This window comes from Cervus canadensis, chromosome 11, assembly GCF_019320065.1.
Source record: "Cervus canadensis isolate Bull #8, Minnesota chromosome 11, ASM1932006v1, whole genome shotgun sequence".
NCBI lineage: Eukaryota > Metazoa > Chordata > Mammalia > Artiodactyla > Cervidae > Cervus > Cervus canadensis.
In genome coordinates this window covers 45,454,994-45,518,242 of record NC_057396.1, presented here as the reverse complement: position 1 = coordinate 45,518,242, position 63,249 = coordinate 45,454,994, and the positions used below count along the sequence as shown (strand labels likewise).

General features: G+C 37.4%; 5 protein-coding genes across 5 annotated transcripts; 3 read left to right on the top strand and 2 right to left on the bottom strand.

Annotated features, from left to right (window-relative positions):
* The first annotated feature begins 11,067 nt into the window (after positions 1-11,067).
* LOC122449201 (olfactory receptor 51H1-like) lies at positions 11,068-12,024 on the top strand. Its single transcript, XM_043480716.1, has one exon. The coding sequence runs from the start codon at positions 11,068-11,070 to the stop codon at positions 12,022-12,024; it is 957 nt and encodes a 318-aa protein (XP_043336651.1).
* Positions 12,025-20,592: 8,568 nt separating this feature from the next.
* On the bottom strand, positions 20,593-21,528 carry LOC122450432 (olfactory receptor 51H1-like). The gene has a single exon (XM_043482780.1). The coding sequence runs from the start codon at positions 21,526-21,528 to the stop codon at positions 20,593-20,595; it is 936 nt and encodes a 311-aa protein (XP_043338715.1).
* A 15,656-nt stretch (positions 21,529-37,184) lies between these two features.
* LOC122449310 (olfactory receptor 51H1-like) lies at positions 37,185-38,108 on the top strand. The gene has a single exon (XM_043480837.1). The coding sequence runs from the start codon at positions 37,185-37,187 to the stop codon at positions 38,106-38,108; it is 924 nt and encodes a 307-aa protein (XP_043336772.1).
* A 6,961-nt stretch (positions 38,109-45,069) lies between these two features.
* On the top strand, positions 45,070-46,053 carry LOC122449626 (olfactory receptor 51T1). The gene has a single exon (XM_043481453.1). The coding sequence runs from the start codon at positions 45,070-45,072 to the stop codon at positions 46,051-46,053; it is 984 nt and encodes a 327-aa protein (XP_043337388.1).
* Positions 46,054-55,355: 9,302 nt separating this feature from the next.
* LOC122449309 (olfactory receptor 51A7-like) lies at positions 55,356-56,291 on the bottom strand. The gene has a single exon (XM_043480836.1). It carries the CDS (start codon positions 56,289-56,291, stop codon positions 55,356-55,358), a length of 936 nt encoding a protein of 311 aa, XP_043336771.1.
* Positions 56,292-63,249: the final 6,958 nt, after the last annotated feature.

Sequence of the window (63,249 nt, the reverse complement as noted above, 5' to 3'; positions counted from 1 at the left end):
GTTGCAGGAGAGATAAATTAGGAGTTTGGGGATTAACATATACATACTATTTAATTAAATTTAACTTCATACATTAAATTCCCTCAGTCTTCCCCACCCCCTACCAGCTAACAGTGAGCCTCCTGATTTTAAAAGCCTTATCTTGGTTTGAACTTCTTGTACAGTACATAACACATTTAACTTTTCTTATATTTATTTTAATATTTATTTCTTTTCTAAATCTATTATTCTGATAGAAAACATATAAGGAAACCTACAATGTTAACCACTTTTAAGTGTATAGTTTAGTGGTACTAAGTATATTCCCATTGTTGTGAAATAGATTTCCATAACATTTTGCTTTCTGGATCTGAAACTCTATAACCATTAAACAGTAGCTTCCTTTTTTCCTCTCCTAAAACTCCAGGTAACCACCATTCTATTTTCTGTTTCTATGATTTTGACTACTTTTGATACCTCATATGAGTATTATAGTATTAAAAGGGCTAGTAAATACATTAAAATGCATCTTTCTTCCTGAAAAATGAAAATTTACAGGATTAAATATCTGAACTTTAGTCACTGCTTTAAGAAAAAGCTCATGACATATTCCATATAGATATTCAAAGATAAAGATTTTATCATTAAAGAGATCGGTAGTTACTCTTGATCATATTTTTTTTCTATATATACATATCTTTTAAAAAGTCTTAAACAATTTGATGGGCAAAAGGTAAAGTTACACATGGTTATATAGAAAGCTTTTGAAAACAAAGTTCAACCCAATGTTAATTTGTTTTACACAAATGAAATGAAGAACTTTGAAAAATATTGACCATATCTGCTAAAATAAATCAAAACTGAACAAACAAAAGGAACATATGATATAGTTGCAAAAACACAAAGCTCTGTTTTTATTCCATTGGTACCTACACAGTGGAGTTAGTATTAATGACAAAGAAATAGTATAGTTTATTTATACACAGGATTATTATTTTTAATTGCTCAGTGCAATGGGACAGAGATATAAATAACTAGATAATCCACAAGTTTAATATATCTTGTTTTTCACTGTTTTTGACTAATATAGACCTGATAATGCAATGCAGCTGCTAAATGATGATAGAAAGACATACCTAAAGTTTATCATTCAAACATTTTAAGCAAGATAACTGTAAGTCAGAAAAACAAATCATTTCAATTTAGCAAAAGTATTCATAAAAGATAAAGTAGCTTAATATTTGCTCTTTGGAGTGTATGTTCCTTTTGACTACAAACTGTCTCCTTAACTAATAGCAAAGTACAATCCAATTATGGAATCTGGCAGGGTCATTAAATATTTCCAGATGAAAATGCAGAAGAAAGGATATAAAGTACAGTTCTGCCTTTCTGTTCTAGAACACTGACTTCACCATTTCTTTCAACATGGCTTTTTGCTCTCTGGGAGGAAGATGGTGGGAGAGCAATTGCTGCTTTGGTTGGCAGGTTGGTTATATCACATCATCAGATAGGGAAAGTGTGACTCACAATGGAAGTCAGAGTGCCTGACACTTTGCTTTTAAATGCTGATGTGCAGACAAAATGGTTGAAAATTATTTTAAAGGAGAATTCACAGTTAGATAACAAACAAAACTTGCATCTTGTGCATGCTAGGAGTGAAAGACCCTCAAGAAAAGGGACAAAAGCCAAATTCAAAATGAAAGGAAAAGAAAAAGAAAAGACGTTACAATTACCTTTCTTGGGAATTTAGAGTCTTTCTTCCATTCAGGGATATCCTGTGTGAAATTCCCCAGAAAAATAATGAGAAAGAAAGAATAACACCAGAAGAAGGAAAATGATGGAGTTAAAGTGGACATGACTATGACAGACCATGTTGCCTAAGAAATCTGGATCCCACTCTCTCTTCTTTTGAAACAATGTTCACTCTAAACTCCCTAGGCTGAAACTCAAGAAGGAAATTTCCAACTTGTGAAGCAACTTGAAGATTTGAGTAGAAAATTGTTATATAAAAAAAAATAGAAACATTCAGTAAATGTCATTTTTGCCCACTGCCAATGTTATTTTAGAAACGTAGCACTGAGAGGAATGATCCACTCCAAGTTTTATTGTACATCCTTAGATTTAGTATACACCAATACAAGACTGAGCAAATGTGTTGGTATACAATATAGGTAATTTTTCTAGTTCCCTACTAGCTAATATTCCCTGAAATATATATGGCAATGGAGTTCAATATTTCTGCCCATAAAAGAGCTTCTCTTAAGCTAAGAGAGCTTCATGATGGATAGGGCAAACCAGAGTCAGTCTGCATACTCCCTAATTTATTGCTAGCTATTGGTTGGGGATCACTATCATATCCTAGATCCCTGCATGTAGTCTCCTCCATCTTCAAAGCCAGCAATGACACGTTGAATCCAACATACATTCATGGAAAAAGTTCCCAGGGTGTTAGGAATACAACCGGAACTTTTCTAATTACATAAAGGACATCTGCAGAAAGCTTCCTGTAACATCTTTCTTAATGATGAAAGACTTATGCTTTCTCTTTTGAAATTAGGAAAAAAAGGCAAGAGCCTGTCTTTCAACACTCTTATACAACATTGTAGCAGAAGTCTTAGTGAAAGGAGAAAAAGAACAAAAAAAAAAAAAAAAAAGAAGGAGATATATTGATATAGATTGGAATGAAAGAAATAGAACTGTCTGTTCACAAATAGCATGAGAGTCTATGCAGAAAGTCCCAAGAAATCTACAAAATGTTCTTAGAATTTAAAGGTGAGCTTGGCAAGATCATAGGAAACAAGGTCAATATACAAAAATCAGTGATATTTCTATACCCTAGCAATGGATAATTGGAAATTGGAAATTTTTTTAAGTACCATTTAAAAGAGCATCAAAATGAGTCATTCGGGTATATATCTAACACAATTTGTGCAAGATTATTATGCCAAAAACTATAAAGTGTTGCTAAAAGAAATCAAAGATGATCTAAAAATGGAGAGAATGAATTGTGACTCATTATTAAGATGTCAGTTCTACCCAAATTGTTCTAAAGATTTAATGCCATTTCAATCAAAATTCCTGCAATGTTTTTTTGTAGATATAGACTAGCTGATTCTAAAATGTATAAGAAAAGTCAAAGGAACTAATACAGACAACAATTTTGAAAAAGATGAGCAAATTTCAAAGGCCCACAATGACTGACTTTTAGACTTCTGAGAAAGCTACACTAATCAAGAGGATATGGTTTTTGCAAGGGGATAGATGCATAAATCAGTATCTAGAAATAAACCTACATAAGTAGGTCCAGATGATTCTTGAACAAAAAACCACATAAACCTAAAAGAAAATCATGACACTATAAAACATTTAGAAGAGAACATATAAGAGTATCTTTGAGAATTTTTGATACACAAATAATTCTTAGACACCAAAAACATAACATATAAAAGGATAAGAAAGATAAATTAGATTTCACCAAAAGATATTCTTTAACGTTTGATGAAGGACATTGTTAATAGAATGAAAAGGCAAGACACAGACTAAGAGAAAATATTACTAACCATATAAACAAAGGTTTTTTTATCCAGAATGTGTATTCAAATAAAAACATTGTATGTTTAACAATACCAGTACAATACTGTAAAGTAAAAATAAATAAATAAATAAGTAAAACTGAAAAAAAAAAAAAGAAAAAATAGTAACCCAATAAGAAATATGGACAAAAACTTGAACAGACACTTCACCAAAGAAGAGGTATGCATGGCAAGTAAGAAGCTCAACATTACATGTTAGTCATTGCAGAGATACAAATTATAAGCACCATGATGAGATGCCACTATATATCTATTAGAATGAGAAGAAGATAATTTGAGGTCAGAATACAAAACAGATAGAATGTTCATACAGTGGAAATGCTACATAGCACAAATACACTGAAAAACAATTTGGTATTTTCTTAGGAAGTTAAACATATACTTAACATATGACTGGGCAATTCACTTCTAGGTATTTAACTAATAAATGAAATATGAAATATAAAACCCTATACTTGAAAGCTTACAGCAACTTTACCTATTCTAAATTCTTTCAACTACTGAATGGGTAAACAGAGTATCACCTATATCCACAGAGTGGACATCCATACAAAGGAATACTGTACAACAATAACAGGATAAATGTCAAATACATTATGTTAGGTAAAGAATTGAAAGATTAGTTACTGTATAATAAGCCAAAATTATTAAGTTAGACAACAGATTAGTAGTTGCCTTAGGTCTTTTGATGAGTGAAGAGGCTGAATACAGGCGGGTTGACTACAGCATGAGAATGGGCTTTGGGTTGATAGAACTTCTCTGTATCTGGATTACGGTGGTGGTTACATGACTATGAGTTTTGACTCAAAACTCATAGAATTGTACAAAAGAAGGTGATTTTCAGTATAATTTTAAAGTGTTAGTTGCAGTCATGTCCGACTCTTTGTGACCTTATGAACCATATCTTGCCAGGCTCCTCTGTCCATTGAATTCTCCAGGCAAGAATACTGGAGTGGGTTGCCATTCCCTTTTCCAAGGGATCTTCTCAACCCAGGGGTCAAACCCACGTCTCCTGTATTGCAGGCAGATTCTTTACCATCTGAGCCACCAGGGAAACTCCATAAATTTAAAAAACATCCTAAAACTGTAAACTCTTATATTAACATTTGGCAGTTTCAGTTCTTTAAAATGTACCTATGTGAGGCTCATTCTTCTTTTCTTATATCCTCCCTGTCTTTTCTCCCATTTTTTTCATTATAATATCTTCTTTCCTGGGTTTTCTGCTTCTTTCCTTTCTTCTTTCTTCTATCCTTCCATCCTGCCATTTTTCTATACAACAAATATTTCTTGATCAACCCTGATCATACATATATATTAGCCCTGGGTTATGATCTGAAGGAGCTGTATTTGACACATTGTAATAATCCAGTTTTGAAATGCCTCAAAAACATATTAAGAATGAGTCAATAAGAAAGAATATGTTTTGGGAAAAATATACTCATGAACGCTGAAAATTATCTTGACAGTATGAAAACTGCTTAAGGATAGACAAGATGTATTATACAGGCTTACAAATTGTTTCAAATGTACTTTTGGCTGTTCATGATTATGATTTGTCATATGGCTTTCATAAATATCAAATTTATGTGGCAATTAAATCATTTAACTAGAGGCAATAAGAGATCTGTCTAATTCAAATTTGGTTAAGTGCTAAATATTATTAGACTAATATTTTCTAAAGAAGCTGACAAGACATAAGAGAAAGTGATTTCTCATTCAAAGATAAAAGAAAGAAGGAACAGGGGAAAAAAAGAAGAAGCAAAGTGATTTATTTTTATGTGAATAAGAAACTTAAAATGTTACTGAGGGAGTCCACATAGCAAAAATATAGACTCTGGAATTGTATAATATTGTTACATATGGGAAGAAAAGAGCAATAATATAAATATTTAAGAGGTCAAATTGTTGGGACTTATGATCTATTGGACGGTTATATTTTCCTAAACCTTGTTACTTCTTCACTAATTTACTAACTCAAGCCCAAATGCCCTCTGTATTGTCAATTCTTCACAAATGCATTGTATCCTTGTCTAAAAGGTACAAAGTTTGCCTGCTTTGGTCAGTTCTTTGAGTATCATATTATTTTATGAACTCCTATACATGCAGATTAAATATGTTTTTCTCTTCTTAATTTGTTTTATGTCAATTTAATTATTAGGCCAGTGAAAGAATCTAGAAGGGAAGAATGGAAAAGTTTTCCACTCCCTCAATGGCCACCAGGCAGATAACATATTATCTGGAACTCATCATAAGGCTCAGTATCAGAGGTGTAGATCTGAAAGGATTCTGCTTATATATGAAGTTGAATATATAGTATATATGGAGAGAGAGAGAGACCCAGCATCTCGAAAAGATCCTGATCCTGGGAAAGATTGAAGGCAGGAGGAGAAGGGGAGGACAGAGGATGAGATGTTTGGATGGCCTCACCGATTCAATGGACATAAGTTTGAGCAAACTCTGGGAGATGGTGAAGGACAGGGAAGCCTGGCATGCTTCAGTCCATGGAGTCGCAAAGAATAGGACATAACTGACCAACTGAACAACGACGAGAGAGAGAGAGAGAGAGAGAGAGAGAGACAGAGACAGAGAATCACTCCACTGGGAGTGGTGAGTGGGGTTACTATTGAACTTGGGAAGGGGCAATTTACTGAAATGCTAAGAAGGAAAGGATGGGTGTGGATGTATTTCAAGAAGTAGCTAAGAGATAAGCAACAAGGACATATTGTATAGCAGAGGGAACTATAATCATTATTTTTTAGTAACTTGCAATGGAGTGCAATCTGCAAAAACAGTGAATTATTATGCTGTACACCTGAAAATAATGTATTATTATAAATCAACCATACTTCCATTAAATTAACTAATTAATTAAAAAGAAGCAGCTAAGAGAGGAGGACTTTTGATAGAAATGGGGCTAGTATCCAATAAAGGGAAAGTGAACTAATTAAAGATAGATTCTCTAAATATATAGGATGATAGAATCTGATTCATTGTATATTCAATCTCCTCTGCATTTTTAGCTTTGAATATGTTAAAAAAAAAAAATAGGGCTTCCCTCAGAGCTCAGTCGGTAAAGAACATGCCTGCAATGCAGGAGACTGGGTTCGATTCCTGGGTCGGAAAGATCCCCTGGAGAAGGAAGTGGCAACCCACTCCAGTATTCTTGCCTGGAGAATCCCATGGACTGAGGAGCCTGGCAGGCTACAGTCCGCAAGAGTTGGACACTTTTATTTTTATGTTAAAATAAAAAAAAAAGATGGTATCAATTGTTAAGTTTTATACTCATACTGGCAGTTTATGACAGAAAATCAGAATCCATGTGGGATGTAAATGATCAACCTGTATAAGTAACAAAAACAACAACAAAAAGCTGTTACCTGAGGAACTGGAATGAAATCATAGTGATTCAATTACTCAAAAAACCCTGTCAATATAGAAGAAATTTGCAAATAAGAGCAAAACTGAGCTGCAAGATGACACATTTATAGTGAGCACTGGAGTAAGGTTAAAGAGGAGGTTAAGCTATTGAAAGTAGAGCAATTTCACATTTTAACTACTTCAAAAGTATTAAAAGAATGATTATGAATCAGAGGTGAATTTCATCTGAGTTAAGGAACTCAATACTTTTAGAGTCTATAGTATTAGAAGAGTAATCTGCACCGATATTAAATTAGTCCAGGATTATCATGTAGGTATATGTTCAGGGACTGAGAGCTTAGTACACGATCTCATTCTCTATGAGCATTTCTCCTTTACCGAGTCCTGGTGTCCTCCAGGATGCAGGAAGTCCAGAGCCACATGGGGCAGTGAAGAGTCCCTGCCCTGTTATTTCTATCCTAAGCAATTTCTACAGTTAAATTCTTACTGGGCCAATTCCCAGTGTGATCCCCTTTTCAAAGGAGTATTAAGGTCATGAGGATTATAATGGTGAAGTGCAAAGCAAATGTGATAAAATTATACAATTGATAATGCTCAGAATTAATATTAGATGTTATTATCACTATTATTAATGCTACTTATGATACTATTACTGTTATTCAGAGGCAGGTAAAGACTAACATTTTCTAAAGATGATAATTGGATATTTTGGAATATTCATTGCCTCCTGCATTTATTAATGACTCCCTGAAGGTCTTCTTGCTTTCCTTTTGCACAGAGCATGATTAGTTTGATATTGAAAACTGAAAAATATAGGTGAATTATGAAGAAAAATTTATTCATTAGAGAATCATTTCAACTTTAGAACCATATTTCTTTGGGAGAGTTTTATTAGTTTTGCTGTGTTTTGAGAAAAATAAAGGCAACTATTGTTCATTTCAGGGCATGGAAGAATGAGGTGCCCAAGATGGCCCTAAGAGAATGTGATTGAATACTGACCAGCCTCTGAATCTTCCCCCCCAAACACACACACACACACACACACACACACACACACATGCACTTTTTGCTAATATCCTCCTCAATACTATCTCATTTTTCAGACATGAGAATCTAGGGCTTGATTTCACAATCCTGGAGAGACCACCTCAACCTTGGGAGCCCCAGGGAACAACCCTGTTTACCGATCTGTGAAACTCTCTGTGGTCTGGTATGGGGAGGAGTTTTGGAGCAACTCAGGAAATAAAAGTCTTCATGTGAGTAGAAATGGTTTTGCCAAGTGAGCCTCAGGCAGCTGGAGAATTCTCTTACAGCTAGAGGTACCCTAAGCAACAAGGTAAGTTTTAGAGCAAAATCAGAGGCTAAAGTTTTGCTATCAACAGAATATCTTAAGATAATGTTACTAAAGTTTCCAATTGTCCCCCAACCACTTTCTAGTACTTAGTGAAATGGAAGTGTTTTTGTTTTTCTGCTGTTACTCAGACAATAGAGAAATTTTGCAATTTTATTGTTCACTGTCAATTGTTCAAAGATCTCTAATGAAATCATATAACTTGTGGCAGCCTATGGGGCAGATATAAAACACTTGCACAATCTTTTTCCATAAATGTGGCAGCTTCCATGGACAGTAGAGGGTGGGGTTAGGTGAAACTTTCAGAAGAACTTGGGATCTAAGAAACTGATCTTTACCTGTTTAGTACATCCTGGGCAATATAATTATGGACAAAATCAAGGACGCATTTTAAGGAATAAGCAACCTAGTCAAGAGATGCCTTTTTAACTTTGTCTTTGCTAGCTGAATCCTCAAGCTTCAGTGTATTTAGTTATAACTTTCTTTCCCTCCTTTTTTCATCTGTCCCACCGCCCCCGCCCCCACTGACTATGTGTTTGACTCAGGGCAAGTTATTTTCTTTATCTATGCTTCAATTTCTTTAATAGTAAAATGCGAAATAGTTTGACATTTACTTCGGCTCTTCTTTGTGTGTGTAAATCACTTCTGTGTGAGCCTATGGACTGTGGCCTGCCAGGTTCCTCAGTCCATGGGATTCTCAAGGCAAGAATACTGGAGTGGTTGCCATTCTCTCCTCCAGGTGATCTTCTCAGCCAGGGATCAAACCCACATCTCTTCTATCTCCTGCATTGGCAGTCGGGCTCTTTGCCGCTAGCGCCACCTGGGAAGCACCTGCTGTTCTTTGGATTTATGCTTTTCTTCTTTCATTCCTTTTCTCTTCTTCTTTCTCTCACCTTATATTCTTTTTCTCTCATTTGTTTACCTCTTAAAAATTCCTTTAATTTCCATTCTATTACAATTATTTGAAAAACTTAATAAATATTTTCTTTCTCAAAAGTCCTAAAACAAACAAAAAATTAAAATAAGTTTGTTGAAAGAGTAGAAAATATATGCTATCTAAAAAGCCAGAGTCTTTTGAACAAAAGGCTAGCTGTCTTTCATAGGAGCAATGGAAAGACATGAATATTTTACAGAAACAGAGGATATACCCTAAATAAGGCTGGGGGAATCTGTGTCAGAAATCTTTCAAAGAAGATCTTTGAGGAGAGAGATTTCAAAACAGTACAGTATGTTTTTGATTCATCAGGAGTATGCATCAGTCAGAGATGTATACATAGCCTGGGGTTCAGACACATGTTTGCAGAGTTAGAGGGTAAATTATTCAAAGATTACAAGAGACACAAAATTAAATGTGATTGTTTGCTAATAGAAGAGCATCTATCAGTTTCACTTCCATCAACTGCAAAGATCTCTGGCTGAAAAATCCAAATCAGAGAGTCAAAAAAAAAAAAAAAACAAGAAAGAAAAAAACTCAACATCAACACTGATATTGAGAACATGTGAAAAGAAGAACTTTTTTACTCCAAGTTCTCATAATTAAAAGCACATATTTTGCTTTTTTACCAATGGAAAGATCTTTTGTAATCCTGATACTGCCCCTGTAGCATAGGCATTATTGTCCGTGTGCTACATATATAAGGCCATATATGTGGAGCAAGAGAAACCAGAATCTGATTAGAAGATGCGTGGATCTGGTGTTTACATTACCTTGTCTTTTAGTCACCTTGGTTCTCTTCAATTGATGAAGGCATCTGATGTGTGTCTTAAGGTTGAGAGAGCTTCTCAAAGAGAGTATGCAGTACCTCTAACTGGCATTCATGTCTAAAGTTAAAGACCCCATCAGGAGGCATTTTAGAAAAAAATATAGCTACTGATTCTGGAAACATCAGCATGTTTCTTCCAGATCTCTACTAGGACCTCTATACTGGCCTTCTGAGATTGTAAATGCCATTATGTGAATGATCACTGTGCCTTTAGTAATACAATTTCCAGATGATCCTGATTCTAAAAAAGGCTTCAGAGGAGCCTCACTTCATTTTGGACAAAATGAGTTAGTCTGAAAAAAGATTTGCTGCTGTTGATTTCCTAAATATAACTTACTCCCCTTTCTAGCTTTCATTAGATTAGAGATGACAAATACATTTCATTTTCTATGATTAGAAGTTGCCGTCTGAGGTTCCTGGGTTGAGAATGATGGAGTCCACATCCAGGCTCAGGGGAAATGAAGGTGATCATGCTCAGATGCAAGCACAGGCATGTTCACTGGGCAAGTCCATCCCTGACTTACAGACAAGACCCATTGCCTTCATGAGAGGTTCAGTACTGAGCATAAGGAGAGTGATGGGTGGAAATGACATTCTTTGTGAGCAGTCAACTAATTCTTATTTTATACTGATTCTGTCTTAGTTTTTGTGTCCTCAGCCTCTGACTCAACAGCTTGTAAGATATGGATGAGAAAGAGAGAGAAATGGACTGGAGAAAGCAAAACATTTAATTTAATGCAGTGTGTTTTAAACTGAATGTGAATTATTTGACTTGGTGAAACTTTTTCATTGGGCCAGTAGAAGTTTCCTCCACAGGATATATCTTGGAAGAGTAACTTCAGGGACTCAGCCCTCCCTTAAACACTCTCTCACCCGTGTAAAAATAAAATGGTTCTGCTCTGAGGAAGATCAGATTCTAATATATTGTTAATACTTGTCACTGCACTCTTAGGAAGACTCACATCAGGATCTCAAAATTTCCCTCCTGTGTTACATTGACTTCATGGCAGATAATAACCATTCTCACTTCCAACACCTCTACTTCGTCTTAACTGGAATTCCAGGGCTTGAACTAAAGTATTACTGGATGGCATTCCCACTGGGTGCTATATATGTCATCGCCCTCTTTGGCAATGGTGTCATCATCTCTACCATCAAGTCCGAACCGTCCCTGCACATCCCCATGTATTACTTTCTGTGTATGCTGGCACTGGCAGACACAGGACTTGCCCTTTGTACTATGCCCTCCATGCTAGGCATATTTTGGTTTAACTACAAGTCCATCGCCTTTGATGCCTGCCTTGTTCAGATGTACTTCATCCACACCTTCTCAGCCATTGAATCTGGCGTGCTGGTGGCCATGGCCTTTGATCGGGTTGTGGCAATCTGGAAACCCCTCAGGTATGGCACCATCCTCACCAGTGGTGTGGTCTGCAGAACAGGGGCAGTCATCTTGACAAGGGCCATCTGTGTGGTCTTCCCGGTGCCTTTCCTCATCAAGCGGCTCCCCTTCTACCGCTCCAATATCCTCTCCCACTCCTTCTGCCTCCACCAAGACGTCATGAGCCTTGCCTGTGCCAGCACCAGGGTCAACAGTCTCTACGGCCTCATTGCTGTTATCTTCACCAAGGGTTCTGACTCTCTCTCCATCCTCCTCTCCTATGCGTTCATACTCCGAACAGTGATGGCCATTGCCTCAGGGGAGGGCCGGCTAAAGGCACTCAACACCTGTGTTTCCCACATCTGTGCTGTTCTCATCTTCTACGTGCCACTCATTGGGGTGTCTGTCATTCATCGTTTTGGAAAGCACCTTTCACCACTGACCCATGCCCTCATGGCTAATGCCTATCTTCTTATACCCCCTGTGCTAAACCCCATAGTCTATACTATGAAGACCAAAGAGATACGGAGGAAGCTCATCCAGATATTCATTCCAGCCAAGGTCACTGCAGAGGGTTAGGGTCTACTAGTTTAAGAGAGGAAAAATCTCTTCTGTAAAGGCTCAGTTACGACTATGAAAAAATAGTTTTTATTTTTTCACATTTTTGGTGTGATTTGAATTGGGCAGAGATATTTCCCTGCTCTCAGGACATATTTTCCTCTTCCTGTACCAAATCATCCTTTGTGCAGTATGTAAAGAGTGGCATTTATAAGAACTGTTCCATGTACTTTCCTGTGGCCTTGCATTAGAGTTGGCACATAACAAATGAAAGGGGAATATTACTAATTCCATTCTGTAATAACTCTTTTGAGCAGAAATAAGCCACAAGCTTAATGCCTTTTAAATTAAAGATCATTGAGTTGATTTAACATTCTAGCTCAAGAGTTAGGAATGGCCTCTATTAGCTTAATAGGGGAAAAATGAACTATACTCATTAAATAGTAAGAGAACACCTGGGGATAATACATTGTTAAATAAAACATGGATTAGAAAGATGGTTAAATTTTAGGATTAAGAATATAAATGTATATAATTGAGCAGGGGCCAACCATATTGTATAACTTGAGATCAACAGATGAAGGGTGAGTTTTAACTCTTCCATGTGTGACATTGGATGTTCCCTTCCCTACCTCTAATGGAAATTTCTTCATTTTGAAGCTGGAAACATTATCACTTAACAACCAGTGTGGTTATGAAATTAAATTTAATCATATAAGGACAAGTATTTGTAAACTATGAAGGGTTGTACAACTATAGGAAGTGTTCAAGAATATTGAGTGTAAGACAATAAGAGTACTTATAGACTCTCCCCTAAGCAAAAGACAGTACTAGAGCCTTTTACATGCTGTCATATTGGATAACTACAGCATCCCTCTGGGGGACAGTGTTGTACGCTGTTTCCAAAGCAGTTCATGTGTTGGCCAAGTCTCAGTCAGGCAGATTTTCTGCGGAATGTTGAACTATCTATATCGTGGGAGACAGATAAAATGGGTTGGGCAGGGTGGGGATGACACTAAGGGTAGAAGGCTAAAGAATTACTATGGATTTAATCTGAAGACAAAGTATCAGATTGGTCAAAATGTTCATTTGGACTTATCCTTAAAATGTTACAGAAAAACCCAAATAAACGTTTTGGCTAACTCAGTATATGAAGAAGAAGAACAAAAGCACGTATATACAATGTATACTAATGAGCAACTTGTATTCTTTTATATGAGCCATATGACTTTTTTTTTTGTGTGTGTAATAAAGTCTTATTAAAGTATAAAGGAGATAGAGAAAGCTTCTGACATAGGCATCAGAAGGGGGCAAAAGAGTACCCCTTTGCTAGTATTAGCAATGGAGTTATATACTCTCCAATGAATCCAAAGAATGTCTGGAGGTTGTAAAGACCTCACCAGACCTACTCCCCTAATTTACATTTTAAGATTACAGAGTTGGCCAGAAGGTTTAATCCAAAGGTTGTCTTCAGGCAGGATATATCCTTGTAAAGACCAGACCTACTCCCATAATTTATGTTTTAAGATAACAGAATTAGCCAGAGGGTTTAATCCAAAGACTGTCCTCAGGCAGGATACATTATTGTTATATAATCCTAAGGAATGTAGAGGAAAAAAAATTAAAAAAGTTTGTCCTTTCTTCCTCCTTGAATATCCCAGACCTCTCTCTCCTTGGGGACCCCTAGACTTCTTATTAACCTGCCTAGGAAACGACTCTCTCATTCCCCCCTTTTCTTTTAGGAGAATTATGTTGCCTAGGGAAAAGGGGCGTCATTCTCATTCCATAACTGCTTCCGAGCTGACAAGGGGCGTTGTCCCTAAATTGATGAGGCAACATATTCTTCTAATCCTCATAGTGAGGATGTCTGATCCAGGGGCTCCAAGTAATAGTTGGAGGAGGCCGTGGCACTCATAGGAGCTCGGACAACTATTTGTAAATTAAAAGCTTTTAGACGGTTAGAAAACCCCATTATACAGTTACAGATGTAAGGCAAAATAGTCATTAAACCAAGTATATGAGCCATATGACTTTTGCTCAAGTTTTTGTTTGATTTTTAAAATCTAACACAAAAGATTCTTTGGGTCTTTCATGATATGTAGTTACCTATTACTCAAATCAGTAGCTACTTTAGGAGTCTGTCACAACAGACACTAGCCTAGCTAAGACAAATTTAATAATACTGTGTAAATCCATGGCTGATTCATGTCAATGTATGGCAAAAACCACTACAATATTGTAAAGTAATTAGCCTCCAACTAATAAAAATAAATGGGGAAAAAAAATAATACTGTGTACAAGAAAGCTTATTCCCATTTTAATACTGCTTTCAGGTTCACCAGTCTTTCTGAATTAATTTTAGATAGGTTCACAACAAAAAAATTTTTCTTAACTCTATAAAAAACAAAGGCATATTGCTGATATTTAATAAAATTAATGTAAAATATCATTTAAACCTTCTGGGATTTGTGGGGAGACTCGAGTCCTACCACCTCTGGAAGGGCTTGCTAAGAGTTCGCCAACACTATCGCAGTCCTGAGCCTGGAACAGGAATTGTTAGGGGTTATCATTAGGAAGGGGTTTCCCTGGTGACTTGGTAAAGAATCTGCCTGCAATGCAGGAGATCTGGGTTCAATCCCTGGGTTGGGAAGATCCTCTGGAAAAGGAAAGAGCAACCCACTCCAGTATTCTTGCCTGGGAAATCCCACAGACAGAGGAGCCTGGAGGGCTACAGTCCAAGGGGTTGCAAGTCAGATTTGACTTAGTGACTAAACCACCACCAATACCATTGTTAAGAAGATAGGTCTCTATCTGCTTGTTCCAACATGAGAGTAAAGGTCCTAGTAGCAGTGCAGTGACTAATATCCTTGGGATGAGCAAATCTCTTTGACGAATTTCAGCTCTTGGTTGTTTTCACTCAATGCAATGCTTGACATTTAACAGATGCACCAAATTTCTAAATCACACTACATTTCAGAGACAGGTGGAAATGCTCTCCATAACTGTTGTCTTTGGTGCTGTAAATACTTAAAAGCCAACCCCAGAAACAAGTGTATTGGTGAAGGAGTTTTTGAGTTTCCCTCTATCTAGTTTGTGTCTCCTTCACATTTCTCCTTTAAAGATGAAGATAAAGATTGCCACAGCAACTGCAGCATAGCAGTAATAGTAACACGTGCAATACCACCTACTAAATAAGAACGACAATAACAGGTATTTTAGGGATGGTCTCGTTACTCCCAGATTAACTCTACAAGTGAATATATTGACAGGAAAGGCTTGGGTTTAAATCCTGACTGTGGCACTTGCCATCTGTGTAATATAGATAAGATACCTAATTTATTCAATGCTGATTGTTCTAATTCACAAAATTGGAACAAGACTAGTGCTTATTTTATAGAGTTATAAAGATTAAATGAGCTAATGGATGTAAATTCCCAGGGCCTGGAAATAATGAGCATTCAATAAATGTCAGTTGGCATTATTATTGTTGGTATTATTATTTTCAATTAAAATGAAATATACTAAAGTGTAGAGAGTTTGTGTAGCTCGATCAAGTTCACACAGCAATAAAATAGAACAGCTACAATTTGAAACCACATCTAGCTCTCAAATCTATGCTGATTCCTACTGGGTCTCATTTGTACCCTCTTCCTCATATTCTTAATATCCTCTCTCTGGTGTCATGAGGAAAGAACTGTGTAATCTCCATACAAAAGAGGAAGTATAATCTAGTCTCTCACAATGATAAGATTTTCATTCCAAAAGATAGATCAGGGAGAAAAACTAAAGAAGGAGGTGATCTACTACAACACTATTGAAATAAACACTATTGTTGACCTACTATCACTGATACACCAGAACCATGTACTGGTGCTTGTCTGGGAATGGTCTAGTAAGTATCTGTGTGATGAGGCAAGTACAGACAGGGGGAGCATTTGAAAATCAGCATAACAGTTTGACTTTGCAGTGACACTGAAGCACACAGTTTTGTGTACAAACTCAGAACAATAAAGTTGTATTTGCTTCAGATAAACTGGAAAAATAAGAAAAAAACTCAAAATTAATTTACCACATACAGCTTGAGAAACACAGATTTACTTAAAAAGAAGGGAGGATATTTCATTTTCTTTCAGTCAGTTGAGTTTCCTATAGTTATTTTAGGCACAGAGCTACACAATAAAAATAATGAAACCAACATTGGTTTCAGTTAGTGTCATGACTGGACCCTCAAGGCTAAATTCATAGGGCCACACAATGTAATTTCAATTTCTCTCTCTTTACCACTTTCAGGAATCTAAATAGACTGCAACTTCTCTTTACAATGTTCAAAAACCTGAGTTCTGCTCTTCACAATGTTGGAAAACACCAAAGAGTAGCTCCAATTTTATCTGAAGTCTTTCATCTTGGCTTTCACCTCAGCTCCCATTTCTCAAGGTCTCAGAGTCAACTTTTCTTAAGACTTCAGAAAGGTTTCATACAATAATAGCATGAGACCAAGTCTCCTGGCTCAGAATCTTATCTAAAACAGGTACAGGTAATAAACTTGGTCATATATTCAAGATATGTTTTTCTAAGATATCTTCTTTTAAGGTGTAGTTTGACATGTTGTCTCCTGTGCTGATTGTTTTCTTACCCCTGAGAAAAGTTCCCCCTCATTCCATATCACCTCCAAATTCTGAGGTGATTCATATTTTCCATTTAGATAGCATCTATCTATATTGAGGCTGTGGATGATGTTTGCATTCTGCACAAACTAACAATTCTCAAGTAATTTTGTAACATTGAAAATGTAAACTCCAAGTCAATCTTGAAATTTTATTCTGCCTCTATTTCTGGTTTCATCTTGGCAAGATACAAACATGTATCTTACATTTCTAAGAGGACTAAACTAGAGTGATCACCATGGACATGGATGTTTGTGTGCTCAGTCCCGCAGTCATGTCTGATTCTGCAACCCCAGGGACTGTAGCCCACTAGGCTCCTCTGTCCATGGAGTTTTCTAGGTAAGAGTACTAGAGTGGGTTGCCATTTCCTCCTCCAGGGAATCTTCCTGACCCAGGGACTGGACCCACATTCTTGTGTCTCCTGCATTGACAGGTGGATTCTTTACCACTATGCCACCTGGGAAGCAGACATGGATGACAGAGGCAAATAAATCAAAGACAGAAGGACAGTTTCCGGATATGTGCCTGTATGTTTTTGAATGTTACATGAATGGAGAATGTATACCTTCAAAGAAATGGAAAGTGATTATTGTGGGGAAAAGCAAGAGTTAAATACGGCTTGTGTGAGACTGAGGCATACAGAAAACTCCATGTAGAGATGATGCAAAGGTAGTTAAAAATTAACAGTTCGATCTTAAGAGAGGGAGAGGAGAAGGAGAGGGAAAGAAAGACACATGTGGGCTCTATTTTAAAGCTGTTAGCATGACTGGTATCATGAAGAAAGAAATTTACCGAGGTTATTGAATGGCAAGGGGAGAACTTGGAGAAATATTCACATCATGTGTGAGAGGAAGAAGTGAAGGAAGGTAGGCTAGGAAACAAGAGAATGTGGAAGTAGGAGATGCAATAGAGTGCCATGAAACCAGAAAGAAGATGAAAAGGGAGGGGATTTTAAATATTTATAATCTACTCAAATGCATCAAGTTGAAGGAGGATTGAGAGGAAATATTTGACTTGCTATTTCAGAATAAATCTGAGCCATCGGAACAGCTTTCATCTAGCAATGGAGACAAAGACAGACTGCAGAAGCTAGAGAAGAGAGTATACAGTGAGGATGTGGAGTATGTGTGTGTATTGCCAGTAACAAAATTAGATTTTTGATCTTGCCACTACATGGCTCCATTAGAGAATCAAAGATTAATGGGCACTTTCTCCTAATTGCCTCTGTTATCACAGTATTTGAACACTGTAAACATAATTCATGGTGGTTGGATTTTATCTCTAAGGATTTCAAGTTTTTGGTTATGTAATTGTATAAGAAAAAAGACACTTCTTAATATGTTTTTTAAATTAATTAATTTATTTTAATTGAGGCTAATTACTTTACAATATTGTAGTGGTTTTTGCCGTACATTGATATGTTTATATTTTATGCTTATTCATTCAAATATTGTATATAGGCACACTGTATTAACATGTATATGACAACACATTAAGAAAAATAAACATTTCTTAAAGATGAGATAAATTTAAATACACATAAAAGATCTACTATTTTCTCCTTATAGGCCAATTGACTATAATGTGCTTTGTTTGGGATTCATGTTTTCCATTTAGATAGCATCTATCTATGTTGAGGCCTTGGATGATATTTGCATTCTGCACAAACTAACAAATCTCAAGCAATTTTGTAACATTGAAAATGTAAACTCCAAATCAGTCTTGCAAATTTAGCCTGACTCAGCCTCTCTTTATTTTCTTGGGCTCCAAAATTACTGCAGATGGTGATTGCAGCCATGAAATTAAAAGATGCTTGCTCCTTGGAAGAAAAGCTATGACCAACCTAGACAGCATATTAAAAAGCAGAGACATTACTTTGCCAACAAAGGTCCATCTAGTCAAAGCTATGTTTTTTTCAGTCATATGGATGTGAGAGTTGGAATATAAAGAAAGCTGAGTGCCAAAGAATTGATGCTTTTGAACTGAGGTGTTGGAGAAGACTCTTGAGAGTCCCTTGGACTGTCAGGAGATCAAACCAGTCATTCCTAAAGGAAATCAGTCATTCATTGGAAGGACTGATGCTGAAGCTGAAGCTCACAATACTTTGGTCACTTGATGTGAAGAACTGACTCATTGGAAAAGACCCTGATGCTGGGAAAGATTGAAGGCATGGGGAAAGGGGACGACAGAGGATGAGATGGTTGGATGGCATTACTGACTCAATGGACATGAGTTTGAGCAAACTCTGGGAGTTGGTGATGAACAAGGAGGCCTGGTGTGCCACAGTCCATGGGGTCACAAAGAGATGGACACAACTGAGCCACTGAACTGAACTGAACTAACGTTTCTACAATATTGATTACTAACATCTCTCACACATCACATCTTAGGATCACTGTTTTTTTCCCCCTACCTCAAATTTTTTTTTAAGTCTAGAAAACCCTGAGACACGTGTCAAGTCTCAGTTCACAGGTTTTAGAATCAACGGATCTAAACCTGAATCCAGTTCTTCCACTTAGAAGCTGTATGATTTTGCCTAAGTTACTAAGTTCTTTAAACCTCATTTCCTCATGTATAAAATGTGATAACATTATTCTCTAAGATTGTTGGGAGAATTCACTGAGAGAATATATAAAGGCAACTAAAACTACTAGTATAGCAAATTAAATGTGATATTGTAATGTAATACCTATGTGACTTGTATACATATTTCCTTGCAGAGAAATATGCCAGAGACTGTGCAGAAAGTTGGTGCTTTTTCCTCTGAGTCTTGAGGGACCAGAAGGCTTCCCAAGTGGAACATGGTAAAGAATCCGCCTGCCAATGCAGGAGATTCAGGAGACTTGGATTTGAGCCCTGGATTAGGAAGATTCCCCTGGAGAAGGGAATGGCAATCCACTCCAGTATTCTTGCCTAGAAAACTCCATGGACCAAGGAGCCTGGTGGACTACAGTTCATGGGATCACAAAGAGTTGGATACAACTGAGTGATTGAACCCACGTGCAGGGTCCAGCATCACGACTGGCATTTCATTAGTGTTAAATGTACATGTATTTAATAAGTAATCCCTCTAGCAACTTGACAGTATAATGATTAACAAAATACATACAGCAGGTATGAGCTTCAGTGCAAAGACACACTGCCTTTGACATACTCATCCCCACACATGGGTACCCTGCTTTCTTAAACTTGCCAGTGCTGTAAATGTTCACTTGTCCTTGTCCAAAGCATGGCAGTACTTTTACTTGATAAAGTTTCACTGGGTCCTTTGTACACAATAAAATAGAGTTCATTCCTGCTGAGTTTAAAGAGTAAAGGCAGAGCACCTGTATTCTACTAAATATGTGACTGAAAGCTAGAACTGCAAAGAATAACCCTTAAATGAAAAGGCACATATTAAGTAACCACACATGTGTTTGTTTTAATTTTAACATAGGCGCTCTTTACCGAATAAACATTGAAACAACAAAATAAATGCTATTTGATTATGGAACAATTTTCTTTCTCCATATTAAGAAAAAATATCTCAGACCTTTCAGCAGTGCTATATAGCATTTTGAATCTTTCCTTATCTAATTTTTATTTAATTAATAACTAAAGAACAATATTATCTAACATTATATGAATAAACACTCAAAAGTGTTACCTGGATAAACAGGTGATGATTTATGTCTTCACTGATGCTCATCTCCAGTTTCAGAGAAGAAAAATTATATTAATTACATTAGATTTTTCAAGTGACACCAGATATCAAAAAATATGCAATCCAAAATGGAGCATATACAGAACAAGAAAGACTTTCACCCATGAGCCTTGTCCACTTTGAATTTTCCCAGATGTGTATAATTTGACTGCATTATAGTTGCTCAAAATGCTTCTTATTCTCTGTATTACATTTGATTCCACTACCCTAGACCCTGTTCTTTCACCTCTGGAACACATGGGTTATCCTCCTGCGTATCTGCCTGGTTTTCACACTATAGACAACAGGGTTTAGTACAGGGGGCAGTAACAGATAGGTGTTGGCCATGAATGTGTGTACTACTGGTGACAGATGTTTCCCAAACCTGTGGATCATGGTGACACCAATGAGAGGAACATAAAAAAGGAGCACAGCACAGATGTGGGAGAGGCAGGTGTTGAGCGGTTTGAGCCTTTCAACTCTGGAAGCGATGCCCAGTACTGTCTTCAGGATGAGCACATAAGAAAAGAGAATGATGATGGCATCAAACCCCAAAGTGAAGATGACTACTAAGAGGCCATAGAGGCTGTTGACACGAGTGCTGGCACAGGCTAACCGCATTGCATCTTGGTGGAGACAGTATGAATGAGACAAGACATTGGAATGGCAGAAGGGTAGCCGCTTTATAAGAAAGGGCACGGGGAATACCACACAGACTGCCCGGATGACGACAGCTATTCCAATCTTGCCAATGATGCCATGGGTGAGGATGGAAGCATAGTGCAGTGGGTCTCGGATGGCCACAAATCTGTCGAAGGTCATAGACACCAATACTCCTGATTCTACCACTCCAAAACTGTGGATGAAGAACATCTGTGTGATGCATGCATCAAAAGGAATCTCAGGGGCATTAAACCAGAAGATGCTGAGCATGGAAGGCAGGGTGGACATGGAGAGACCAACATCAGTCAGAGCCAACATAGAGAGGAAGTAGTACATAGGCTCATGGAGATTCTGATCTACCTTGATGATGGCTAGGATGGTACCATTTCCCAGGAGAGTCAGGGTGTAGAGAAATCCCAGGGGAAAAGCCATCCATGGGTTTTTATCTGGCATTCCTGGGATACCTGTCAAAATGAAACTATGGTGGTTGACAAGTGATCCGCTAGAGTTCATCATGGTGTTCTGACCATTGATTGAGGCTGGACTCTCCCATCTGGCTTCCAGCTCCTAAATTGAAAAAAAGCTTTTAAGATAGGTAAATGGCTTTATGGATATAGAAGTGGAACAACAGAGGGGAAAACTACGTTTAAATCAGTGAGAGGTTTTTGCATCTTTTTTCTTCTTAGACAATTACATGCAATGACTTCTATTCCCTTGAATTTAATTTGCTTATCTTAAAAAGGGAGATAAGATGAAACAACTAGTGTTTAGACAAAACAAAATTTTGATACCTTCCTTTAACAGCACTGAATATTTGGCAAAAAAGAAGCAGCAACATCCAAGGACTTAATAGCATTGAGAATTTTGCTAAATAATCAAAGAACAGAACTCACAGTATCATCACTACAAACACAGCTACACAAAATTTCATCACCATCCAAACCTACATCCCTCATCTATATAAATCCATGTATATGCATGTATATATGTGTTTACATATGCATATATTCTCTTACCCACACATATATATGTGTGTATATATTCTTACACGTGCCTAAGCATCTATTTCACTGTTTCTATAATGGTGACTAAGCGGTAAAGAATCTTCCTGCCAATTCAGGTTCAATCCCTTGGTCAGGAAGATGCCTCAGAGTAGGAAATGGCAAACTACTCCAGTATTCTTGCCTGAAAAATTCTATGGACAGAGGAACCTGGTGGAGTTCATTCCTGGGGTCGCAAAGAGTCAGACAGGACTGAACTACTGAGCACACACATACATTTGTAAATAGACACATTAGTGAATATAACTGTTCAAATGAATGTTCACAAGTTTTAACTTATAACTTTCCATAGCCTCATTTTAAAATATCAAGGGATAAAGAATAAATGCTGTTGACCCAGAAACAACCACACATATGATATGAGAGTAGCCATTCACAAAATCTTTATTTTGAGAGTCTTCTAACACCCCAAAAACCTGAGGCCATTCTTGAAACCTCTTCTTTCATTAAACCAACACTTAATGAATTGCAAATTTGTCTCCTAAATATACAAAATTATTATTACCTTTCTTCCTTTTGTTAGTCAAAAATAGCATAGTTCATTTCTTCCAGGCACCCTAACTTATCATCCTCCACCAATGAATGCCCCCTTTCAAAAATTCCCTTCTGCAGTCAGAATGCACTTTGAAATATTTAGAAAATTATTTACTCACCAAAAGCAAAAGGTTCCTCAAGAGCTTCTATTGTACTTAGAACAGAGTCCTACATCTTTATCATGTCCTTCAACGACAGCACAATTCAGCCCATGTCTACCTCTCCAGTGCCAATTCACACCATTCCCCCCCACCCACACACACACTTTGGTCTCTTCAATCCAGTCAAATTTGCAGTCTTTAAGTTCCTGGATCTCACTAAGAAACTTCCGGATATGGGATTTCATATGTGTTCCTTCCTGTTTCTTGTGCCTTCCTCCACCTTCTATAAAGTTCTTCTTTGCCTAATCAAAGCCTATCTATCCTCAAATAGAAAAAGTGAAAGAAAGTGAAGTCGTTCAGTCATGTCCGAATCTTTGCAACCTGGTGGACTGTAGCCTACCATGCTCCTCTGTCCATGGGATTCTCCAGGCAAGAATATTGGAGTGGGTTGCCATTTCCTTCTCCAGGGGATCTCCCCGACCCAGGGATCCAACCTGGGTATTTCGCATTGCAGGGAGACACTTTACCCTCTCTGTCACCAGGGAAACCCAAATAATAGTCCTTCTCAAATAAGCCTTTTCCACTTATAAGAGTTAAAGACTCCTCAGTACATAGTTTTCATATTCTTCTTATAAATAAGTACAGTTAATTAAACACTGCACAAATACTTGTTTAGTGTCTATCTCTCCTACTAGAATTAAACTTCCTGAAGGAAAGGACTCTGTTTACCACCTAAAAGATCATGTGCTGGGCTTCCCTGGTGGCCCAGTGGTAAAGAATCCACCTGCCAATGCAGGAGAAACGGGTTCAATCCCTGATCCCAAAAGATCCCACATGCCATAGAGCAACTTAGCCTGTGCACCACAACTATTGAGCCTGTACTATATACAGTCCAGGGGGTTGCATAAAGTATGACCAACTACTGATCCCATGTGCCTAGAGCCAGTGATCCACAATAAGAGAAGTCACTGCAATGAGAAGCCTAAACACCGTAACTAGAGAGTAGCCTCTGCTTACTGTAACTAGGGAAAACCTGCAAGCAGCAACGAAGACCCAGTGCAAGCAAAAATAAATAAATAAATCTTTAAAAGGCCATATGCCAAGTATATGTTAGTTTTCCATATGTACTGAATGAAGGAGTGAAATAAAGAATAAATGAATATGGATGATTAAATATCATTCTTTTCAGATATTTTACAAACTCTCAAACTCCTCCTTGATTTTCTGCATGTGGGTTGAAAATCATTGATCTACAGAAAAATCTCTTTTTCTAACAGGGCACAAAAGCTTAAGTGAAGGGTCTTTGAGAGGAATTAAAGTTTCTTTGTTATCATCCAGGTCCTGATTGTGAGAAAGGAGAAAGAAAAATTAATGAGTGTTTCTGGGAGAGTTGGGGATGGGTGGTGGTAGTGTTGACAGTTACACAAGCCCAGGTGCGCTTCCAGGCTCATTCTTCCTCCTGTTTCCCTGCTGTGAGAGGAGAATTTGTGGTTGGGGGACAATACTACAGAGAAGTTATTTTGCAGATTCTGATCTGACACAGGGGCTCTTTGAAAGATTCTGTAGTCTGCTTACAAAGGTTGTGCTGTGTGTTGAAAACAGAATCCAGACGTCTCTCCAAATAAGTCACAATGCTCAGATCTAAACAAAGCACTCTATGCTGCCCAGCTAACCCTTTGGAGCCCTTTGAGGAAGGGACATTTTTATGCTTTACAGGTTAAATGAGAGCCCTTCAGTTGGCTGGTCCCTCTTCCCAAGCAATTGGTGATGGCTTTTACTTGAGAAGAATCAGTTGGCTCATCCCTATTAGATATTTTTCTTGGAAAAACTTATAAAATATTTGATAGTCTCTGATTAAGTCCCCAGGGCCTCCTGAAGCACTGCTGTTCTATGGAAATTGATGATTTTATTTTCCCCTTTCTTTTAAGTGTCTTTGACTCTGTTTTTCTTTACCTGAATATGTTTTACCCCATCTTCTCCTTTTTAAACAATCTCATTTCTATCTCTAGTCTTCATCTCTTCCATTCTCCCTGATTTTTCAGACCCTTATTTTCTCTAGCTTCCAATTCACTTCTCATTTACTCTTCCATCCACTTTTTGTTTCATTTTTTCTATAGGATAGGTCCTCCCTCACAGTGTATCTCTTCTTTTACTCTTAATAACATTACCTACATTTTACTTTTTTTCTCTTTTCTTTGTCTTCCAGCAAACCCATGACATTGGACACTCTCGGTGCTTCTCATCTGTCTTTGTCATTTTCCTCACCAGAATTTTTATGAAGATTTAATGAAATAATGTGCATAAATAATCCTACACAGAGCTTTGTATATAGAGGTCATGCAAAAAGATTTTAAGATAAATTTATTACCTGTACCAACCTCTGTGCTCTTGTTCAGAATTAATTTGGCTTCTTTCCTTCCTTGAGACTAGTAAACAGAGCACTTATGAAGCCTCCTCAGACTTCTGGTGGTGTCTCAGCTATCATGGTTCTATATGATTTCCTAATTCCTCTGGAGAAATCCCTTGAGGCCTGTTATGTAGTGCTGCCTGAGCTATTCCATCGTGAATTCCCGAAGAACTCCAACTTCTCCTTCATCAGTCAAATTGCCCTTTCTTCTACCAACTCCTGTTCCAAAATTTCCTTCATTTTGATTTTATTTGTGTCCTCTCAGCCAAGACCGAGGAAGGAAAAAGGATCTACTTCTTCTCCCAAACACACACACACACAATTTATATATATATGTGTGTATGACTGTGTATATGTATATATATATATATATACATACATATAATATTACTAAAGAAGTCCTAGAATTCTAGCCCAATTTTTCTCTAGAGCTTCTGACTCCAAAACCAGTTTCAGTCTCATTGCTAATATAGTGCTGAGATTTACCTTGAAATAGCACTGAAGTCATCTGTTGTTTTGGATAGACAGAAGAATTGCTTGGAATTTCCATTAGGAACAAAGACGACATAGTTCTTTAAGTTTGTTGGACTTCTTTGGTTTTCTGCATTGTTATTCCAGTATCTTAAATATAAGTTCTTCCATTTATTTTTATGCATTTTTCTATAATAATATTTTTTCATCAATGAGGTGATTCTTAGGATTGTAGAAACAGCTCGTTATTCCATCAGTATGTGCCTCTGTGTGGTCAGTCATTAAAATGCCCACAAACCCTTTCCACCACTTCTTCATGTCTCTTTTCATCCCATTTCTTTACTTACATAGGCATATTTACATTTTTAACAGCAGAAAACAAAAGCCAGATATAAACAATTCTTATGAAGATACTTATTTTCAGGTATGATAGAGGATGTATGGAAGAAGTTTATCTACTCATTTTTAATTTGTTTTTTTAAAATTTAAATTGGGTTTAAATTTAATTTGGGTTTAAAATTTTAATTTAAACCCATTTCTTTCCAAATGTATATTATAATCTTCAGGAGACTAATTTTATCATAAATGTTAAGGGTTAGTGTTTTATAATAGATATTTCTGTATATTTTTTAATATAAGTATGTGACTACATCTAGAAATCTATAATTTTCTGTATATTTATACTTTACATAATCCTTTATGTGGGCTATACACATGTATGTGTGTCTATATGTATATGTAGATATATATTACTATATATATATATAAAGATCTACATTTCTTTAAGCATCCCTTGCCATTATGTGTAAGGAGTTAAAAGATGAAATCTTTGTCCTCAAGGAGTTTCTAATCTGTGAGACTATTTAATGCTTCCCAATCTCTCTTGAAGTGCTGTTAGAGACAGAAATAGACATACACAAAATGCTTGATCTGAGTGTTTAATGGATGACTTGGGCTCCTCTGAAAACATTAGAACTTGCCTCATCCATATCTACAGAAACTGATGTCCCCTTTAGAATAACTTCATTCAGGAAAGCCCCCATATTATTCTAACAGAATTTCCTAATCTGGAGTTCTACTCTATGAAGGGTATGCCTTGACAGACCCAAAATGGTAAAATTCAGCAGAAAGAGTAGAGTCTGTGAAATCAGATTCACCTTGCTTGAAATCACCATTTTAATGTTCTGGAAGTTTGATCTTAGAGAAAGTCATTAATTTTCTTATTCAATCAACATTTCCTTGTTATCTGTTGCTAAACAACATCTACTGTTTAAGTCCAGCTGTTCCCTCTCCTTTCCATCTGCATTGATGAGCCCAATACACTTAGAGGAGATCATATAAACCATGTTGAGTACTGTATTCTTACTTTAAATGTATCACCAAAGACCTCATGTACTCCCTTAGTGCTTTCAAATTATCATTTTTTATGTCTCTTCTTCTACTCCCTTACATCTTTCCAAATTCTTATCCTTTGTTGATGACTTTATTTCCTACATCATCAAGAAAGTTGAATTATCAGAAAACAACATCCAGTGCCCCGAACACATTTACTTGTCTATTAACAGGGTCAAATGTATGCTGATTGCTTTGTTACCTTGTATAAATTAGATGAACTATTCATCCTCCTTTCTAAAACCAATCCTTCCATCTTTGTACTAGATCTTATCCTTATCATTTACTCAGGAACATCATTTAGACACTTCTTTTTACCACCTTTTTATCATAAAGTTTTTACTCTCTGGTTGGTTATTTTTATCAATATCATACATAATATAATATTTTTCATCAGAAAGAAAGTGTTCCACTGGTATTGTCTCATTTCTTTGCTTCCCTTTAATGTAAAATTTCTAAAGCAGAAAAAAAAAATTAGGAAAAGATGGATTTCTGCCTACTTTAAAAGGAAGAGGTTGGTGAATACTCTCTGCAGAGAAAAAAAGAAAAGAAAGAAATGCATAAACCTGGATAAATTATTTTTTAAAATATAACAACAAAAGATTCTAAGTTTCTAGAAGTTGACCAAAGTCAAACAACAGATTGAGAAACATATTTGAAAACCTTTTGCAGCTTCAGGTAAGGACAGATTCCTTTACAACTGATTTAATAAGCAAATTTTAAAAAGTAGTTTTACCAGGTTGGAGCTGGCTCAAAGCCAACTGCTATGCTGTCAGAGTACAGAGTCAACTTGAGATGGAGGGAAAAAAATCCAAGGTTTTGTCAGATATCAGCAAACCTGGCAGCATTGTTATCCAAAAGTGAGGCCTAGCTGCTTACCACTCTGAAACCAATAAAGTCTTGGACCAGCTTACTATTAACAAAACTTTCATTCATCTAGTTAAATTCAATCTAACCTTAATCCTGACAATGTACAAAGTTCTTTTCTCAAATGTCCTTTTTCACAGACCTTTTCCCACTTTCTGGATCCAAATTAATTTGTCCCTTATTATCCTCATACATAAGCAACCAGCTCTAGGACAAAATCATTCTCCTTTTCTTTCCTCAGCAAAATATCGCCAGTTTTTATACTTTCTCTCACTGGTAACACATATTCTACTTGCTTAACATATTGAAATGTTTCCCCTATTATTTAAGTAGGTTTAATTACATATTCTAATTTTTAACTTTTAAAGAACCCTAACAAAACCACGAAACAAATAACTGTTACATCAGCATTTTCTCATTGGTAAACTTAAGAATATATTCCATAGCCTCTAAAAACATACATTTTTCTCATACTACAATTTCCCTTTGATGTAGTACAAGATGTGTGTTTAATGAACCCAAATATTTTTTAAAGTTCTACTAATTAACCCAACGCTGAGGCTTTAAGCAAACTGGATTGTTGTGTATTTCAAGGACATGGTAAGAGTTTACTTCAAGCTTTCTCTTAGGCATATTTTTGTTCTCACAGGGTCAGATTCTGAAAATGGTATTTTTGTCAAGCTAGCTTTCTCTAACTGCATATGCAAAAAATGTAAGTTTTTAAAGTTCAAAAGAGCTTCACCTTAACCAATTTTCTCTGGAGTCTAAAGGATACTGTTGCCATATAATGTTTAATTTATTCATGATTTCATGATTAATTTTTTTCTAATGAATTGACCCTGAAGTTCCCACTTTACAAAAGACAACAATGGCACCAGTCACACAAATGAAATATACACTCATACTCCAGAAGACAGAACTGTTCCAAGTCCCCCAAGAATACGACCAAATAAACACTTGCCCAACATGAAAAGTTCCTGACATGACACAAGTCAGAACCAATTGGCAAAATGCCCAAATAACACTCAGTGTTCACAAACTGACTCCTCAATGGTGGACACACGTCAAATCAATTGGCAAACATGTCCAAATAGTACTCCATGCTCACAGATGGTCCTTGATGTCAGATACACATCTGAACCAATTGACAAAATGCCCAAATGACACTCAGTGCTCACAAAGTGTCTTCAGTGTCAGATACATGTCAGAACCAACTGACAAAATGCCCAAATAACACTTCGTGTTCAAAAGAGAAGTTTGCCCATGTCCACACCGGGAGACTTACTGAGTCTTGGAGCTTCTCAGATGTCCAGATGTATCTTTCTGTTTCATCAAGGAAAAATGTAAGTTGGCAGCCAAAGATTCTGCTGGAAAGTGAAAGTAAAGTGGGATTTGAAAACTGGTTGATGTGAGTGTAAAACAGTTCAGCACATTGGTAAACAGTTTGACATCTTCAAAATTAGACAAACACCTGTCACACCATCCAGTGATTTCTTTTCCTGATATGTGCCCAACCATGCCAACACAAAGACTGTCCATTAATGTTTGTAGTGGCATTATTATAATAGTCAAATGCTGTAAACAATCCAAATATATATCAACTAGTGACTGGATAAATAAATATGCTTTATCTGCACAGTGACATACTGTTCATTAAAGAAAAGGAATGGATTATGAATATATCCAGCAACAGGAACAAAACTCATAACATTGCATTAAGTGAAAGAAGATAGACATAAAGGATAAAGAATTAATATGACTCCATTTGCATGAAATTTCTAGTAAAGGCAAATTATACAGATAGAAAGTATATCAGTGGTTTCCTGGAGCTAGAGACATGCCCAGGACTGACAAACCACCATCAGGGAATGTTTTTATGTGATGGAAGACTTAAAATCAGTTTGGTATGATAGTTTCACAGCTGTATAGATTTACTGAAACTCTTCAAATTGTACATCTAAAATGGATAAATTCTATGGTCCATAAATTATACCACAACAAAACAAACAAGTAAGCAAATTAAAAAATCAATAATTAGGAGGCTATTGCTATATTACAGATGAGCGGTCTTGGTGACTTTGCTAAAATGATAGAGGTGAAGAGGAAGAGAATTTGAAGTATGTGGAAAATATTTTGGTTTGGACTTAAAAGGACTTGGCAATGATGGAAGAAGGGGAAAAAAATCTGTAGTTTTGATTTGAGCAGCTGAGTGAATTGTTGTATGGTTAGTCTGATTTCTTGAAATTAACCAGCAAAAAAGTTTACAGTATTCATCATGCTAATTTTTAGCATCTTATTTGATATCCAAGCGGAATTATCAAGTAGAAAGCTGATCCTGGAGATTAAGGCAGAACTAAATCAGTGTATAGATGGTATTTGAAGCAATGGGACTTGATAATATCATTCAGTAGGAGAATGGACCCAATAAGAGATACACTAACATTTAGTGATGTAAGAAGAAGATAAACCATCAAAGGATATTGAAAAGTGGACATTAAAGCTGGAGAAAAACATGGTATCACACACATAAAAAAGAAAACAAACAATGAGAAAAACAGAAAAGAAAGCAATTCAACATCAAAGCAATTTTCCTCTGTATTGAATTTTGCTGAAAAGGAAAGTAAGATGAGGAATGTTTGGCAATAAGCAGACTATTGGTGACATACACAAAAATAGTGTCAGAGAAGTGGGAAAGAACTCTCACTGAAGCTGACTGAAGAAGAAAATGGGAAGCAAGTGGGAAAAGGGACCATTGATTACAGCACTGAAAGGCTTTACAATCATGAAGCAGAAAAAAGAAACAAGATATCATGTGGATACAAGACTGAGCTCCACATTTTCTTTTAGTTTCTTTCCCTTTCTCTCTTCTTTCCTTCCTTCCTCTCTCTCCCCACATCCCTCCCTCCCTTCCCTCTTTTTTTTTTTTAGACTGAATTGTAAAGATTAGGCAGTAAAGTATATCTGTAATTTGATATAGTTGGTGAAGTACCATTCATATGTGATTCAGATTGATTCTGTATTTGAATGTTTGTCATCACAGGTTTGCATTAGGGAAAATTAGGTCCAATATGTCCAGAAGCCTGGTTCTAAATGGTCTATGCCCCTGGTGACATCTTCAGCAAGACTGATACTCTTGTCTCCAGAGGATCACCCCAGAGGGGATTCTAGACTAGATGCTGGTAGTTTATAATCCCGGTTTTACTGCTGTGGTTGTCAGTCAGCATCAGAAGTGATTCTCATCTCCTAGATTGGTTTTAGGTAAGTTGGAGACCAAGACTTGGGTGGTACTTTTTCTAGGATGCTGTCACAGAATGCAGGGAACTGTAGTATATACCGTTTTTAGGGGGAAGAAAAAAAGGTCAGTGAATTTCCAGATGTTTAAGCTGGTTTTAGAAAAGGCAGAGGTGCCAGAGATCAAATTGCCAACATTCCCTGGATCATCGAAAAAGCAAGAGAGTTCCAGAAAAACATCTATTTCTGCTTTATTAACTATGCCAAAGCCTTTGACTGTGTGGATCACAATAAACTGTGGAAAATTCTGAAAGAGATGGGAATACGAGAAACCTGCATGCAGGTCAGGAAGCAATAGTTATAACTGGACATGGAACAACGGACTGGTTCCAAATAGGAAAAGGAGTATGTCAAGGCTGTACATTGTCAACCTGCTCTTTAACTTATATGCAGAGTACATCATGAGAAACACTGGGCTGGAAGAAGCACAAGCTGGAATCAAGATTATTGGGAGAAATATCAATAACCTCAGATATGCAGATGACACCACTCTTATGGTAGAAAGTGAAGAACAACTAATGAGTCTTTTGATGAAAGTGAAAGAGGAGAGTGAAAAAGTTGGCTTAAAGCTCAACACTCAGAAAACTAAGATCATGGCATCCAGTCTAATCACTTCATGGCAAATAGATGTGTAAACAATGGAAACAGTGGCTGACTTTATTTTTTTGGGCTCCAAAATCTCTGCAGATGGTAATTGCAGCCATGAAATTAAAAGATGCTTCCTCCTTGGAAGGAAAGTTATGACTAACCTAGACAGCATATTACAAAGCAGAGACATTACTTTGTCAACAAAGGTACATTTAGTCAAGGCTATGATTTTTCCAGTGGTCATGTATGGATGTGAGAGTTGGACAGTGAAGAAAGCTGAATGCTGAAGAATTGATGCTTTTGAACTGTGGTGTTGGAGAAGACTCTTGAGAGTCCCTTAGACTGCAAGGAGATCCAACCAGATCATCCTAAAGGAGATCAGTCTTGGGTGTTCATTGGAAGGACTGATGTTGAAGCGGAAACTCCAATACTTTGGCCACCTGATGGGAAGAGCTGACTCATCTGAAAAGACCCTGATGCTGGGAAAGATTGAGGGCAACAGGAGAAGGGGACGACAGAGGATGACATGGTTGGATGGCATTACCGACTCAATGGACATGGGTTTGGGTGGACTCTGGGAGTTGGTGATGGACAGGGAGGCCTGGCGTGCTGCAGTTCATGGGGTCGCAAAGAGTCGGACATGACTGAGTGACTGAACTGAACTGAACTGATTGAGTGGTGGGAGTGAAGGAAGTCAGGTCTGTTGAGGCCCATCTACTGTTCATTCTTGAATTTGAATTTGATGACAGAAATTGTGGTTAAAAGTTCATCCTTTTTTCTTTTTAGGATCAAATAGAACTTAAAAGAAAAACGGTCAGAGCACCCCAATGTAACTTCTACTTTTGGGATTTGGGTCAAGTTAATTAACTTGCCTGACCTTATTTTTCAGTCATGCATACAGTTGCAATAAAAAACAGTAATTTTCCATTAAGTTTTCATGATCATTTGAATGGAGTACATGTGAAAACTTGGGACATAAATAAGCACTTAGCAAATTTTAGATGCTTTTATTATTAAAGGATTTAATTTAAAATGTCTGCATATTATCTCTTCCATTGCCTATGACAATATAAATCTATTGCTTGTGATTTCTACTTCTATAAAAAGCCTAGAATCATCAGAGTCTCCGGAAGAATTATTTATTTCACTTCCTTCTATTTTTTCTCCTTTTTTAAGTTTTGTTTTTTGGATGTTGGGTCTTAGTTGAGGCACATGGACTTCTCTCTAGTTGTGGCACATGGGCTTAGTAGTTGCTCAGCGGCGTGTGGGATCTTAATTCCCTGAGCAGGAATCGAACCTTTATACCTTGCATTGGAAGGCAGAATCTTAACCACTGGACCACTAGGGAAGCCCCACTTCCTTCTATACATATATATATATATACACACATATACATACATATATATATATACACATATATACATAATATATACATTATTGAAGAGAAATAACACTTATAATTATAAATGAGAGTATTAGGTGGACACTGTGTCATTTTACCAAAGACCAATTAGAGAAGAAACAAAATCCCTGAAAATTTTGCCCTTTCCTCCTAAGTCCCAGTTCAAGGCCAATAGCAAATACTTTTCTTCTTCAAGTGAAAGACTAGTCTATGGTTCCTCAGAAGACAAATCCAAGGGACCAGAACTCTGCTTCAGCCTGCAGCTCAGACACTTGAAGAGTATAGATTGCTCAGTCAGCCTTTCAGGGAATAGTTCTTTCCCCTGACTGCCTGGGTGGTAAAGAATATGGAATGGTACTTCAATGTTCTTCAGTGTTGTGGACAGAAAAGAGGAAAATCTCATTGCCTACTTCTCCACCTCCCACATACTCTTCAGCCATAAAGTTTCTGTGCTTTGCTGTGAGGAAAGTTTACGTTTGATCTTCTCCATTGTCTGTCACTAGTACTGATGGAGACAGAGTTAATCTGAGTCCAGTTGAGGATACATAGGTGAACAAGGTAAACATATTGACCCATCTATAAAGCTTGTCTTTATTCAACCCCAGGCACACATTCCACTCCTCTTTCTGATCTTGTTTTTCATGTGTTCTTTGCTAAGGGTCTTGGAAGGCAAAAAAAAACTTTCTCATTTTGATCCTCTGATTATTATGACTTGTCTAGAACTTAGTAGGCATTCAAGAAAGTCATTTATCAGTAAATTAGTTAAACATGAAAGCTTTTCCTGAGTTCATCAGATCTTAAAGAATCAACAGGCTTACGTGCAAATCTCATCTTGAATTTTGGATGGGCTGTGTTGATCTTTGGGATGAATCTCCTCAGATGGTCAGTGCAATGTTTGTCTTGTGCTCCTAGTCCCTCAGAATCAATGTTCCTTATTCCTCTCTTCCTCTTACTGATTTTCACTGCCTATGATTTCTACTAGTGTATTATCCTTTCATCTCTATCTTATCTAGGATCTGCTTCCAATAAATTCTTCACAATAAGCATTCATGATTAAGTGAAGAGTCACTGAGCACAGATCAGTAGAATTCATGATCTTGAGAACTGCAACAGTCACTGCATGCAAGCCACTGATATTGAGTGATAGGATAAATTCACTGATGGATACAAATATTTAGATAATATATAATTTGATTAAAATACATCAGTAATATATGGGTAGGTAGATATATCTATTGGTGTGTAAATAAATTCCACAGCCTATTGATATTTTTGAGATTAATTCTCACAGATAGCCAAATATGACAAAGTTCAGAGATAAAAGATGCTCATTAATTATAGCTAAGTTTTGAGTGTTAATTTGCCTGGTGCTTAACAAAATGCCCAATTTCCCCAGTGAATACTCTTAACTATCCCACTCATTTTTAAAAGGTGAGGAATAAATCACAGAGATTCTTAAGTAACTTGTCTAAGGAAATAGAACTATGATTCAAACCCAGGTGGTCTCTCTCCAGAATCTTCAGTTTTAGTGGTATTTTCCTATTTAATTTCAAAAAAAAAAAAAAAAAAAAAGAGAGAGAGAGAGACAAGACAGAGAGATAGGTAAAGAGAGGCAGAGGTTATGCAGTTTGAAAGACTCAAATCCACTTGGAGCTAAGATTTGGCAAGAGGTCAGCTAGAATGTTGGTATTCTCTAAATTTGTAGTCTGCCTCACTAATTTTCAAATTTCAATAAAATTTTCTGGAATGATGAAAATGTTCTACATCTGTTCTTTCCAAATACAGTAGTCACTGGCAACATGTAGCTACTGAATACTTGAAACACAGCGAGGGCAACTAAGGTACTGATGATGTAATTAGCTTAATTAATATAAAGATAAATGGGCACAGATATCTAGTGGCTACCAGAGTGGACAGTGCAGCACTAAGCTATCGACTCTCAAGAAACTTGGAGCAACTCTTCCCTGTCTGCATTTATTCCCAAGCATCCAGAGTTTTCTGCCCTTTGTGTCCAACCCTGGATTTTGTCTAGTGACTTTGCTTTTTCTGTGACTCAAGCTTCTGTTCCCTTTTCTTTAACATGGATCCTGAGATGGGCTTCAATAATGTGTGAATTCACTTAATTTTTATGAAGAATTTTGCTTGTATTCATGTATGTGTATATGAGAACACTTTTATTTGAGAAACTCATTATGAGATGCTCAATAAGGGTCATAACACATGGTTAAGAGCCATTATAGCACTGTTCTTCCTTCAATCCTGAATTCTTATCATTTGTGGCTAGACTGACCCCCCAAAAGTGATATCTCAGCTTGGATACATCTTCCTAAAGATAACAAGTAATTGAAATAGAAGATATTTAATTGTATGACACCAAGATTTTAATACAGATCTTTGTTACTGCAACTGTTAGCCACTAACATCTAGAATGATTGAGAAGTCCATCTAGATCTTACTCAGAATTACAATAGGAAATAGAGCTGCTGGAAACAAGATTACTAAAGTAGCTGAACAGTAGTGGGAATGCATAGAATGAGAGATCTCTATTCCAGAACAGGGAAACTAAGTCCAACTGTGTTCTCAACACCAAGGCCAATGACTTCATCAATCTGAGTAGTGTTTGAACCTGTCTTTTGGGAGATTCTCCAGAGATGGATTTCACCTGACTGGATCAGTTGTTAGTTGTAAAACTCATTGTAAGTTCTGTCTGGCATTCTGTTCTTTCAGGTGTAACACAGAAATAGATTTCAGAGTTCCTTTCCGGGTATACCTTAGGACAGAGAAGTCTAATTTCCATGAAGAAAGAGGACAGGGTCTGAGTAAATGAGACTGAATGGGAAAATTGGGAATATTTGTGAAAAGGGGTTAAAGCAACTCTTCTCTGGCTCCTCTGGATACTAGTTTTCTTCTTCTCCCACAACAAATTACCATGAATGTAGTGACTCAACATATATATATATATATACATATATGTATATATATATATATATATATTATCTTACAGTTCTGCATGTCAGAAGAACAACACGGTTTTCACTGGGATAAAATCAAGGTGTCACCAAGTCTGCATTCCTTTCAAAGGACTCCAGGGAAAATTCTACTCCCTTGCCTTTTCCAGCATCTAGGGGCTACTCACATTCCTTGGCTCTTGGTCACCCTCCTTCATCCTCACAAGTCCTGCTGAGTCTTTCTCAAGCTGTTGTCTCTGGTTTTCTACAGTTGGGAAATTTGCTTAACTTTTGAGGACTCATATGATCAGATTTGACCTATCTGGGTAATCCAGGATAAACTTCCATCTGAAGTCCTTAACTTTAATAACATCTTCAAAGTTTCTTTTGCCATGCAAGTCACTATATTCACAGGTTTCAAGAATTAGGAGGTGAACATCCTTAGAGATTATTATTCTATCATAGTGGGTCCTTATAAAATTCCTTGGAAAGCCAAGTAATTTCTTCCTTCATCACCTGATGTAATCTAGGGTCCTTTTAGTACCCATACACTACTAGGAATGCGGATAGTCAGAAGTTTAGTCCTTGAAGACTAAACTTTTTCTGTCACATATCATGCAAGTGCAAAACTTGAGTCTCAATGATGATTTTGTCTAAATCACAACAATTTAAGATCATAATTAAGATACATACAGGTCTTCATATATGTGTTCATGAACAGTCCTTATGTCTTGCTTGTGCCTGATAATATTTCTTTTCTGGTTATTTGCATCATTTTTTATGGCCCAGTTAAATGTACAATAGCATTTTTTCCTTAGGAAGGAGGCAAGCAACGACTACATATTTCTAGGTGAATTGTATTGCAATTAGCTTAGGTGTAGATTAAAGTTTTTTGTTGTTGTTCTCCTAGATATTTTAGCATATGGTGGTCAGTAATAGAGTTGCTTCATGGGGGTGGGGATATCAGTTTCTGTATAACTCTGCGAACATGAAATATTTGTCACTGCCTCTCATGGCTACCATCTCAAAACTTGCTGTCAGTGATTCTAATTGAAGCTGATTGGCTTAATGAGTTCTTCTCTTTTTGCCTAGTCAAAGCTTTGATCCACAATGCTGTCATTCAACCAAACTATTAATAACCGTCAGATCTTCATCCTTACTGGGATTCCAGGAATGCCAGAGAAGGACTTCTGGTTGGCCCTGTCCCTCTGTCTTCTTTACAGTTTCACATCCCTGGGTAATGTCACCATCCTAGCTGTCATCAAAGTTGAACAACACCTCCATGAGCCCATGTATTATTTTGTGGCAATGCTACTTGCCACTGACCTCAGCCTTTCATTGTCTTCCATACCCACCACGATCAGTGTTCACTGGCTCAGCTGGTGCTCAGTAACCCTTGATGTCTGCATCACTCAAGTGTTCTTCATCCACACCTTAGGGGGAGTGGAGTCAGGTGTTCTGGCGGCCATGGCCTCTGATCGCTTTATGGCTTTTTGCTTTCCTTTGCACTACACTACCATTCTCACTCATGGACTCATTGGCAGGATTGGAGCAGCAGTCCTGCTGCAGAGTGTGGGGACTGTGCTTCCTGTGCCTTTCCTCATCAAAAGGTTACCTTTCTGCCACTCCAACACCCTCTCCCACGCGCACTGCCTCCATCAGGATGCCATGAGGCTTGCCTGTGCTGACACCCGTGTCAACAGCATCTACGGCCTCCTGGCGGTGATCTTCATCATTGTGCTAGATGCCTTGATCTTCTTGGCCTCTTACTTTCTAATCTTCCAGGCAGTATTGGGCATTGCTTCCTGGGAAGAGAGACTCAAGGCTCTCAATACCTGCCTCTCTCATATCTGTGCCATGCTGCTCTTCTATGTACCTCTCACTGGCATGACTGGGAGTCACTGCTTTGGGAGGCATTTGTCCCCTGTAGTATACAGGGTCATGGCCGGTACCTACCTGTCACTGCCTTCTGTGCTCAGTCTGACTGTATACAGTGTTAGGACCAAGCAGATCCATCAGTGGATTCCCCAGTGAAGTGTTCCCTGGGGACAGGGTGGGCTCTTAGGACTTCTGTGCAAACACAGTCGAGTCAGAGAAGAGGATCAAGTACAGCACTGTCCAATAGGAATTCCTGCACTGATATTAGATGTTCTAAATCTCTGTTGTTAATATAGTAACCACTAGCCACACATGGCTATTGAGCACCTGAAACTTAGCTTGTGCAACCGAGGAACTGAATTTTTTAATTATATTCAATTCTAATAAATTGAAATGAAGATTTAAATAGTTGCATGTGGTGAGAAGCATCTAATAGGTTTTTATATGCCATTGCATAATAGTTTTGATGAAAGCAAAAATTTAACTTGATACAAATATGAACGTTTCTTTCTCAAAATGGTGTATAGCAACTTTTCAATATTTATATACAATAAAATTTACTGGTTCTGGTATATAGTCCTGTTAAGTTTTCACAGATGCATAGTCATGCAACCACCACTGACACCTAGATACAGAAAAATTATATCACTCTCTCAAATTACCACATGCTGCCCCTTTTGTCAACCCCTCTATCCATGCCCGACCCTGACAAGCTCTAATTTGTTTCCATGCATATAATTCTTGTTTTCCCAGAATGCCATGGCCCACATAATCTTCCATGTCTGGCTTCATAGTGTAATGCATTTGAGATTCACTCATGTTGTTGCCAAAAAAGGTCCGTCTAGTCAAGGCTATGGTTTAGCCAGTGGTCATGTATGGATGTGAGAGTTGGACTGTGAAGAAAGCTGACCACCAAAGAATTGATGCTTTTGAACTGTGGTATTGGAGAAGACTCTTGAGAGCCCCTTGGACTGCAAGGAGATCCAACCAATCCATCCTAAAGGAGATCAGTCTTTGGTGTTCATTGGAAGGACTGATGCTGAAGCTAAAACTCCAATACTTTGGCCACCTCATGTGAAGAGTTGACTCATTTGAAAAGACCCTGATGCTGGGAAAGATTGAGGGCAGGAGGAGAAGGGGATGACAGAGGATGAGATGGTTGGATGGCATCACTGACTCAATGGACATGAGTTTGAGTAAACTCTGGGAGTTGGTGATGGACAGGGAGGCCTGGCATGCTGAGATTCATGGGGCTGCAAAGAGTCAGACACGACTGAGCGACTGAACTGAACTGAACTGAACATGTTGTTGTGGGTCTTTGTAGTTTATTTCTCTTTATTGCTGACTAGTATTCCATTGCATGCCAATCTTTAACAACTTATTTAAGAAAAATTCTCAGATTGTTTTTGCTCCATTGTAATCATGCTGACATATATTGTTGAATATAGGATATGTCTTCTTTTGTCTTTAGTGTTTATTTATATGTTCTATAAATATGTTTCATAAAAATAGTGTAGGCATATATAATGGGTTGGAAGCAGGAGAGAAATATATTAAAAATAAAATAGCAAGTATAAAGTATGATGAATTCAGTGAGCTAGAATAATAGGGAACTCTGTATAAATTTTTGATATAAATTTCAACTTTATTTCTGTCCAGAAGACTTTTCAGACATGCCCTTTATTATGTTAGAGTTTCTCACAATATATATGCTCTAATTACCTAATAGCATTGTGTCCCTGCTAGTCTACATACTTCATAAGAACCATACCATAAGAGACCCTTTTTATACTACATCTCTCTATCTCAAGTATGTACTTAATATAGTTCATAAGATATGCCCTTTGTGAATTAATGAATGAGTGAAAACTCTATTTTACCAAGATTGATTTCATGCTGCCTAACTTCTCTGTCTCATTTAATTTTAGTAAGTCTCATTTGAAATTTCCAGAGTCACTCATTTTTGCTGAGAAGAGCCAGTGGGAAAGGATGGTATTTACATATAAATCTAAACATTACTTGCTGTATAAAAAGTTTATGCTATAGCTTAATCTCTCTAGATATACATTGGGATAGGTATCCCTATCTTTGCCCAGTGTGTCTGGCTACGATATAATGAGACATGGTTGGAAAAATCTTTCAAGAAGGATAAAAAGTCAAGGATTATTAGATACAGTGCACATATGCTCAGTCGCTTCAGTTGTGTCTGACTCTTAGGGACCCTATGGACTGTAGCCCACCAGCCCCCACCGTCCATGGAATTGTCCAGGCAAGAAGTGGGTTGCCAAGCCCTCCTCCAGGGCATCTTCCTGACCCATGGATTGAACCCGTGTCTCTTAAGTCTCCTACATTGGCAGGTGGGTTCTTTACCACTATCATCACCTGGGAAGCACATTAGATACGGTAAGAATTACTAATCTACTGGCTACTATGGAGAGACAGATTCTTGTCAAAATGAGGCTAAAATGAGCTATAAGCACATAGTTGAGAATCAAGCAATCTATAGAATGGATAGATTGAGAACCATGTATTACAATCACATTTTCTGAAACATCAGTGCAAGCGGTTGACCAGAGAAGGCAGTATAGCATATTGTTTAAGATTAACAGCTTTAAAGTAAGATAGACATGGGTGAATACCAGTTCTGTAACTAGCTAACTTTTACAGTTATTCAAAACCTCTTTGAGTTTCAATATCCTCAACTGTGGAATAATGGAGAATAATACTTAACCTATGAGCAAGATAATAAATAAATACAACAGTGTGTTTCAAGGGTTAGTGCGTGATTTTTGGCAAGTGTTATGAGCTCATCAAACACTAGTTTAATTATGCTTAGAAGGGTAGGTGGGCTGCAGATGTGATTCAGTTAATAAGATGGCTTCTTACAAAGGGATCCTGAGTAAGAGGAGGAATATAGGAATGACAAGGAGGACAACAAGATTTGTTAGAGTACATATTGGAGCTGAGAACATAGGGATGACTCTCTGCACTCTCCTGAGCCTGCTCTGACATCAGGGAGCATCCCGGGCTAAGAATCTGTAGCCTAAGGCAGGGTGAAGAGGAATGGTTGCAGTTTTCTGACCCAGGCAGGCAGATTTTGAAGACACCCATTAATGTCAGCCCCCAGGGCCAGGGCTTTGCTTACAGCCCTGATATATGGGATTTGCTTGGGCCTGGGAGCAGGGTTGGAAGCTGTGTCAGGGAGATGTGTCTGAGCTGTTGGAGAGGAACATAGTCTTATGGGCACCATAACTCTTGATCCAACCAGTTCGTTCACCAGCCCTCTGTTGCCTTGTGACTCTACTAATCTTCCTATAAATCCCCCACTCTTGGGAGCTGGCTCAGTCCCTGCTCTGTGGTGGGACTGAAGAGAAGTTGGTGCTATTTCCTGATGACTTGAGCAGGTAAGAAGAATGCATTAGTGGGTAGGAACAGAAGGGAAGGGATTAAAAAGTGAGAAATGCTAGGAAAAAGAGGGAAAGAGAAGATCAATGAAATGATGGAAACTATAAATAAGGTAGGATGAAGAAACAGAAGGGTATGATGTAGCCTTGAAGAAATTGAGACAGGAAAATGAAGGACATGAGGGAATGGGAGAAAGGAAGAGAAAAAGGGATAGAACTCATAACTCTCTGCCTGTGGTCAAGATCATTTAGAAATCAGTCAACAATAATTAAAGTTTTATGTTATTCCATATCCTCCTTTATGTAGTTAGCACTAAGAGAAGAAAATCAGGCATTTCCAAACCTTTAAGAAACTCACACTTGAGGCAGAAAAAGGAGATGGTGCTTGCATATGTAACTTACTGATATCAACCATACCTCGTTATTGAGTCAAATGTAAGATCCAACCATAAAGTGGTACAGAGAAGTGGAGGTGAAGTTTCAGGTTAATATGGCCTAGATCTGTCACGACAGGGTTCCAGATGGTGGAAAGAATAGATTTCAGTGTAGAGAAATGAGTAGAAGAAGGTGGGGATTGGTCTATACTTTACCGATGCCAGTAAGCAGTGATGCTGTCCTTTGGATCACTACATTATTTAGTTGGGTGGATCTTATACAAGTCATTCGATCTAGCTTTCTGTATGTGAATTGATAGATGTTACCTTCCATCTGACCAGCCAGGTGGACAACTGGTGCTATACTCTAGCCTACTCTTCTGGTTAGTAGATAGTATGGAGAAAATCGACAAAACTAGGCGCTGAGCCTTGTCCTATAACTTGCTGCAGAGAGCATGGGCTTACGTGAGCTAGAGAGAAAGCCTTCTGCTTCTCCTGCCTACATATCCCTATCCCATTGGAAACAATTTTTCCAGTAGCATAAGAAACTAAAATGAATCTCCTTTCCTCCTAACCCCTCATATCATCCCATAGTATCTTTTTGTCCTTTATAAGATACAGTGCAAATAAGAGAAGATAATTGATATCTGATTTTTTGTCATCTTTTGATTACATTCCCATTCTAAAACTCCTGTCTACTACCACCAGCATGTGGAGGTATACACAATACAAATATATGTGGACATCCACACATATTTTTATACAAACTGATTGACTCTACAAATATTCTCTAAATAAGCCATAAGGACATTGCTCTGTGTTTTACTTATTTCTCATCTCTATACTTCCTCTAAGTCACATACTAGTATATAATAGAAACTGTTCTTTCATTTTCAAGGAAGAATATCACAGTGTTCAACTGTCTAACTTCTCTCATAAGCCTGATTTCTCAAATGGTCTATGGTTTAATAAAAAAAAGGTTTAATGGATTTTGAAGTTAGTAAATTTGGCTTTGAATTCTGAATGTGTATGTATAATTTTACCTTGTCAGTTTCATTTCCTTTCTCTAAAATAGAAGAATAAACATCTGTATCAATTTTTCCTGGTATTATATAAAATTACATGTAAATTGGCTAACAAATGGTGACACATATAAAAGACTTTAATTGTTTTCCTTTTCTCTTAACTTACCTTCCTTCTTCTCCCAATCAATAAGAGGATTAATTACTCTCCTTATGCGCCCAATATCTATGGAAACAATTTGCCCCCAAAGCTTCCAGTCTCAATTTGTATTTCTCTAATCTAGTCTTTATCTATCTATCCACCTGTTAATACACCTAATGAAAACTAGTTTATCTGAACTTTTATCACCTTGCTTTGTCTCTGGAGAAAATATAAAGATGAACACATATGTTTTATGTCCAGAGAGCCAGAATTTTAGAGGAAGAAAGAAATGTGATCAACCAATAGAATATTAATGTAATAAAAAGCATATGTAAAGTACTGTTGAAAGACAGTCAGTAGATCGAGAGACTTTATTGCAGAGAGATTCCAGGGTGGTTATCACAGAAAATGAATTCACTTTTAATCTTTGCTTATCAAATTGAAAAAAAGTTGTCACTAGTCTTCCTGATTCTTTGTGTTTTATTCTCAATTAAGTATAACAATACTAAATATTATAGCAGAAAAAGCAATTAATTTTTTTCCTTTGGTGTAACAAGTAATTTTATCTGTAACCATCTAGAGTAGATTGAAGGATGGGAAGAAAATAACCAGCAATCCCTCATTTATCTTTATAAAACAACTGGAAGGATCTGCTACTCACAAATTCCTTGTATCTACTCTGTCACTGGTGCAGAAAGCCTAGACTAGTGAAAAATAAGAGTAAGAATATTATGATTGGCTATATCTACACAATGGTTAGGCTAGGTATATGATTCCTTTTTAGTTTTTTTCTTGATAACTAAGTGTCCCAAGTAAAAAATTAAAATGAGCAATGACAGTAGTGCTCATTGAAACAGTCCTAAATAGAATTGCAATGCTTGTCTTAAATATCAATTACAGATTCTGCCTCCCTTATGACATCATGTGTGTGTGTGCGCGTGCGTGCGTGTGTGTGTTTGCAGCTATTACTCTATGGGCTTTCTCAGTGAACTACCTGATATTCCAGTTTATGATAGCACCTCATCCTGTCTGTCTCTGAGTGTCTCTCTTTAAGCTCTTAGTCCCTGCTTCCATTCCATTAATGCTTTTTACAGTCATTCATCTCATTTTGCTGAGGGCCTCTCACATTTTTTTATACAAGTATTTTGTCTGGCCTTACCCCCTATCTCTAGATTAGGATGCTTAAAACCATGTATTCTAAAATATTATTTGAACATTTTCACAGGATTCATTAGGGCAATCTACTCATAGTGAGTTAGTTATAAGTTACATGGTAGACACCTATGGGAAGGAGTAGAAAGAAGTACTAAAGTGTAAGCTTGGAAAAAAGGAAGATAAGGTCTTGTTATTTCAGTAGACCACGAAAAGGATACAGAGAAACAGAATTAGAGCACAAGATGATGTGGAGTAGAGGAGAGAGGAATTAAGGAAGCTACTCCATTAAAGGAAAAGAAATAAAGAAGCTCTGATACCTAAAGGATATTTCTAATAGAGTCCACTAGGAGAGAATGGCTAATAATTCAGGTACAAGGGTATTTCTGGATATAAAATCCTAGCCTATCATCCAGCAAGAACATTATGAAGTATGCTTTCACAGGTGCCCTTAAGAACTGCCCTTAAGCACTTCTCCATTATTTCTGTAAAAACTCATATAGCTTGGAGACTTTTTTTTTTTTGAGGGCACCACACAGCATGTGGGATCTTAGTTCCCCAACCAGGAATGGAACCCATTGTTCCTGCAGCAGAAGCTCATAGTCTTAACTGCTGGACAACCAGAGAAGTCCCAGCTTGGAGATTTAATACTAAGACCCAACAGTTGTAATCACAGTTGTTGTTTTGTTGGTATGTGTGCATGTGTGTGACATAAGTCTATAAGTATTTCCTACTTCAAGTCAGGGCTGGTCTGGGCAATAGGGTGGGATGAACCTAGAGAGATTGATGGTTTTAATTGGGAGATGGTAGAGAAAGAAAAATAGGGCCAGGTCTGATAAGAAAAAATTAAGATACTGTAGAATTATGTGATAGGTATCATAGTTAAATTGGAGGTTTTAAATACAGAGACACATTGTGCAATTTGGGAAGAGTTTATAGAAAAGTTAGTGCTTGAAAAAGGATCAATATGACAAATACTATTATTGTTATCTCTTTTTTTTCAGGGCGTGTCCTCAACCCACCATGATGATTTTCAATAACACCACATCCTCCACTTCAACCTTCCTCCTCACTGCATTCCCTGGGCTGGAACTCTCCCACGTCTGGATCTCCATCCCTGTCTGCTGTCTCTACATCATTGCTCTCTTGGGAAATAGTATGATCCTGTTTGTCATCTCTGTTGAGCAGCGTCTCCACAAGCCCATGTACTATTTCCTCTTCATGCTGTCAGCTGCTGATTTGTGTCTGACCATCACCACCCTCCCCACTGTGCTTGGGGTTCTCTGGTTTCATGCCCGGGAAATCAGCTTTACAGCTTGCCTCATTCAAATGTTCTTTGTACATGCTTTCTCCTTCCTGGAGTCCTCTGTGCTGGCAGTTATGGCTTTTGACCGCTTCATGGCTATCTGTAACCCACTGAAATATGCCACTGTCCTCAAAGACAGGATGATCATGGTGATCGGACTATTCATATGCATACGGCAACTAATCTTCCTCTTTCCCATACTTCTAGCCTTGAAGAGTGTATCTTTCCAGGAAAGAAAGGAGCTTTCCCATCCATTTTGTTACCACCCAGATATAATCAGAGATACATATTCCAACCCCTGGATCAACAGCTTTTTGGGCTTGTTTCTTCAGCTCTACATGACTGGCACTGACTTACTGTTCATTCTTGTCTCCTATGTCCTGATAATCCGTGCTGTCCTGAGCATCGTGGCCCCCAAGAAGCAAAAAAAAGCTCTCAACACTTGTGTGTGTCACATCTGTGCTGTCACTATTTTCTATGTGCCAATGATCAGCCTGTCCTTTACACATCGCCTCCTTAGCTCTACTCCAAGGGTGATCTGTAGCATTTTGGCCAATGTTTATTTGCTCTTACCACCTGTACTGAACCCTGTCATTTACAGCTTGAAGACCAGGACGATCCGCCAGGCTATGCTCCAGCTACTTCAAACTAAAGGTTCATGGAGCCGTAATGCGAGGGGTCTTAGAGGATCGTGGGACTGAAGGGGAGAAATTTTCAGTACATAAAGTATTTAAGTAGGAGAGGGATTTATATCCATGTCATCCTCAGGCACTGCAATTACTAAGACAATTTAAGTTAAATTATAGAAGTAGGAAGACAAGAATCCCCTAAATTTATCAAAGAGTTCAAACAAGCAAACATTAATTGTGTGTTAGTCCCTCAAACATTTGGGGCTTTCCTGGTAGCTCAGTTGGTAAAGAATCTGCCTGCAATGCGGGAGACCTAGGTTCGATCCCTGGGTTGGGGAGATCCCCTGGAGGAGGGCATGGCAACTCACTCCAGTATTCTTTCCTGGAGAATCCCCATGGACAGAGGAGCCTGGTGGGCTACAGTCCATGGGCTGGCAGAGTCAGACAGGACTGAGCAACTAAGTACAGCACAGCACAGCCCTCAAACATTTAAAACTATTACGTGGACTTTTGTGCATATTAAAAGCACAGAAAGGCTAAACGCACACAGAGTGAAGTCATCTTAGTCCATCCAGTTAAACAATTTAATTATCTGCTTAAAAATGATAATTCTTAGGACCAAAACAAATGACAATAATTTTATTTTTCATTCAGCTGAACAAAACCATTTATTTCTGTGGTCAAATTTCCCAGTGGGAATTGAAGATTTTTTGGTAAAGCTGGTAAACAGAAGAGTCACATGTGTGTGCAAAGGTTCACACATAGAAATTTGTAATTTCAAACTGGGTAATTATTGTAGTAATTGGCTGTAATTGTAGTAATTGACAGTAATAATTGACTGGTTTCATTTCCTAGATCACCTTCAGAGACCCCTGCCTCCTTCTGGATACATGCCCTGAACTTCTCTTTTTGTTTTTTCCCTTTAATCCTTTTCCTCCTTAACAAAAATGAAACTTTCCAAGTTCTGATTTGTTACACCTACAATGAGTGCAATTTATAAAATCACACATCACCTTCTATTATTTTTCCCATGGCCTTGACAGTCTAATACAGTTCTGATTCTGACTCTATGCCCCTCTTCAGTGTCTCTACTGTGCCTCAGGACTGAAACTTTTCTCTATTCGCCCTGGTTTGTTGAGTTGTTAATTTTCTCCCTAGCTGTTAGGCTTCTTAACCTTTTTGTGTACTTTGTTACCATAGAATTGCACAGTGGTTTTGATGCTTTTTAATATGACATTTGTGGATTACCTCTGTTAACAATATTTATTTTCTGAAAAAGTAGGCTCAGTACAGGGTTGACAGGATATTGGGAGAATTCTCCTAACTTTTGTTTCACACAAAGGGTTATGAAATTTTAATTCCACTCAGAAATTTATGTGTAAGCTCAATGGACCAAACAGATACTCTGATCTAAGCCACTCATCTCCTCCCTCTAAGCCAGCTTCCTATTTCTAGCAGACAGGGAGTTGTTGTTGTTTAATCTCTAAGTCGTGTCTGACTCTTTGTGACTCCATGGACTGCCGCATGCCTGACTCCTCTGTACTCCACTATCTCTCAGAGTTTGCTCTAATTCATGTCCATTGATTCGGTAAAGTTATCTAGCCATCTCATCCTCTGCCATCCCCTTCTCCTTTTATCTTCATTTCCCCCTAGCATCAGGGTCTTTTTCAATGAGTCAGTTCTTTGCATCAGGTGGCCAAAGTATTGTAACTTCATGGATCACAGCATTGTCGTGGTGATGGGGCTTGTATAACTCAATGAAGTTATGAGCCAGGCTGTGCAGAGCCATCCAAGATGGACAGGTCATAGTGAAGAGTTCTGACAAAATGTGGTCCACTGGAGAAGGGAATAGCAACCCACTCTGGTATTCCTGCCTGGAAAACCAGACAGGGAACCCCACTCCCAAATTCTGGTATGTTTGCTTCAGCTTTCTGTTCAGCTCAAGTGCTAACAACCCTATGACTCTGCTTTGCCCAAACCCCAACCCACTTTTCTCTAACCATAAGCAATGATATCCACGTATTGTTTATAGTGCATATTATTTGCATGATTTCCTTTTTATACAGAATATTAAGATGTTTTTGATATCTCACTGGAATCACTTAAATGTCACACAAACGTCTATGCCTGAAGCCACTATTTTAAGTTGAGAAAAATCAATGTATGAGCATACCGAAAGTAGTGCAAATGGAAATAACATTTATTTTTTTAGCCTTCAAGACCAGCATCACAGCACAGAAGCTCTCTTGGCCTTGTGAATTTTGTGGGAAACCTTTATATTTCATCATACCACAATTCAGTATTTCAGATTTCAATATTCCATCTTCATGTTGCTGCCAAATAAATGTGTCTTTGGTTATAACCCCTTCAATGTGATAGAAGACAACTATTATGTAAAAGTTCAAGAGTCCCAAGGTATAGACATGAAATATCTATACCTTATCACAGAAAAAGATGATTAAGAATGGAAGATATTTTTATTAGTCAGGCAGCCTATTAGTAAGCCCAGGAAAAAAAAAATCTTAAGGAAAGAGACTTAAGTAAGAGAATTTTGTGAATTTAGGTAAGAATTGTAGGAATGGGGTGAGGCAGAAAAACTGTCACAGGACTGGGCATGTTCTAGATGAGGTTACACAGTACTCTTTGAGGACTCCAGGGAATGACATAAAATACCAAACAATGTTTTTCAATATTTATGTTTTTGAGTCCAGACATTACTACGCCTAGAGAGGAAAGAGGGCTTGTATAGCAGCTATGAAAGGCTGGTGGAAATGAAGAATTATGAAACAAGAAAGAAAAATATTTTTCTTTAAAGAGCATCACACTACAGCAGAGGCTATCACTCTGAAACCATCCTGTGGCAGAGTAGACAGCCCACACCACACCCTAAGCTAACCATCCAAACATTCCTTTACCAGTTCTTACCAATATCAATGGCTTTTTAATTGCTTCTTTGGAAGAGCTTTCTAAAATTTTTTTTTCCTTTTCTTTCTTTTTTTTTTTTTTGTAGATCCACAACACTTCACAATTCATATATTTTAAAACATCTGGAAAAATACATATATATATATATTTTTTAATTTTCATAAGTCTGATACCCAAATGCATTAGCAGCAAACAACAAAGCTAACATGAACTGCTGTGAATATACTTATGGACATTATTTATTTCAATTGTGTGAATATTAACACATTTCACTTCAGTAATATAACTGTGTTAGAATACAGGATAATGCCCCAAGTGTTACAGAGCCTTTCTAAAGTATAAAAAATTCTGAGTTCCGAATGTTTTAGGTGAGCAATTATAGAAATGTGTAATCGTTCTTCCAGTTTTGTGATTGTCAGTATATAAAGCAGCCTGCTATATGTGTTAATCTTTCATTCCTCCGAATGTACTTTTCATATTCAACTCAAAATTCAATTGCTCAATACCAAAATTGCCTTCTCAATGTTGAAACACTTTCATCAGTGTACTTTATAGTAGTTGTTATTAGTAGATGACTTTGCATTTTGGTGTTATTTCAAGCAATGCATTTAATATATTTGGGTTTTTTCTAAAAAAATTATAAATGTCATATATATGTATATTTAGATATAATTACATTTTTGTGAATATATTGGGAAATACAGAAAAGTATTTAAAAGATAACAAAAATCATTCACAATTCTACCATTGAGAAATATTATATGATCTATGACCTAAACTCTTTTTAATAAGCCAAACTAGTACACACACAACATATATTTATGAACCAGGGTAGTAGGGTATATTTCAACATATATTTCTGCTTGTAGATTTGCCTGATGTTACTCACTATTCTCCATTAAATCATATTTTATATTAGATTAACTTCCTTTAGGAAGCTTTCCTCTGATTCTTCACTAAAATAGGCAAACTGCCATTCTTTTATTTGTGCTTTCTCACATTCATGCTTAAGCTTACCATACTTTACTCAGTTAATTTAATTATCTGTTTGTTCTCCCTACCACCAGACTATAAGCTTGAGAGTAGGCCTATGCTTTATTTTCATTTAATCCTAAATGCTGGGAGCCATTAGGGGAGGTCCCGCCCATGACGAGGTCATGAGGAAAAGACCTGACAGGCAAGGCCGTCTAGGACAAGGGATCCTCCAGGTTGGCCTCGGCCTCTACCCCACCCTGTATTCTCTCCCCTTTTCTGCTGTTGTTCTTGTTTGCCCTGCTGCAGATTCTTGTGTTGCCTGCCGAGAGCTCTCCTGCTCCTCTTTCACTGAATAAAGACCAACTTAAAACCCTGATTAATAAATCTCCTGGACGCTGGTACCCGATGAAGGGGCCAGGGATGAAGGAAATGCTTCAGTTCGAACCCTTTTGCTGGCATTCTGGCTTGTGTGATAAATGTGTGCTCTCATTGCAAAAAATGCTCATGATTGTTCTAAACATCCTAAGCACAGTACACTAACAAAAGAAACTATTAAGCATAGGCCCCTTCGCGGGGTGAGAAAAGCTCCACAAATATAATAGCCACAAATGTGCCTAATAGAAAATACTTTAGAGAGAGATTAGCTGGCGACTTCTTGCAGGTAGTTAACTTTTAGACTAAGAGCCTGTTTTGTGCCATATCTGCTGTTTCTGCAGCCCTTCGCATTTCTGTTCTGTAAAAATGTAATCCTATCTAGTTCCCATAGAGATGATGCCTATTAGAAAGAAAATAGATTAATTATAAGAAAAACAGGGTCGGCTACTGAAGTTGCTTAAGTCACACTAGGTGCAAGCCATAAAATGTTAGCAGGCCTGAAGGCCAAATGATAAGAAAGACTCTTGTGAACGAAAAGTATGTGGGTGACATCCTGTTTCTGTTGAAGGTCAAGTTGCTGTAATGTTTGGAGATGCCCTGTGTGTAAGCAATGTGCACTTCCCCCAGAGATGTTGTTAAGGGTATAAAGGGGCCGTGCAAAAATAAACTTCAGACTCAGCCCCGAGCTTTGTCTCACTCTCTCTCTCATTCGCCGACGCCGTTCATCCTGAGGGTTCCCCTGGATCCTGCTGGGGCTGGACCCTGGCACCTAAACATCTAATTTAGTGTTTAGCAAATACCACTTAGTTCTGACTGCTGCGTTGCATGGGTGAATAATATTTAGTAGTATTTGTATATTATGGTTTATATTATACTTCTTATTATTTAACATTTCAGTATTTTATGGTATTTTTATTATAGAAAATAACTCTCAAAATATATTCTTATAAATACATATTTGACCACACATAGAATGTGAATTGTTAAATTGAGTGGGTTAGTTTGTAGGTTCTGGAAACACACTGCCTGGGGTAGATTCAAGTTTCTAACACCATAGTTCTGTGTCCTTGGAAAAGCTAACTGCTCAAAGCTTTAAATTCTTAATCCCCATAACAGAGGGGAACTCATAAAATCTACCATCCTATGCTCTTGCAAAAATTAATGGAGTTAATGCAGGTAAATATTTAGCCCAAAGTCTGGTACCTGGTAAATGGTGAACGTTGCATATATCATATTATTATCTTCTAAACTGTAATGATTTAAAAGCCATTCAAATATCTAATCGCTTTTCACTTTTCCTTTCAGCTTTTACATTTTTCTTATTTCTTTAGAAAATTGTTCCCATCCAGAGGTTAATTTATTTACTTATACTAAAGTAGATTTAAAAGTTAGCTTTGAACATACCTCTTCATTTATCTTATTTTTGTGTGTGATTAAAGATCACAAACACATGTGTAGTTTAAATAGGTGCTAATTTTTTCTACCATAATTATTTGAATAGTCAACCTATTTCAATATTGCTCTGATATTCCTTAATTATACATTAAGTTTTCATATCATGTATGGTATATTAAAGTGTGTTTTTTATATTTCCTTGTTTTTCCCATTGATTCATTGACCAAACTACACAGAATTTATAGCTGAGTAATAGTTGTTCTTATTATAAAGAGCCTTATTACAATTTTTATTTATTATTATCATACTCTTCAGTTTAATCTTATATATCTATTTTTGGAATTATTGGATAAATTTCTAAATATGCTACTGGGAGCTTGATTGAAAATGCATTAAACCTGTATGGTAATTGAGGAAAAGGGACAAACTGAAATCTGTTTACTCTTCTCATCAAGAAACATTTATTGACATCTTATGACTTGAGTTATTGTAAAGATTTGAATATCTGAGTTGAGGGTAAACACTAAAAAGAGAATAAGTATTCTTTCTCATGTTTTTCATGACAATGTATTTGCTCTTTCTTGTGGTTAAACAGAACACTGACTGTTTTTTAGGGCAGCTTCTTTAACCTAAAATGTATAGTTATTCCTTAATGATTTTGGCAATAAGTTTTCTATCATTCCAGATATTCTGGAATGCTGTATGCCTGCAGTTTATCATCATATTCTGAATTTTAAAAGATTTTACTGCTGTTGTTCAGCAATAAAATGTGTTGAGATGAGAGTTGAGAAACGTGTCAGACTACTATTCAAATGTCATTTCCATACACCATACAAGTGTTGGAGATATGCCAATTAGTGTGCTGTGTGCAGTTATTTTAAAGAAATGAATTACAAGAAAGAGAGGCAGACATGTGAACTAATAAACATAACATAATTGGAAACTGTTAGGGTCCTCAGAGAATTTAGTAGTACAAACTGGGAGGATGTACAAAAGTTTGTCCCTCATTTTCCTAAAGAAGCTATAGACATCGAGACAACATCAGTTGTTGCACAACAAGAACTCAGTGAAATTCACCTGGGGACATCAAATCTATAGTAATATTTAGAGAACAATTTCTTCAAAATGCTTTTTGGGAACATCAATAATATTAATTATTTATGATTTTGACTCAGGAAGTAAAACATTGAAATTTATTAACAGTAATTTTCTCGTTAGCTTATTCTAAATTTTATGCTTTCTATCTTTGTCCCCAACTAAATACTCATGAGTAAAACATGAACAAAAGCCAGGTGATATAATTTATAGGAAATAATTTGAGGTAGCCAATCATTCTTAGTTGGCTATTTACCTTTTTAAAAGTGGAACTATATATGCATGAATATTATTTTATATTCCTTAATATTTTTTCTGTTAGCTCAAAATTATTTCTAGCATTCTTAGTGTAATTGAACATGCCGAATACCAAATACCAAAATACCAAGTATCTAAAAGCATTAAAATCATTATTTTAGAACATATATTTTAAGGCATTTAAGAATATCAGTGCTTTAAAAATTACTGTGCTACTATTAATAGCTTTCCTATTTCTTACTAATAGCAGAACTGCCCCTCTGTTTTCTTTTAGTAAATATGGCTTTTTGAAACCCTGTTGTAAGTTAGAGTAAAAGAAAAGCAAACCTGCTCTGTCTTAAAGAATATTATGAGTTTATTATCAGCTCAAGGTTGCATGCATGCTCAAATGTGTCTGACTCTCTGTGACCCCATAGATTATAGTCCGCCAGGCTCCTCTGTCAATGGGATTTTCCAGGCAAGAATACTGGGATGAGTTGACATTTCCTGTTCCAGGGGATCTTCCTGATCCAGGAATCAATCCCACGTCTCCTGTGTCACCTGAATTGGCAGGCAGATTCTTTACCGCTGAGCCACTTTGTCTCTATTTGATGGTTAAGAGCAAAGACAACATCACTAATTATCAGAGAAATGTAAATCAAAGCTAAAATACAATGAGGTATCACCTCACACTGGTCAGAATGGCCATCATCAAAAAATCTACAGACAATAAAAGGGTGTAGAGAAAACGGAATCCTCTTACACTGATAGTGGGAATGTAAATTGGTGCAGTCACTATGGAGACAGAATGGAAGTTCTTTAAAAAACTAAAATATAGTTATCATGCTTGCATGCCTGCTATGTTGCTTCAGTCGTGTCTGACTCTGTGAGACCCTATGTAATGTAGCCCACCAGGCTCCTATGTCCATGAGATTCTCCAGGCAAGAACACTGGAGTGGATTGCCATGCCCTCCTCCAGGGGATCTTCACGACCCAGGAATTGATAGTTACCACATGTTCCAGCAATCCCACTCCTTGACATATATCCAGAGAAAACACCAACTCAAAGAGATACATGCATCCCCAATGTTCATGCACCCCCAGTGTTCACAGCACTATTTACAATAGCCAAGACATGGAAGCAATCTAAATGTTCATAGACAGATGAATGCATAAAGAAGAGGTGGTATATTTATACAGTGAGATATTACTCAGCCATAAGAAAGAGTGAAATAATGCCATTTGCAGCAACATGGATGGAACTGGAGATTATCATACTAAGTGAAGTAAGCCAGACAGAGAAGGACAAGTATCATATGATATCACTTATATGTGTAATATATAAAAAGATACAAATGAACTTATTTACAAAACAAAAACAGACTCACAGACTTAGAAGACAAAGTTAGGTTATCAAAGGGGAAAGGTAGTGAGGACAAATAAATTAGAAATTTGAGATTAAAATACACACTACTATATATAAGAGAAATAATCAATAAGGACCTACTAAAGAGCATGAAGAACACTACTCAATATTCTGTATTAAGATAAATGGGAAAAATATCTGAAAAAGAATATGTAACTGAATCACTTGGCTGTATACCTGAAACTAACACCACATTGTAAATCAACTAGGAAAATTGAAAGTCACCCAGTCATGTCTGACACCTTGCGACCCCATGGACTATGGTCCCTGGAATTCTCCAGGCCAGAATAGTGGAGTGGGTAGCCTTTCCCTTCTCCAAGGGATCTTCCTAACCCAGGGATCAAACCCAGGTCTCCTGCATTGCAGGCAGATTCTTTACCAGCTGAGCCACAAGGGAAGCCCAAATCAACTATAACCCAATGTAAAATTAAAAAAAAAAAACAAAAAACAAGAGCAAAGGGAGAAAATATATAAGCAACTCATATTTGAAAACAGACTTTTTTCATTTAAATGGGAAATCAAGAATTTAAATTGAGTCCCCACAGCAAATACATGGTGCAGGAAATACAGGCTGCTGGAAAGAAAATCAGTAACTGGTTTGGAGTAATGTCTTTAGCTTCCAGCTCCTCTGATATTCATTTTCTATAAGGGAAAACAATCTCTACTTCCATTTTTACATTCTTGTGTTGTAAACACTGTAACTAAAATTCCACATCCATCTATTGATTCATGATTTTAATTATACTACAAAACTATCCCACACATACCTATCAATGCCCATGTAAGTCCTAAGCTCACAGACCTCAATGCCCAGACCATATGTTGTTGTACTGATTACAATCATGACTAGGAAAGATAAGAATGACCCATCCATAATACTTTGCTTAGAAAGGTATTGTTTTATTCCCTGAACCTGGCTGACCTTGCCTCACTTTTCCCCATACCTTTAATTTAGACCAAATTTCCCCAGAACCTTCTCACGAATTTGCTGTGTCTTCACACAGTAGACAATGGGATTCATCAGAGGTGGCACTAGCAAGAAAATGTCAGCAATGAGGATCATGGCCAATGGGGACTTGAGCTTGCCAAAGCGGTGCATGGAAGCCAAAGCTATGATGGGCACATAGAAGATGAGCACAGCACAGATGTGGGAGACACAGGTGTTGAGGGCTTTGAGCCGCTCCTTGTGGGATCCAATTCCCATCACAGTCTTCAGGATGAATATGTAGAACACAGCAATGAACACACTGTCTGTCATCATACAGAGAACAACAAAGAAGCCATAGAAAAAGTTGAATGTGTTGTCAGAGCAGGCAAGCTTCATGACATCTTGATGGCGACAGTAAGAGTGAGAAAGTAGGCTCTTCCTACAATAGGTCAATCTTTTGAGAGTGAAAGGAAATGGGAGCACTAAGAGAATGCTTTTGATGAGAAACGCCACACCTATTTTGGCCACTCTGGCATTGGGGAGGATGGAGCTGTATCTCAGAGGGTTGCAGATGGCCAAAAAGCGATCAAAAGACATGACCAGGAGCACTGAGGACTCCAGATCTGTGAATCCATGGATAAAGAATTCTTGAGCAAAGCAGGCATTTGGGGAAATTCCTGTAGCATTGAGAGCAAAGATCCGCAGCATAGTGGGGAGGGATGAGAGGGACAGTCCCAGGTCAGAGACAGCCAACATGGAAAGGAAATAGTACATGGGTGCATGGAGTGAGGGCTCTGTCCCAATCACGAAGAGTATGGTGCAATTGCCAAGGATGGCCACCAGGTACATGAGGCAGATGGGGATAGAGATCCATATGTGAACATGCTCCAGTCCTGGGATTCCAATCAGGAAGAAGGTGGTGATCTCCACCTTAGAGGAATTGAGAGTGGGCATGATAAATTGATTTGGAAGTATTTATTCCCAGATCTGAAATGACACTTTCAGCAAAGGCCTGTTGTGCACTTCTCCCTCCTTTCAGCACTTTTGTCTGAGACATAAACAGAGAAAACACAGTTTTGAAAGACTTCTCATAAAAGAATAAAGGAATAAAAGAATGAGGCATTCCTTCCAAACAGACTATTGATAATATAGTCAGATAATGGTAACTGACAAGGAGAACCATGGATGTCACACTTCCCCATCAGGTCCTGAGGAAAAAAGTGCCCACATAAAGATATGTTCTGCAAATAAATTTCCCTTTTACTATTAGCTTTTGCCCCTCCCCACCTATAATCTAATTAAACAATTTATACACTCAGGCTGAACTATAGGGTAGCGCTTTCTGCTTGATCCAAAATGAGCCTAGAATTAAGAAGAAAAGAAGAAGAAGAAACTGCAAAAAATAGATTTTAGTAAAGCAGTTAGTAAGCAGTTTCTCCAATTTCTAGAGACATTTGCTCCAAACACTTTTCAAGGCCAGGCTTCTAAAGCTGATTTCACTTACAAGCTCTCTGTAGAGCTTGCTACCACTGTTGGTAGCACCATCCACCAAGTAGAAACAACTGTGACATTGTCAAGGTACAAAATCAGCACTTCCTCAGTTAGATCAAGAGGTGAAGATGAGAGATGGCTCTTAAGCTGAAAGAGGGAAAAAGAGGAATAAATATGTTAAAGAGAGAGATTTAAAAGAGAAAACATTGGAAACTATTACTCTGTGCTAGACATTGTATTAGACAATTTCCACATATAGCTTCACTTTCAAAATATTTGTTCCATTTTTATGTGAACTTGAAAATAAATGTTTATCTGTGAAGCCTCATACACTTACTGATGAACAGGAGATAGTAAAATAGCAGAATTACTTTGAGGATAAGAGATAGTTGGCAAAGTCCTGATCAGTCTGAAACATAATAAGCCTTCTACTAACAATAGTTACTATCAAAAGGGCCCAGGCCATTTGTTTCTCAAGTGCAGTGACTCATGTGGAGAAATTACTCAAGAACTGCAAGTAAATTCATTGCCTTGAGAGAAAGTCCTACATGTTATTACTGAAAGGAATTAAAATTCAGGGGTACTATCTGTAAGATGAATGATATCTCAGACTCTTTATATACATTTTATTTAATTCTCAGAAAAACCTTGTGAAGCAGGTACTGCTATTATCTCTGTTTTATAAATTAAAAAAGAAAGAAATAGCTAATCATGGATATATATGTATATATGTGCTGCATACTCAGTCGTGTCTAACTCTTTGCGACCCCATGGACTGTAACTCAACTGGCTCCTTTGTGCATGGAATTTAACAGGCAGGAATACTGCAGTGGGTTGCCATTTCCCACCCCTGGAGGTCTTCCTGACCCAGGGATCGAACCTGCATCTCTTATGTTTCCTGCATTGGCGGGTGGATTCTTTACCACTGAACCACCTGGGAAGCCCCAGTCATGGATGGAACTAGAATTCAAACCCAGGTGTGTCTTATCCTCTGACTGAATACTAAGGACTGTCTTAGACTGCACCTTATAGTACTTTCCTTGCGTCACATACATCTTACCTGGAGTAGCTAGATTGTTTTCAGGCCCCTCTTCCAATTAACATGAGGCCTTAATATCCTCTACCTGCTCTTTCTTCCGAGACTAAGTAAAGTCCTCTCTTCTGATTTGAGTCTAGTGACTAAGATCCTGTCATCCATGGCCTGACTCTGTACCCATGTCTACCTTCCTATTCTTTGCTTAGATGAATACATTTTACTCTTTCAGCTAATGAGTCTGCCTATTTCCCAGTCCCTATCTCACAGAGTTCCAACTCTATCCAGCATTTTGTCTAACTGTGCATGAACAACTGGATACTTTCTCAGATGAACCGTAGAAAGGTGAATTGAACAGTGGCAATGGATGGCTAAAAGCATTTTAGTGCATTTTTACATTTTCATAGCTTCTTCTCCAAATTTAAGTTAAAAGTATCTTCTTATCAAGTAAACATATCACCAAGAGAAGCTCCCCTATCCCCTTTCCCCCATTGCAGTCTTTTTGTTTTTTTACCTTTGAGCCCTTCCTATGGCAAAAAGTCATCCTTATTCATCATCCTCTCTAAGGCTCAGTTCATAGTTTCCATGTTTCAGACATACCCACGTTACAAAGCCATATTATAAGACAATGTTATGTTAGGGCCCTACTGCACTTACCATGTGACCACACAGTGAAACAGAAATGATTTTAGGCTAGAGGCTTCTCAGCCTCAGTGTACCACGTCTGCTGACCAGCCTTCATCTACAGATCACTCTCTGAGCTGTCTTTTGAGTTTTGTACTTATGGCACACCAATTCCTACAGCTCTGCTATCCTCTGTAAACAAATGATTTCCCTGAGCAACTTCCTAGAAACTCCCAGAAGAGAGCCTGGTGCAGGATTGAGGTTTAACTCACTGGTTCCCACAAGAACATGAAAAGGTCAGACTGCAATAGTCCACAGGTTTTGGAGACTTGAACATATCAAGGAGAGCCTGCCTGAGAGATTAGAGAAAGCAGTTGAAGCTACCAAAACATTATTTAATTCCAAATTAACTGATACATTATTTTAGGCTCATCACTTCTTAGTTTCTTTTTATTTTCTTATAGTCAGTGAAGATGTTTTCCTTTTTAATTATTAAAATGTAAATTACATAGAGTAAGATAGATATATCTGGAGTGTATAGCTCAATTTCAATTTTTATCTACATATGCAACAAAGTAGCATAGAAACAGGAAAGTGCTAAAATCCCCAAATCTGATTAAGAATTTGTCTTTTTCCAGAGAAGGAGAAATATCATATGACATCCCTTATATGTGCAATCTAAAAACAAATAACACAACTTACAAAACAGAAGGAGACTCACAGCCTAAGACAAAGAACTTGTGGTTGCCAGGGGGAAGGATGGGGGGAAGGGATAGTTAGTTTGGGATGGACATATACAGATGGCTATATTTGAAATGGATAACCAACAAGGACATACTGTACATCACAGGAAACTGTGCTCAATATTAAGTAGCAGCCTGGATGGGAAGGATATTTCAGGTGAATGGATATATGTATACGTATGGCTGAGTCACTTCACTGTTCATCTGCAACTATCAAAATATTGTTAATAGGTTATACCTCAATACAAAATTAAAAATTAAAAACAAAATTGTCTTTTTCTTTTTAGTCCTGTTACTTTTTCTTTGTGTATTTGGAACCTTTCCTATTACATGTATAAACAAAGGGCTTCCCAGTTGGCTCTAGAGGTAAAGAATCCACCTGCCAATGCAGGAGACACAAGTGATGTGGGTTTGATCTCCCTGGGTCAGGGAGATCCACTGGAGAAGGAAGCGGCCACACACTCTAGTGTCCTTGTCTGGGAAAGACTAGGGACAGAGGAACTTGAGGGGCTAGTCCGTGGGGTCACAAAGAGTTGGACACGACTGAGCACACATGTATAATATTAAGATTGCTATGACATCTTAATGAACTGATGCTTTTATCATTGCAAAATGTTTCCTTTTAACTTGGTGACACAGTTCAGTTCAGTTCAGTCGCTCAGTCATGTCTGAGTCTTTGTGACCCCATGGACTGCAGCCTGCCAGGCCTCTCTGTCCATCACCAACTCTCGAAGTTTACTCAAACTCATGTACATTGAGTTGGTGATGCCATCCAACCATCTCATCCTCTGTCGTCCCCTTGTCCTCCCACCTTCAATCTTTCCCAGCATCAAGGTCTTTTCCAATGAGTCAGTTCTTAGTATCAGGTGGCCAAAGTATTGGAGTTTCAGCTTCAGCATCAGTCCTTCCAGTGAATATTCAGGACTGATTTCCTTTAGAATGTACTGGTTGGATCCCCTTGCAGTCCAAGGGACTCTCAAGAGTCCTCTCCAGCACCACTGTTCAAAACCATCAATTCTTCAGCGCTTAGCTTTCTTTATAGTCCAACTCTCACATCCATACATGACCACTGGAAAAACCATAGCCTTTACTAGATGGACCTTTGTTGACAAAGTAATGTCTCTGCTTTTTAATATGCTGTCTAGGTTGGTCATAATTTTTCTTCCAAGGAACAAGCATCTTTTAATTTCATGGCTGCAGTCAACATCTGCAGAGATTTTGGAGCCCAAAAAAATTAAGTCTGTCACTGTTTCCACTGTTTTTCTATTTCTTTGCCATGAAGTGATGGGACCAGATGCCATGATCTTAGTTTTCTGAATGTTGAGCTTTAAGCCAACTTTTTCACTCTCCTCTTTCACTTTTATCAAGAGGCTCTTTAGTTCTTCTTTGCTTTCTGCCATAAGGGTGGTGTCATCTGCATATCTGAGGTTATTGATATTTCTCCTGGCAATCTTGATTCCAGTTTGTGCTTCCTCCAGCCCAGCATTTCTCATGATGTATTCTGCATATAAGTTAAATAAGCAGGGTGAAAATATACAGCCTTGATGTGCTCCTTTCCCAATTTGGAACCAGTCTGTTGTTCCATGTCCAGTTCTAACTGTTGCTTCCTAACCTGCATACAGATTTCTCAAGAGGCAGGTCAGGTGGTCTGGTATTCCCATCTCTTTAAGAATTTTCCCGAGTTTGTGTGGTCCACACAACCAAAGGCTTTGGCATAGTCAATAAAGCAGAAATAGATGTTTTTCTGGAACCCTTTCTTTTTCAGTGATCCAATGGGTGTTGGCAATTTGATCTCTGCTTCCTCTGCCTTTTCTTGCTTTAAATTCCAAGTGCCCTGGAATTTATGGTCATATTCACCATTTATATTGGAATGCATGACATTTTCCCCATCCTTTTACACTAAACTTATCTGTGTCTTTTTATTTCCCATGCAGTGAATGTAGTCAGAATGTTTTTTAATCTTGTGTGACAAGAGTTCTTTTGTAATTGGAATCTTTAACCCAATATAGTTAATACAATTATTAATATTTTGATTTTATGTTTGTCATTATTTTGTTTCCTCATTACTTCATCTGTTTTCTCCTCTCAGTCACAACTTTACTCACTTACTCACTTCTTCTGAATCTTTAAATTAAATCAGTTCAAGTAAGTTTTGGTATTCCATTTTATTTATTCAGTTGACTGTTTGGCTATACTTTTTTGTTTCTGTTTTTTGTAGTTGCTCCTTGGATTATGGTATGCAACTTATCAGAGTTCACCCATAAATTAATATATTCTACCCCACCCAGAAATCCTACTACTGGGCATATACCCTGAGAAAGCCACAATTCTAAAAGACACAATGTACCCCAATGTTCATTGCAGCATTATTTACAATAGCCATGATGTGGAAGCAACCTAGATGTGAATCTATGGATGAATTATAAAGAAGCTGTGGTACATATATACAATGGAATACTGCTCACCTATAAAAAGAACAAATTTGAGTTAGTTCTAGTGAGGTGGATGAACCTAGAGTTTGTGATACAGAGTGAAACAAATTAGAAAGAGAAAAGCAAATATCACATATTAATGCATACATATGGAATCTAGAAAAATGGCATTGATGAACCTATTTACAGGGAAGAAATGGAGACACACATGTAGAAAATGGGCTTGTGGATGCAGTATGGGAAGAAGAGGGTGGGACAAATGGAGGAAGTAGCAATGGCATATATACACTACTGTATGTAAAACAGATACCCAGTGAGAAGTTGCTACATAACCCAAGGTGGCGTCCAGCTTGGAGCTCTGTCATGACCTAAAATGGTGGGATGGGGGAAGGGAGGGAGGCTCAGTAGACAGATAGTATATGTATAATTATGGCTGATTTGCACTGTTGCACAGCAGAAACCAACAGAACATTGAAAAGCAATTTTTCACCAATTAAAACATAAATTTGAAAAAAAAAAATATTATACTACCCCATAGGTAATGTAGGAAACTTTTAACAGTGTGCGTTCGTTTATCTCGTTTTGACCTGTATGTAATTATTGCTGAGTACATATTTCTACCTTTGTTACAAATCTCTCAATGTAGTATAAATTTTTTACCTTAAAAAGTAAATTATCTTTCCTAGGAAATGAGAAAAGATACAAATATTTTATGTTTACTCACATATGCACCCATTTTAATATATGTCATGCTTTTCTGTTTAATCTCAGTTTCCATCTTGTACTGTTTTACATAGCCTGGAGTGCATATAATTTTGGAATAATTGGTTAGAAATCTAACAGGAAGTGGCAGAACATGTCTATTTCAAGGCTCGTCTAATCACATTTGCCAAAAATGGGTCAAATTAGTGAAATCACTGATAAACTATCTTATAGTTTATAAAGTGCCCTCTTAAACATTTGATATTTTGTGTATTATTATTTCCATTTTGTGGATGATTAAACTGAAGTAAAATGTAGGTGGTATGATCTCAAATTAGAACTCAAATATTCTGATAACAAATAGCCTATTCTTTTGCCTATATTGCTGAATCTCTGTGACTGACAAATATCAAGCATCCTTCATCAATATGATTTCCAGCATACTTCTAACTTGAGTGGTTTTCTAATTGTGTTTTGCCTCAGAATTGGTCTCTAGCTCCTATTGGGGTTCCTGGGTACCAAAGAGTTAATGTACTACATCAAACCCTTTCTATTTAAGTTTCCTGGGAGATTACAGAGAGCTAGCTACTTTTTTAGCCCCTTTCCACCCAAGGGGCTGCATCCCAGAGGGAAATAGAAGTAGGTGCATCTAGATAAACTGAATGTTAAAGTTGAAACTTCTTGCTCTTGTCATTCAGGGATACACTGAGCATCCAGTATTGGTATGTGCAAGTAGTTAAAAACTCCCTTTGAAAACCTAAAACTAAGGCTTTGTGAAACACTGCATATCTGAAGAAATGACTATGGGGAGGAAGAAGTAGCTTGAGAGAGAGAGAGACTCTGTGTGTGTGTGTGTGTGTGTGTGTGCGTGCGCAAAGGGAGTATAG

Bases quoted from the DNA above. Each gene is read 5' to 3' on its own strand.
- LOC122449201 (XM_043480716.1), top strand. From the start codon at position 11,068: ATGGCAGATAATAACCATTCTCACTTCCAACACCTCTACTTCGTCTTA.
- LOC122450432 (XM_043482780.1), bottom strand. From the start codon at position 21,528: ATGATGAACTCTAGCGGATCACTTGTCAACCACCATAGTTTCATTTTG.
- LOC122449310 (XM_043480837.1), top strand. From the start codon at position 37,185: ATGCTGTCATTCAACCAAACTATTAATAACCGTCAGATCTTCATCCTT.
- LOC122449626 (XM_043481453.1), top strand. From the start codon at position 45,070: ATGATGATTTTCAATAACACCACATCCTCCACTTCAACCTTCCTCCTC.
- LOC122449309 (XM_043480836.1), bottom strand. From the start codon at position 56,291: ATGCCCACTCTCAATTCCTCTAAGGTGGAGATCACCACCTTCTTCCTG.